Source organism: Equus przewalskii, chromosome 6 (genome assembly GCF_037783145.1).
Source record: "Equus przewalskii isolate Varuska chromosome 6, EquPr2, whole genome shotgun sequence".
Taxonomy (NCBI): domain Eukaryota; kingdom Metazoa; phylum Chordata; class Mammalia; order Perissodactyla; family Equidae; genus Equus; species Equus przewalskii.
In genome coordinates this window covers 21,313,251-21,385,339 of record NC_091836.1, presented here as the reverse complement: position 1 = coordinate 21,385,339, position 72,089 = coordinate 21,313,251, and the positions used below count along the sequence as shown (strand labels likewise).

At 45.0% G+C, this 72,089-nt stretch overlaps 1 long non-coding RNA gene across 2 annotated transcripts; it reads right to left on the bottom strand.

Annotated features, from left to right (window-relative positions):
• Nucleotides 1–40,115: 40,115 nt before the first annotated feature.
• On the bottom strand, nucleotides 40,116–50,177 carry LOC139084078 (uncharacterized). Of its 2 annotated transcripts, XR_011541343.1 has the most exons (5): nucleotides 49,809–49,997; nucleotides 49,332–49,488; nucleotides 44,444–44,524; nucleotides 44,136–44,265; nucleotides 40,116–42,165 (listed from the first exon to the last, which is right to left on the bottom strand). It is a non-coding gene; the product is annotated as an uncharacterized lncRNA (long non-coding RNA). The 2 variants fall into 2 exon arrangements; XR_011541344.1 differs by lacking the exon at nucleotides 44,444–44,524 and having other exon boundaries at nucleotides 49,809–50,177.
• Nucleotides 50,178–72,089: the final 21,912 nt, after the last annotated feature.

The window sequence follows — 72,089 nt, the reverse complement described above, 5'->3', positions numbered from 1 at the left end:
TGTGCGAACTTAACCACTCGGCCACGGGGCCAGCCCCAAGTATTAAACTACTTTTGACCTGGGTGGGACTGAGCTCACTAGCTCTTTTTTAAGAAAATCTCCATCAACTTGATCCCTAGAAACTTAATTATTTAGGATAAACTATCTCCTTAGAGGCTAATAAGAGTAGAGTTTCCCATTTTGCATGTCCAAGTAATTCTAGGTAGAGATTTTCTTGGCTATCTGTTTTGTGCATTTAAGCAAGGGGACACTATCATGTGTCACTTCCACTAGGAGAGACCAGCCTCTCAGAGGGGAGGAGGGCAGATGACCTGAGCTGACTTTCTGCCTACCTTTGGGCAGACACAGTCAGCCGCCCTTATGGGGCTCAACTTCCTGAGCAGTCCCTCATCTAAGGCAACCACGTCCCTTTTCTCACTTTGTCTCTTTCAGAAGTCGGAGAACTTGGCTTCTCCACCATGTCCCGTCTGATTCCTCCACCATCTTCCTCTTTGCCTCTTTCACCTCAGCTGAGTCCAGCTAGGGCACAGTGTGAATCTTCAACACTCTAGATAGGCCAGACAGAAACTGCCTGGAAGAGCTCAATCCTCCTTACTCAGTGCAGAAGTTGCAGAAGGCATGGCCTCAGGCCAAGATTCTAAAGTGGCCCAAATAAAGTGGGAGAATGTGACCTTCCCCAAACTACTAATCCTAGAGATGAACTTTTTCATGATAATTGTCCAGGCTTGTGGCCATCTCCTCCTGTTTTTCTTAGTTCTATTCCAGAACAGGCATGTTTTTCTAAACCAAATTATGGCCAAAGTTAGTTACTTAACACTTTAGCTGAACTATCTTTAGACTATTTCAATTTGGTATTTTTAATATTCTACTTTAAAGTCAACTTTCTGAAGTATAAAATTATTTCTGAGAATCTATCCTCTAAAAGCCATTTTAAAAACTCATTTGTCTTGCACAAAACAGTGAAAGCCAAGGTCACAGCTCTCAAAAGACTTTTTTGTAAAAACAAAGATTAACTCGCACATGCTAAAGCAATAACATAACACCAGCTCTTCCATTTTCTCTTTGAAATCAGCTTTCCTATCTTGAGCTGTTTCTACGGCTCTCGTGCAATAGCCTTGACTAAAACATTCTCAGGGCTCCATTTTCTCCTTCACTTTCCTGACACTCTCTCCAAAATCTAACCATGGCAGGGGTGGGGGGCGGGGTGCCAATCAAGCTTCTGGCACCAACCGCAACTTTTTTGAGGAGTTCAGATGAGCAAGAAGAAAACACATAGGTTAGAGTGTCAATATATTTAGCCAAGGACACAGAATCTTATCTGAAGAGGACCCACATGGAGCCTCCATCTGAGCAGATGCAGCAAATCTCAGCATGGTTTTCTTTGCCCTCCAGAGCCCTTAATGGGCAGTGACATTAAGCCCATAAGTTGGGTCTTATCAGATCTGAGACGCTCATTTGTTGCATGCTCTGCGCCGCTGTGCTATCTTAGACAGACAGTTGTGCTTGTTATTAAGTTACTGTCTCTCCATTTCACATCCACACTTTTATGCTCTAATTCGTAATGGGCCTGGGACGCTGCAAATCACATTTCTGCTTTGCCAGCAGGTGTCCTGTTAGGCTCTACCAATAGGGGGAGCTAGAGGGACTCTGGAAGGATGGAGGAGGGAAAATGGTCATGGTCACTCCCATTTCCCACCAGTGTCACCCCCGTAACAGGAAAATGGTAACTTGCATTTCCTATCAGCATCATCCCCTTAGCAATATCTCACCCAAGCATCCACAGCTGGTTATAGTAGAGTTGGTTCTGTTTTCCAGCTTCTCTCCACACTCCAGAAGTAGCCTCTTGCCCCCCTCAGGGATACCAGCACCACCCAAGCAGAGCCCCCTCCTCCAAGGGTCTGAGTCCCAGTGACGTGGGATGCTCCTCAGAGCTTCTGGGTTCTGAATGCCCCACCTCCTCCCTTTGTTCCCAGCCCTAGGATGGTAGCTGCTTCACGCACATTTTGCCTCTGTGTTGCCTCTGTATTAGCTGCTTGCTTTTTCAGTCCTCCAACATCTATTCCCTACATGCAGTTCTCCCTGGGGAAATAGCTAATGTAGTTTTACTTTACCAGCTAGACTCTGACATAAAAGTACATCCTTTTGTTGATTCTAAAACTTACACTTTCAAGCATTATGCCATTCACCGTTTCATAGACTTCAACTGGAAAATCATTGAAAGAGGAGGAGAAATTGTTTTCAACCATCCCAGACAGGGATGCAAGACCTTGATCAGCTGGTAGGGAAATAATTGATCACATATCTGAGGAAATACTACCAGGTAGAAAATGTCCAACTCCCAAAGAACTTAAGAACCCTACACAACCGTGAAAAACTATCCATCCAGCTTCAAACATTTTTATGGGGATACCTTCTTCGCCATCTTGCCGCCTACACATACACTTCTATTTGCCCCACCACACGCCACTTGCCAATCTCAGAATGAGGTAAATTTGTGAAGGCTGGAGTTACGACCACCCAGCGGGTGTGTGCCTTCTGACTGAAATGAAATGCAATGCAGCATTTCTTAAAAAGCCAATTATTTTCAACCTGTTCCATTAGACTCAAACATGCTAGATGAGCATGTAACATATTGACTTTTGTGCCCTGTGGCATCTGGGACCATAAATGTCCTGTTTATCATAACACTCATCTCCATAGCTCTTGCAAATCAGGACCCTCCCCAGGAGAGCACACATTGCTCATTCATAACTCAGGACGTCAAGGAGACAGGCAGCCTCATGTAAGGGAGCTAGTCTCCCCTGCCCCGTGCTTCTGCGCACACAGCTGAACCTGTTGCACCCACCCACTCGACCACGAGTCAGGAAGCCTCTCCACCTGTGTCTGAACAGATGCGACAATACCATGCAGGCAATGACATTCCCTGTGAGAAGGAAATCAGGCTGCCAAGGGATTGCCCCAGGCAGGGAGACAGTGAGGGGAGCCCCGATGAAGCCCAGTGGAAAAACTTCAGCTTTGGAGTCGTCAACCTGCACCAGAATCTTGGTTCTTTCGCTTACTCGATACAAGACTTTAGACCTCTCTGAGCCTGTTTCCTTCCCTAGAAAATGGAGCTGATAACGCCTATGGTATGGTTGTTATGATGATTAAATAACATCATGTATACAGAGCTGCTTATACAGTACCCAGTACACTGTAAGTGCTTGAGAAATAATAGGCCTTATTATGTTTTGTTTTTTATAAGTATTAACAATATAGTGGATTTGATTGCTGAGCGACTGTGCTTTCAACGCATCACTTTGCCACCTCTGCTGTAGGTGTATTGATAAGCAAAAGGCAGAAAAATTAATTTCCTGAGTTATTTAAGATGATCACTTACTATGCCCTCTCTGGAAGATGCACACCCCCATGCCCTTCTCTCCACCTTTCTCCAGCACCCTCCTATGGCTCCCTGCACAGCTCCTAAAACACAGGTGGGGATGAGTTTCCTGAGCCCTTCCTGTGGTACACTCTCCCTTCCTAACAAGTTTTCTCTATTTCCTGCTGTCTATTGGATGGACCCTAATGGCTCTGGCCCTGATGATCAAAGCAAAGCAAAGGTGCATACGATACTCTCAGCTCATCCTCTGAACTTTTACGCAGGTGTGGCATTTGGGATTCGCCAGGGAAGCTGCATAATTACTCAGAGAGAGTGCCTTCTGATTGTTCCTGTCTCTGCAAATGCAGTCTCTCCTAATAACATCACCCAACTGAATGCCTCCTAATTCAGTCGGAATGCATTTTAATTATCGCTGCTTCTTATGTTGGTGAGCTGTCACTGGAGTTTTTGATTTGTGATGGAAAATAGGGAAGCCATAAAGTATTTTGGTGACAGCTCCCTGATTAGGCAGCATTGCAGCAAAACAAGTTGTCACAATAAAACTGATTAATCAAGTTGTCAGAGTAAAACAAATTAATGCCACAAAAACCTTTGCTAGAAATTACCTCTGTATCTTGGGGTATTTGTCTGATGGATTCCTTCAATTAGCAGAAACTTCCATCTCGTGAGTACTTCCAAGTCTGTGCTTGGCATCTGAGCTGGTCCAGCTGCCGTGTAACAGAGGAGTAACTGAGAATCCAGAGCTGTATTTGGAGAAGAATCACTCCCTAGATTTTCAAAGATGCTTCATTCCTGCCTAACTACTTGGGAGACTATTAGCACCTGAAATATAACCTAGAGCTGTAGAGTTTTAATGCAAAATAAATACAAGGGTCATTGCCTACAGTGCTACCAGTGGGTCTAAAATTAATTTCTTAAGGTGTTTAATCACAGTTCTCTAGCTGAAAGGACAATCTGCAGTTTTTCTTGTATATTCCTCTGTCTCAAGGAAAGACTTTGCCCTTATTGGAGATGTCAATCACAGGACCTGTCCGCCACAGTTCGTTGTAACACAGTTGGTGATGTTTGGTTGTCCCAGCCCCTCACAGCTAGAGGTGATTGGACCAGGGGTAGGTGTGATCACTGATCCTGGTATAATATGATGAGCTGGGCCAATCTCATTCCATCTATCAAGATTTTAAACAGAAAATACTGATAGAATGGGCCAGTTAGCTGTGGAGCTGAAGGTGAAAGTGTACCATAAGGTAATACAGAGCCATGAAGTGTCTCAGCAAGCCAAAGTTATAAGTAAGCAATAGCTTTGAGGTAGAGAAAAGACACAGAGTAGGGCAGGAAGAACTCAGTGGGGTAGCAAGAAGACAAAGTGGCCCATGAGAGAATTGGGAATCAATACCAATCATTACAGCAGCCTCCATTCCAGGAGGATCCCCAGGTTCAATTCCAATTTGTAGTCTTAGAATAAAATCCCCTTTACTTGAGAAAACTAGAGTGGATCTTTTTCCTGAAAGCACTATAACAATGACAGGGGGAACTGCCGGGGGAATAGAGAAGGGAAGGGGATCCGTACAAGAGTGAGTGGTGTTCAAACTATTCACCAGAAGATACCACCCAGTATCCCATACCAGAGTATGTTGCCTATATATCATGCCTGAACGTATGTCAACTGGTGCCTGTCTGTGAGAGCCCCACATCAATGCTACGCTTTGCAAATTACCTTAACATTGGAAGAAAGAGCTAAAACACAAAACACTGCCTCTCAGCCATCCTCACTAGAAGATGATCATTGTAACTGGAGTGGGTAGATATTTGATGCAGCAAAACTAGAGTCCAGGAGAAGGCTCTAGGCTTTGAAGACATTGAGCACAACACTCCTTCCTCTGATGAAATACCACCCTCAGGAGACTTTGCCCACACCACATTTGAGGGCAGAGATCCACATATTGGAGGAGAAGAGTGATACAGAGCGGAGAGAGATAAAGGTATTGTGACCAGGTCTAGCCCCAAACAATATTCTAGGATCATAAGAACTTTGTTCTTTCAGCTTCCTAAGGAGTAAAGGGTCAACAACTACACAGACACATACAGCACAAGTTATTTTTAAATGAAACATTGTATACGAATATAGTTGAGTTCAAAAAGCTGAGTTATCAAATATCAAATGTTCCAATTATTCTGAGCAATGTGCGTTAAAAAAATAATAAAGCAACCAGGTTTTAAATGCTCCAGAGAATGAATACATTTCATCTATCTCGGTACTGCTGTGAAATTCAACACAAAGACTGCGGATGCCTGAAAGTAAATTTGGCAACTGGAAGGTACAAGGTCAACTCAAACTTAATTTCAAAGTTAGAGCAAATATGCTACCTCCTTCGGAGAGGTGATGGGGGCATGGAGTGGAGGATCAGAGTTGAGGGAAGTTTAAGATAACTCCAATCTGCACAACTCTTTACAGCTCATAATCCTGTCTCACCCACATTAGCTCATTTTGATCCTCCTCAGTACAACTCCAAGAATTAGATGCTATGATTATTATCATCATCTCCCATTGCATAGTGAAGGACACAGGTTCAGAGAGACCAAAAGACTTTCCATTAGAGAAGGGAAGACCCTTCCAAGCCACATGAGCAGGACACTCTTCAAAGCTAGTCCCTCCAGTCCAGTCATATATGTTCTAGCTGGGATCCCAAGCAAAGGTTGCAGGTAGCAACGGGACCACAGACTGACAGTTATAGCAGCCTCTAACGCTACCCTGAGTGACTGCTTCCGCCTACCTGGCAAGTCAACACCACTGACTCTCATCCATCAAACGCTATCCCTATTGTATTTAGCTCCTGGCCAAAATGAAGCCTGGCCCCCCATCCTTATTACCACCCCGTTTTATGCTGCTCCCACCTTTGCCTTTCCTTCCACTGCTGCCCTCCTGCCAATTCCAGTCCTCTAAACCTCACTCCGTCATAAAAATATATACCACTATATTCTGCATCCATTCTTAAAACACTCTTTCTACCTCCCGGCCTTAATGGCTCCTGAATTTCTCTTTCCCAGGAAGATGACCCCCTATAGCTAAGAAGCAGAGGCCCACTTTTCCCACTGCACAGTTTTCTGAATAGGAACTGTTCTTTCACACCTCCTTGCCTTTGCTCATGCTGTTCCCTCTATGTGAAATGCTCTTTCTCATTCTATGCCACCCTCACTCCCTATTCCTATCTTCCTGCCAAGCACTAACTCATCTGTCAAGAGTAATTCACATCTCTTCTCTGGGTAGACTTTTCTGACCACCTCCTTCTGTCCTAACTCTGCCCTGTACAGATTTCTTTCGTGGACACACTAAACCTTTAATTACAGTCATTTGTTTAGATACTCCTCTCCCCTACTACACTAGGAGCTTCCAAAGGGCGAAGATCATATGTTATGCATCTCCATATCTCCATATCCTCTAGCGTTGCCTGACACGTCATAATGCCTGATAAATATTGTTGAATGAATAAAAGCAGGAAAATGAAAGAAAGTAGCTAAGCCAGGACTCCAACCTAAGTCTTCCGATACAAAACCCATGATCTTTCTGCCACAACAATCAGGCGCACCCGCTGACAACCACCAAACCAACGAATGGGATGCCAGAGGAGATGGGGAGAAGAGTAACAAAGCAGGAAGGCACCTGTTGCTGTTCTGCCCTAATGCTCACCTGCCTCTGCTGAGTGATGCCAAAGTCATCAAGCACCAGGCAGCATTGAAGAAGGTACTGAAGCCAATGCCCACTACCCTTGACCACTATAGATCACTGTCACATTTCTTAGGCATCAGGGATGAATTATAGAATCACCTAATATTCAAAAAGGGAGAAAACTGAGAGATCATTTGGTTCTTCCTCATTTTAAATATGAAGAACTAGAAGCACAGAGAAGTAAAAGAAGCTGTCCCAGGTCACCCAGCTACTTATGGACAAAGCCCAGACTCTAGATCCCCGTCTCCTCTCTCCTGGTTCGCCTGGCCTCTCGTGATGTTGGAGGCAGGAGCTCATTACCCTGGACTTCAGTAAATTCACAGGACAGGACTAGGCATGTACACTCATATGTCACAGGAAGGAACCTCTGCCCCTCTTTTCCCAGCCCTGGCCTAGGACTCAGACAGACCCAGGCTTAAGCCCATTTGGTACCACCTACTAGTCTAGTGAAGTGGTACAAGTGAGTTAACCTCTCTGAGCTTCAAATTCTTCACTTACGTACTAGGCATTTGATATTCTTCTCTCAATGTTGATGTGAAGATAGGTAACATGGTCTGTGTTGAAGCTCTTAGCAAGAGTTTACCATGCATTAGGTGCTTAATAAAAAAGCATCCCAAATTGTTTTCGAGTCATGAGAATAGTCGCTTGCAAAGGAAGTTTAGAGTCCTCCTTACAAGTATCCTCCCAACAGGTAGACGCGCCCTGACCTACACAGTCTTTGGTTCTAGAGGGTGTTCCCTATTTTGCCTAAGTCAAAAATGCTGCTTCTTTAACATGACAGATATTTCACTTCCATAAGCTCTTTCATAAACTCACTATCATCCAAAATAATTTTCTCGGTTGAGACAATAAAAATCTATTTCACGTGGATTGGAAGAAAGGCTTTTGGTTACCTTCACAGCTTTTTAGTATTTTCATTTTCTGTCCTAAATTGGTGTTCTCCTATTTATAAATTGGTCCTGTACTTTTGCTACCACCTGGTTACTTTCTTCTTTTTATTAATTTAGTTTATCTTTTTATCGAAGATTTACGTGCACATAGTTTAAAAAGTAAATAGTTTTATAAGGCTTATTATTAAAAAACAGTACCTCTCCCCATCACAGCCCCATTCCATTTCCACTCCCTGGAGGCCTCACTTTCAACTCTCTTCCTTCCTTTCTTTCGAATTTATTTTTATGTCACTAAATAACATGCTTTCTATGTCACTTTTAAAAAATTTTAGACTCTCCTGACTCATCTAGAAGACGAAGCTTTTACCCCGCTTCTTTCTCTTGGTCCCCTCACACACATGCACACTTTCTCATCCCCTGGTCCCCATTCTCCTCAGAGAGCCGGAAGGTAAATCTTGTATGGTTGATATTTAGTTTCTACATCACTGTTATTTTATAAATCCTCTTCACAGTCAAGCCATTTGTATACCATTACTGTTTTTCCATTCCTACACAACATTTTGACTCCTCTGCTCTTAATAATGGTCACCTTGGTTTTCTGTGTACTTATCACTAATTCACCCCTAAACTCTCCCTCAACTGTGTAAATCTCCTCTCGATACATTCAAGCACATTTGATGTTCTATCAATTTCACGTTCTTGAAGAAGTCTCTCTGGAGCCTTCTGGCCTGCTGCAATCTGGATTGATGGCTCTCCAGGCCTCTGCACAGCTGTCTTCTAGGCCCTCCTTTCACCAATATGGTGGGTATTTCCTCCACCTCTGTCTTGTGTTGGAGCCTGTTTCTTAACCCATGTTTTTGTTTTTCTTTGATTACTTCTTCATCTTGATAGGTGCACCCTTTAGTAGCTTCATAGGAAAGGGTGTGTATAGGAAACAACATTTTTGAGGTCTTGAAAATCTGAGAATATCTTTATCCTACACACATGTTTTTTTTATTTTTATAACATTTTATAATGTTATATAAACATTTTATATAACATTTAACATTATAATATATATAAAATATAACATTTTATATCATTATATAACTTTCAGATGTACATCATAATATAATTTGAATTCTTTGTAGATTACATCATGTTCACCACCCAAAGACTAATTATAATCCATTGCCACACATGTGTGCCTAATCACCCCTTTTGCCCTTTTCCCTCCCCCTTCCCCTCTGGTAACCATCAATACAATCTCTGTTGCTATGTGTTTGTTTGTCATTGTTTTTATCTTCTACTTATGAGTGAGATCATATGGTATTTGACCTTCTCCCTCTGACTTATTTCACTTAGCATAATACCATCAAGGTCCATCCATGTTGTCACAAATGGTGGGATTTCATCATTTCTTATGGCTGAGTAGTATTCCATTGTGTATATATACACATCTTCTTTATCCATTCGACCGTTGATGGGCACCTAGGTTGCTTCCAAGTCTTGGCTGTTGTGAATAATGCTGCAATGAACATAGGGGTGCAAGTATCTTTATACATTTGTGTTTTCAAGTTCTCTGGATAAATACCCAGCAGTGTAATAGCTGGATCATATGGTAGATCTATTCTTAATTTTCTGAGGAAACTCCATACTGCTTTCCAGAGTGGCTGCACCAGTTTACATTCCCACAAGCAGCTCTCCAACACTTATTGTTTCCTGTCTTGTTAATTATAGCCATTCTGACCGGAGTGAGGTGATAGCTCATTGTAGTTTTGATTTGCATTTCCCTGATAGTTACTGATGTTGAACATGTTTTCATGTACCTGTTGGCCATCCGTGTATCTTCTTTGGAGAAATCTCTCTTCAGATCTTTTGCCCGTTTTTTAATTGGGTTTTTGGCTTTTTTGTTGTTGAGACATATGAGTTCTTTGTGTATTTTGGATATTAACCCCTTTTCTGATATGTGTTTTGCAAATATCTTCTCCCAATTGTTAGGTTGTCTTTTCATTTTGTTGATGGTTTCCTTTGCTGTGCAGAAGCTTTTTAGTTTTGTGTAGTCCCATTTGTTTATTTTTTCTTTTGTTTCCCTTTCCCGGTCAGACATGGTACTTGAAAATATGCTGCTAAGACCGTTGTCAAAGAGCATGCTGCCTATGTTTTCTTCCAGAAATTTCACACTTTCAGGTCTACATTCTAGTCTTTAATCCATTTTGAGTTGATTTTTGTGCATGGTGTAAGATAATGGTCTACTTTCATTCTTTTACATGTGGCTGTCCAGTTTTCCCAACACCATTTATTGAAGAGACTCTTCTTTCTCCATTGTATGCTCTTGGCTCCCTTGTCAAAACTACCCACATATTTAATTGATTGTTTGAGTACAGGATTCTTGGTTGGAAATTATTTTCCCCTTAGATTTTGAAAGTATTGCTCCATTGTCTTTTAGCTTCCAGTGTGGCTGTCCTTGATGTTCTGAAATTGTTACAATGATATGCCTTGGTATAGTGCTGTTTTCATCTGCTGTGCTGATTCTGGAAATTCATGTCATTCATTTTGAGGGATTTTTGCTGAATAAACTTTTGGTGATTATTTTTCCCATCTGACTTATTCCTTCTAAAGTTTCCATTATTCAGATGTTAGATCTCCTGGAGGTCTTTTGCTTTGCTTTGCTTTCCTATTTTCCATCTCTGTCTGTTTGCTCTACTCCGGGGAGATTTACCCAACTTTACCATCATTGACTCGTTCATTGTCTCAACAAGGCTTTTTATTGTTTTTTTTTTTTGGGGGGGGGGGGTCCAGGGAAAGATTCCCTGAGCTAACATCTGTTGCCACTCTTTTTTTTTTTTCCCCTCCCCAAAGCCCCAGTGCATGGTTGTATATCCTAGTTGTAAGTCCTTCTAGTTCTTCTATGTGAGCTGCCACCACAGCATGGCAACTGACAGATTAGTGGTGTGGTTCTGTGACCAGGAAGCAAACCCAGGTACAAAGCTGTGAGTGCCGAACTTTAACCACAAGGCCATCAGGGCTGGCTCTCAACAAGTTTTGTTGAGTCTCTACTATGTACAAAGCAAAGTTCAAGAAGCTAGAAATGCTACTGTGAAAAAAAAATCCCTGTTATTATTGATCACACAGTCTTTGGACCCTACGATTGAGTTTTAGGTTTCTGCTACCGAGTTTTAAATTTCCAAGAGCCATTTGATCTCTGAGTGTTCGTTCTTCATAGCATCCTATTCTGGGTTTTGGCTCCACTATCTTCTCTTATCTCCTTGAGCATTTTGATAGGTTTCTTTGAAGTTTTTTTTTCCTACACAATTTCCATTTCTTCAAAGTTTGCCTTTGTTTGTTTGTGTTTATGTCTTTCATATTAGATTCTTTCCTCAAATATTTGTATGTCTGCTCATATTTAAAAGTGCCAAGCTTCAACGTGGCACTAGTCATCAGGGAAATGCAAATCAAAATCACAATGAGCTATCACCACACCCCTGTTAGACTGGCTATTATCAAAAAGACAAGAAATAGCCAGTGTGGGCAAAGAAGTAGAGAAAAGGGAACCCTTGTGCACTGTCGGTGGGAATGTAAATTGGTGCAGCCACTATGGAAAACAGTATGGAGGTTTCTCAAAAAATTAAAAATGGAATGCCATATGATCCACCAATTCCACTTCTGGGTATTTATTTGAAGAAAACACTAACTCAAAAAGATATCTCCACCCCCATGTTCATTGCAGCATTACTCACAATAGACAAGACATGGAAGCAAACTAAGTGTCCACTGATGAATGGATGGATAAAGAAACGTAGTATATACACATACACATATACAATTAAATATTATTCAGCCATAAAAAAGAAGGAAATCTTGCCATTTGCGACAACATGGATGGAACTTGAGGGTATTATGCTAAGTGAATAAGTCAGACAGAGAAAGACAAATACTGTACCATCTCACTTATATGTGGAATCTAAAAAAACCAAGAGCTCATAGATACAGAAAACATCAGTGGTTGCCAGAGACAGAGGGTGAGGGGGTGGGTGAAATGAGTAAAAGTGGTCAAAAGATACAAACGTTCAGTTATAAAATAAACAAGTCATGGGGATATAATGTACAGCATGGTGACTATAGTTAGTAATGTTGTATTACATATTTGAAAGTTGTTAAGAGAGTAGATCTTAAAAGTTCTCATCACAACAAAAAAATGTGTAGCTATGTATGGTGACAGATGTTAACTAGACTTATTGTGGTGATCATTTCGCAATATATACAAATATTGAATCATTATGTTGTACACCTGAAACTAATAAAATGTTGTATGTCAATTTTATCTAAATAAAAGAAAAAGTGGCATGCTAAAACACTGATGGAAACTGTATGTGTGTTTCACAGACCAGGGCCTGTCAAAGTTGGTTTGGGCATATGGTTTACCTATAGGTTAACAGTAGATCTGGCTATACTACCCTTGAAAAACCCCTGATATTAGTCTCTTTAGGTCTTTCCTTTGGGATTGGTCAGATTTCCAGGAAAAATCTTAAGACCACAACATTCGGTATATCAACTTTTACTTAATACCCTATTTCAATACAGTGATCTCACCTTCAACTTCCCTGTGTTATTGGTACAGACACTCTCTGTTTTACCTTACCATGGTGGGAAATGGACATTCTTCTGGCCGCAGAGATAATATAATAATGATGATGATTATAATAACAATAGTATTAGCTACCTATTGCTGAGTAACAAGTTACGTCAAAATTTAGCAATTTAAAACAACAAACATTATCTTATAATTTCGGTGAGTCAGGAATCTGGACACAACTCAGTCACGTGCCTCTGCCTCAAGGTCTCTCATGAGACTGCAACAAGATGTCAGCTGGGGCTGCAGTCTTACCTGAAGACTCAACTGGGGGAGGATCCTGGCAGTGCCCTGCATTTGATCTTTGCTCAGAAGGCATTTCTGAATTTTAGCATTGCTTGCCATCTGGAGAGACTGAGAATTTTAAAATTCATCAAATCCTCACTATTTTTTACCAGTACTTCCCTCAATTTATCTCAGTCCTCTTGCATTTTACTGTAACAAGAAGAAATCAGGCAGCACTGACAACATTTTGCTTGGAAATCTCCTTAGTTAGATCACTGACTTTATTAGGCACATTCTCTACTTCCCACATCACTGTAGACAACAATGTTGTTAGGTTTCTGCCACTACATCACAAAGATTCCCTTCCTCAAATTTCCATAATGTGTTTCTCACTTCCCTTTGAGACCTCACAGGCAGTAGCATCAAAGATCAGATTTCTACTGTCTGTTCAATTTAACTTAGGTTTTCTCTAATACACACATCAAAAATCTTCCCAGCCTTCATCCACTGCCAGTTAGAAAGCCACTCCATAGTTTTAGGTATTTGTTACAACATCACCCCACCAATTGTAGCGAAACCTACATTAGGGGGCCTGCCCAGTGATATAGTGGTTAAGTACATGTGCTTCGCTTTGGCAGGCTGGGGTTCGCAGATTAGGATCCTGGGCACGGACCCACACACCATTCATCAAGCCATGGCAGCCTCCCACATATAAAAAATAGAGGAATACTGACACAGATGTTAGCTCAGGGGCAACCTTCCTCACTAAAAAAAAACCCTTACATTAGGTACCTATTGCTATATAACAAATTATCCCAAACTTAGCAGCTTAAAACATTTATTATCTCATCTTTGCTATGGATCTAGAATCCAGATGTGGCTTAGCTAGGTGCCTCTGCCTCAAAGTCTCTCACAAGACTGCAATCAAGGAACCAGCTGAGGCTATGGTCTCAGCTGAAAGCTTGACTGGGGGAGGATCCACTTCCAAGCTCTCGCACACGTGTTGTTGGCAGGCTTCAACTCCTCATGGACTGTTGGACTGAAGGCCTCAGTTCTTTGCTCAGTGTTGGTTTGGGGCTTCCCTTGGTTCTCTGCCATGTGGCCTCTCCTTAAGCCAGCTCACAACATGGCAGTGGGCTTCCCCTAGAGCAAATTTGTAAGAGAGTGAGAGAGGGAAGCCCAAGGCAGAATCATAGTCCTTTTTCATAACCTAATCTGAGAAGTGACATGCCATCCATATTCTATTGGTTAGTTGTGAGAGATTAAGTCCACTCCACACTCAAGGGGAGAGGATTACACAAGAGCATGAATACCAAAAGATAGGGATCATTGGGGGTCCTCTTGGAGGCTGTATACCACAATACTATAATGTAATTTAATATAATATAATAATTACAAACAAAAGTAAGACGACATGAGCCAAAACATTGAGAAGTCATACAATAACAGAAACCGAACAGAGAGTAAAGGTCTTCAGGGTAATTATTGCCAGTTTCACATTCTGCCTCTGCGGTATTCGTTGATACAGTGGGCTGCTTTCTTGGTTGGTAATGAAGCTTTCCAAGATCTTTTCAATCTAATTATGGTTGTTATGCAGCCATTTCTATGATGCTAAATTTGTGTAAGTCAAGTATTGTACAACTTGAGGAACTATTGTACTTTGGAGGAGAGAAATATACACTGAGAAATGTAACCATGACATCCATGAAATTCATGGCATAAAAGGAACCTCGGTTTCCTAGGGTGGAACCGACAGCTCCTGCCGTGACTTGTTCAGCTCTCCTGCTTGTCTCTCTCTACTTCATACTGACTTCTGTTCATAAGATTCATCACTGATTAGCATCTAAGCCATTCATTCATTCATTGGTCAACCACAAAACACTAATTGAGCACCTGCTGTGTGCTAGGCCCTGCACTAGGCACCCGAGAGAATTAGTCATGGTCCCTGCGCTTCACAGCACACAGTCTGATGGGGGAGGTGAACAAGTGAACACATATAAAACCTTTGAGCTGAGTGGGAGGGGTTAGGGACAGCATTCCAGATGGTGGCCATGGCAAGGGACAGCAGAGCCAAGACTTGTTTCTTATTTAAAAGTTCTGGCCAAATATAAGGAAATAGAAGAGGAAACTCAGAGCTGGTGTGTTCGTTTGTCTTAATAAATCCCATGAAGATTTTTGTCTACCTGGAACCATCAGAAGGCCGTAAGTGGAGAGGTTAAAGGTCAAGGAGAACTTTCTAGTTCAGAGCTGTCAAAAATTAAAGTGGGCTGCTTGGAAACCACTCTTCTATTCATTCTGTTTTTCTTTTCCAGTCCTGCTAATCTTCTCTCACCTTCTCCACTAAGCCTTGCTCCTTCTCATTCATTCATGGATCCTTGAACGTGACATCCCGTTTACCTACAACACCCCTTCTACCCCATCTTCCTTCATCTTGGTAGTTCCCACTCCTCCTTCAGCTCAGCTTGGATGTTACTTCTTCTGGGAATCCTTCCATGACCGCTACCACCCACAAACCAGAGTACAGCCGAGCGCCGCTTAACAACGGGGATAGGTTCTGGGAAATGCGTCGTTAGGCAATTTCGTTGTTATGCAAACATCAAAGAGTTACTTATACAAACCTAGATGGTATAGCCTAGTACATACCTAGATTATATGGTACTAATCTTATGGGACCGCCGCTGTTCATGTGGTCCACCGTTGACAGAAACATCGTTATGCAGTACATGACTGTTGGCCCCATTAGCCTCAGAGCCTGTCCCTGCTTTAACACTCTTCATATTTGTTCAACGTCTGTCTTTCTGGAGTACTAGATTGTAAACGCCTTGAGGACTACAGTGTCATTTGTCTTCTTCCTTAACATATTCCCAGAAGCTAGCAGAGTACATGGCATATAGGAGGGTGCAGTTGAATGGATGAACGAATGAATGAAGAGAGCATTCTCTGTCCCTGGACAGGGCTAAATGACCATTTGATGGAAGTGTTATAGAGAAGATTCTGGATGTGGCAATAGGGTTTGAGGCTTCAGAGTGGACTATATGAACCTTTTCTGTTCCAACTCTACAATTTTAGGATATAGCAAAGAATAAGCGATAGTAACTCCATCTTTCCTCCTAAAGAGAAAATATTCTACTCCTTCAAGCATATAATAAAGTCCAATATTTGGTATTTTAGTTAAGAATCAACTACCAAACAAGACCAAATAAAAAGGAACTGATTTTTCTTTTTTGAGATAGATTAAAAGGTCAAACATGGCTACTGACTTCTCACTTCACTCATGCCCTGCAAACATAAATAAGGCTCCTTACTGAGCGAGAGAACCATGAAGAACCCGTGTCCAGAGCTGAATTCTGACTCTCTTCTGTGACGGGCTGCCACCTGGGGCCTCACTGATAGGGAAGTTGTTTTCAACATTACTTGGCTCATGGCCAACCTTAAGAATACAATGAAAGTTATGAAACTTTCCCCACAAAATGCACATAGCCACACACAGTTAGAAATCTGCTTTCTATTTCAGAGGCTCCCTCATCTCCCGGGAGCTCAGGCACAGACCTCAACTTGAGAAGCTCTGGCCTCGCATGAAGGAGTTGCCAAGATTCACACACAGCAAAGTGAGGGATGTGTTCCCGAGGATTGAGTTCATAAAAAGCACTGTTTCCCTGTCCTTCTCTAACTTTTTGGTTGATGGCGACAAAAACAGACTTGACAGCCACCAGCTGTCCCAGCCATTGACAGATACCAAACAATACAGAAAGACCAGATAGTAAACTCCTTGAGGTCTGGGTCTGCTCCATTTATTATAGGATCCCAAGTAAAAGCAGAGCAAGAAGGCAAGACCCATGGAGATTTAAGAGAGAGAAAGAAGAGAAAGAAAGAGACAGGATTACAAAGAGAACCAGAAAAGGATAACAATATGCAAATAGGGACAAAACAAAGAGAAAGAGACAGGAGAGTCCTGGGGAGCTAGGACTCAGGACAGAAGCTGCCTCACCTCAGGGTCGGCCTCCACACAATTAGCTGCAGAGCGGCCGTGAGAAGACTCTGAGCTGGCAACTGTGAAACTATTTAACTCGTTAGGACTTAAATCAATAAGGACCAGTGTAACATTTGTGCTTCATGTTCCTCTTATTTACACAGACACAAACTCAAGGAAAACTCTATTTCTCCGGCCTTAAACATTTCCTCTGGGAGCCAAGCTCCTTCAAAATCAACAATGAAATGGTGAGGAGAAAAAAATTAAGTGCTCGGGCAACGCTATATTTAGATCCAGCTCAAAGATGGTCTCTTCGGCCTCTTTACTGTCTCCTTCTCGCCAGCTGGTTCCAATCTGAGCAAAACTCAACTAAATGACCCCGAATTTGCAGTCTCCTGTTGAGGTTTCAGGCCTGTCTTATGCGGGTGCCAGGAAGCATGGCTGGGAAGATGAGGACAGCAGCCCTGGCCACAAAGGTGAAGTCCAACCCCACCGTTTTGGAGCAGATATCCCTCAGGTGACCCCACCCTGGCCATCGCTGAGGTGTTCCTACCCCACTTTCAAGGCTCACCTCAGGGGTCCTGAGCCCTTCTCCAAACCTGCACAGGCCAGGAGGTGAGAAGTGCAGCCTGGTGGTTAAGAGCACAGGGCTTCTGTCAGACAGCCCGGCTTTGGACCCAGCTCTGCCTCTTACTACCTATGTCCCTTAGCCAGTCATTTAGCCTCTCTAAACTCCAGCTTTATTATCTGCAAAGTGGACAGGATGAAACCTGCCACATAGAGTTGTTGCATTACATGCGACTGTTCAGGGAATGCATTGAGCATAATTCAGCAAACATCAGCTGCTATGATTAAACCCCCTCTCCTACCGCAGCTCCCACAAAACGCCGAGGGGTGCCCACGTCTGAGCACTTACCACACTGGGTTGAAATGATCCAATGGTAGGTCTGTTTCACCACTGCACAGAAAAATCCCTACCCTCCATCTCTAGCGCCTGTCACACCATGGGTCCCTCATAAATGCTTGGCAAATGAACAAAGTTAGGAGCTATAAAGAAAAACCTTTGTCCTTCTCCTTTACTGTCACACTCTACTCTCAATACTTCTGGCCACCAAACATGTGGGGTTTTTCCCCACACCAGGCAATTCTCAGACACCAGCTGAGTGTCCTACAGTTTAACTCAATTCTGACACTATCTACCCGGCGTTAGTGTCAGATCCCACAGATTAAGGGCTCAGTCCCACAAGACATCTCCCTGCCACTCACCCAGCCCCACTGTAGGTGCCAATCACAACTCCAGGCTGTCACCTCTGCTTCTGATGGGCTGTAAATCAGAGGGTCCCATGACCCCTCTTCAGGTTCAATTAACTTGTTGGAGTGGCTCATAGAACTCAGGCAAACAGTTTACTTACTAGATTACCAGTTTATTATAAAAGAATATAACTCAGGAACAGCCAGATGGAGGCATCGGGCAAGGCATGTGGGAAGGGCGCGGAGCTTCCACGCCCTCTCCAGGCACAGCTCTTGCAACTCCTCCACGTGTTCACCAACCTGGAAGCTCTCCGAACCCCATCCTTTTGGGGTTTTATGGAAGTGTCATTACATAGGCATGATTGATTAAACCATTGGCCATTGATGACTGATTCCCCTCCAGCCCCTCTCTCCTCTTCCTTCCCCAGAGGTGGGGCACGGGGTGGAGCTGAAAGGTCCAACCCTTTAATTGCAAAGTTGGTTCCCTTCCCCTGGCAACCAGCTCCCACCTGGGATTTCCCAAAAGCACCTGATTGACATAAACTCAGAAGTTACTGAAAGGGGCTTCTTATGAAGAACAGAAGACTCTCTTTTCACCTTTATGGCTCTTATCACTTAGAAATTCCAATGTCTTTAGGAGCTCTGGGGCAGAAACAGGAGGGAGACAAAATATATATTTCTTATTATAAATTGCAATATTACAAGAGCATACTACATATAGGGTGGGCTTACATTTTCCCTATCAATATGGAATCAGAAGAGATACAGGGAACCTACTCAGGCTTCTGGGAATTTCTCTGTAATATGATACTCTTCACGGTTTGTTCCCTCCCTGATTTGCCTATTCAACCCCTAGCTTTTTGAAACTAAATCAGTCGCTTAGAGGAAGGGGCCCCTGCCTGCACTTAGGGTCTATGAACTTGGTGAAAGCTTCAGCAGTCAGCAGAGGTGGAATTAACGTTCGCAAGGGCAAGGAGGCTCAAGCCAGCGGTCTGGGGTCCTCATCTGCATGGGCGATAACACTCCGTGTGTTGTCTTCAAGGCAGAAACGGCCCAAAGAACCACTCAACCAGCTCCAGGAAATGGCTAAATGGTAGGTCAAATTGCCCATAACTTTGACGAGGAGGATGGCTGGATGATTCCAGCGCCTCTCTAGGGAGAAATGAAATTCAGAATTCAAGCGTCAAGAAAAGGAATCATAAAAAAAAAAAAAATCCTCTATGCAGACTTTACATCCTGCCATAAAATGGGGAAGGACTTAGGATGCAAGCGGGTCCTCACATGAGCAGAGAGCATTTGTCAGGGAACAACCTCCCCCAGCTGGACCAGGCTGGTTGCCTTCAGACATTTCCTGTCAGGGACAAACAATCCAGACATTTGAAATTATAGCATATCAATTTGTTTTCAAATTATAAGGCAGCCGGGAAGCGTTGACTCCTTGCCGGAAATATGCTATGAGGTGCTCTGGAGCAGCCGCTGTGTGATGTGGGGAGACCCCAATCTGTCCACATGCAGAGGGTTTAGCCACCCGCGTGTGCAGCCCAAGCAGAGCTGCAGGGGGGTAGGCAAACTCAGAGCCGGTCCCTCTCCCATTTCAATACCCCTGGGTCTGCAAGTGTCTAACACTGCCTCGTCCCAGCACATGCACAAGTTGCTAGAAGTGTCCTCCTCAAAGAACCTGACACTTACCTATGAGTCCTTTCAGCAGTGTCGGGGAGGTACTTCTGGATCCCTTCCCCGTTGTGAGTTTGTGCCCACGAGGAGATGGATGCAAGCAGGGTATGCAAAGAGTGGGCCCCCCAGGCTCTCCTGTGTGTAATCCACCCTTCCTCCCCATCCACTCGGGAAGGGTCCATCTTATCAGGTGATGCAGATGGGCTTCACTCCCTCACCCAGAGGACAAAAGATAGTCTCTATTCCAACAGAGAGTCAAGCTCTCCTTTAATGAAAGCTTCTAGAAAGTAGCCTAGTAGCGTCAGAGGACAGGTGAGGAGACTTTACCTGGTTAATTTGCCCTTTGTACCACATGGTGGAGGTGAGACAAGGCCTCTCCCTTCAAAGTTTACTTAGCTGTACACTCTTCTGGAAGCATCACCATCTGGTGTCCATCCTCTCCTCTCTGGGGACACTCCACTCTGCCACATGGAAAGGTGCCCCTGTCCTGATTCCTTTCTTGTGGGAGCCTCTGACATCAGGTGGACGTCAGGGAAGTCATTCGCCATCTGGGCTTCTGCTCTCTGTTGAGGGTTGAGGCATGGAAGGAGCAGCTTTGTCTCCTGAGTGGAGAGAGAGATGGAGGTGCTTCCAATGCACTAAGGTTTCCGTCCCCCAGAGCTGGTGACAACCAGCTTCCCCCACTTGTCTGAGGTGCAAACATACTTCAACATCACAAGAATATATTTTCTTTTGAAACCGATGTATTCATTTTAGCTATACTACTTGGGCTCTATTCCTTATGAAGCAATAATCCTGGCCTGTTAATGATAGAGAATCCTTTCTCTCCTTTCTGACTCATTACAAAAGGCCCCCAAAAGCCTCTGCCTGAGCTATCTAGGGCAATGGAGCCATGCTTACAGTTGCGTCTCATCATCATTATTGGGAATGGGATAGCGACCACGTCAGTTCATTCTGCAGCACATACAAAATAAGGCACTTCCAACATCCCTACGTCAACCCACAAGCACGAGCACTCAATCTGCCTTTCTGGAGTTCTACTGCTCCACTGCCAGCCAAGACGCAAGAGCATCTCCAGACAGGGAGCCCAGAGAAGCACCTTCCCAAGGAAAAGGGGAAGGTGGAGCAGTAAGAATAGCTCTCAAGACCTCCGGAGCACCGCTGATGCCAGGTCACATGGATGTCCAGGCTAGAAAGCCCCCACTCAGCACCAGGCAGGGCCCAGGGTAAACCTGGGAATTTCAGGATCTCAAGTGGCTGTCATTCCTCTCTAACGAGCTCGTATACTTTCATCCTGGGTTTATGTATTGAGACATTGAGACCTCGAGTGTCTTCCAGGCTATTCCTGGTCTGGGGAACCTGGATGGTAAAAACCTTTCTCTCTCTCCTGGAGCCTTTTCTTCATCAATAATACATAGTCTAGTGTCTAGCATCTTTAGAGAAAAATTCTCCCACTACTCCATATACTCTTAAAATCCCGTTTTCTCCCTTCATTTCTTGGTCAAGCTTCTAGAAATAACACTCTCCCCTTTCTTCACTTCATAGTCACCTCACCTACCAAAACTTGGTTTCTGTTCCCACAACTCAAACATCTGCTGCTAAAGTCTTCAATGACCTCCTTGTCTTCATATTCAATGTCCATCACGACATCGGCTGCTCCTAGTTTTCCTCTGCTGCTCCAGCTGCTTTTTATCATAGGGTGACCACAGAATTTTCGTCTAATCCAGGACACTTTAAGAGAGAAAAGAGAAAGAATAAACTATCACGTAGGCACCACAGACATAAACCAGAACAACCTACAGGCAAACCAGGACACGAGATCACACTCATCATCAGCCGCCTTTACGGGCTTCTCTTTCCCTACTCATCCTTAAAGGCCAGTGTCTCTCAGGGCTCTGTCCTAAGCCCTCCTCTTTTCATTCTACACACTACTTTTAGGTGATCTCCCCCATTACCAAGACTTCAAATATCATCTAAATGCTAATGATTTTCAAATTTATATCTCTAAGTGCAGTAGGCAGCCTTGAAGATGCCACCAATGATCCTTGAAGTCTGGTATTCACATCTTTGTGTTGTCCCCTCCATTGGTGTATCAAGCTCAGTCTGTGTGACCAATAGAATATGGTGGAAGTTATAGTGTGTGACTTCTGAGGGTAGATCAATGGAAGACATTGCCATTTCTGCCCTACTTTCTTGGATCACTTGCTCTGGGGGAAGCTCCCATGTCATGAAGACACTCAGAGAACCCCTATGGATAGATCCCCATGGTGAAAAGTTAAGGCCTTTGCCAATAGCACCCACTTGACATCTGTGGCACTGTGCCATCTTGGAAGCAGATTTTCCAGTCCCAGTAGAATGTTCAGGTGACTACAATCCTCACCAGCAGTTTGACTGTCATTGACTCCTCAATTTCTCATTTATAGAAACTGAAATAATAAATATTTATTGTTGATTAAGCCATTGAGCTTTGAGAACAATTTGCCATAAGCAACAAACAAATAAACAACTCCATTCTTTCTCTTAAGCTTTATATCTAGATACCTAGAGGTCTCAGCTCTGTATTTGAATATCCCAAAGATAACTTAAATTCAGCACTTCTGAAATAAAGACATTTCCCCTCCACCACCCTCTTCCCCAATCCGTTTCTCCACTTGCTCCCCATCTCACTAAATGGTGGCAGCATCTTCCCAGTTACTGAAGCCAGAAACCCAAACATCATCCTTGCCTCCTCCCTCTCCCTTTATGTTCTATCGATCGCCAGTTCCTGACAATTGATTCTTCCTCCTAAGTAAATGTCTCTTAAGTCCATCTACCTCTTTCCATCTACTTTAATTCAGGCCATCATCATCCTTCTTCTGAGTTACCACAACAGCCTCCTTAGCTGGTCTCCTTGCTTCTGTTTTTATTTCCTTTCTTTCGAGATCTTCTTTCTATAAGAAAAGATGACATCAACCATGTCACCCCTGCTCCCTACTTAAAACCTTTCAGTGACATCACAGTGCCTTTAGAATAAACCCTAAGCCCCCATCAGAGTTCACAAGAACCCCATGAAGTATCCTAACCTAACCCCCAGCCTCCTGCTTTGCCATCCCCACCTGGGCAGGCTCTGCTCTATTTTGCCTATTGGATTGTGCACATTCTCTTCCTCTGTCTGAAACCAATACCCTTTCCCTCCAAATCCATAGCTGTCACCAGACTGACTCTTATTCACCCTTCAGGTTTCAGCCTAAAAGTCACTTCCTCTAGGAAGCCTTCCCTGAACAATGTGGACCATGTTAGGTCCTGGTGCAGGTTGGGTTCCCCAGGAAGCAGAGCCTGAGACAGAGACTAATGTGCAGGTTTGTTAGGGAGTGCTCGTGCAATCAGCACCTGTGGAAGAGAAGAAGGCAGGATGGGGCCGAGGGAGAAGTTGAGCTGTGATGCAGCCCCAAAAGGCTTCTGCTGACCTCACAGGGGTTCTGAGACTCAAATGACCCTTTAGATTTGTACCCAGTTGAGGCAAGGAGGTGGAGACTTTATGCAGACACATCCTTCAGTCATTGGATGCAGGTGCCCCAGGAAGGGGGCATGATCTCGGGCCAGGCGACCCTCCTCTGAGGAGGAAATCTCCACAGGATGCGGACAGCTGAAGGCCCTCCCTCTGGAGCAGCACTCCCAGCGGCTGGGGGTCTAAGTCCTTCATCCCTGCTGGGGGCTCTCTGCAGTACATCGGAGAGCGCCCCATGGGAACCTCTGTTATTTCCCCTTACGCACCCTGTGCCCACCCACACTGCATTGTAATGGTGTGAGTCTAGTCTCTGAATTGAGCAATTCTAGTCTCTGAATTTCATCTCTCTAGCCCAGCACTAGCACTACCTGGTATACAGTAGGTGCCCAATAGAAGTCTGTTGAATGAATTTGAAGGACCAGAAGTGACCCTCAGGGCCTTCCAGGGAACAAAACTAGTTCAGGGATCCCTGGAAACTTTCCTTCTCTGAGCTGCATCTGCTCCCACCTGAGCCACGACTGTGTGGCATTCCCAAGGGTGGGTCTGTTCCCAGAACAGAGGGTCGAACCAGCCCTGAGCACTGGAGGAACAAGGGTAGGCACAGTTCACACGTGCTGGGCCAGCTATCTGCTGTTGGAAACGGAGAGACAGAATTAACAAGTCTGATACAACCAGATGCCCCAAAGGATTATTTTTTTCTCCTGAATTTATTCTCATTTATTAAATTTTAAATAGCCCTCGAAGACTCTAGCCTAACACAGAAATCAAACACAACAAAACAATGTGTTTGTTTCCTGTTAATATGGTAGGGCAGACAGTCCTGCTGCAGCAAAGCTGTGAGTTATTAGAGAAAATTAACCATCTTCTTCTCTGGGCAGACTCAGAGCTCCACTCACAGGTAGCCCCAGCTGGGCCTGGAATTCCACACAGAGACGAAGACCCAGCTCCTGGGAGCCCCGGCTGCCGGCACACATACTCACCTGCAGGCTGCTGCCAGGACAAGCCCAGAAACCCTCAGATAGTTTCTGGCTGCCTGGGGAAGCCCAGGAGGTCAGGAGGCTGTGTTCCAAAATAGCTCACTGCCAGGCTAGGTTCTCTGGCACCAGCTACGTGCCCCGCAGACTTCTTAGTTGGGGAGAGTTCTTCAAGAATTTCCTATGAAAATGGGCAGGGAGCTCCTAGAGGAGAGCCAGGTATGGCTTCAGGGCTATATGAGGTCATCTGTGCTCCTGCCTCCATTTTCCCTGCCCGAGCTAGGCCCTACCACTGGACCGGAGACATTCAGAAGCAGCCTTTTAGACACAGGGCCATCTTGAAATAGTATGAAAACAAGCTGTGCAAATCAATGGCAAGTAAAGTGCTCTTTAAATCAGGTGATCATATAACTTATCACCAAATTAGGACACTTAAGAGCAAAAGAGAATGCTGTTAATCGTTAAGCTGACAATCTGTATAAATAGCAAAACATGCTGTACACCTGAAACTAATGTAATGTTATATGTCAATTAGACCTCAGTGAAAAAATTCATTAAGGCTAGATAACCTGAGTAAATTGTGACTGTCTCTGGTTTTAGACTCTTCATCCCACTCCTGAGCTCTCAACCCACCCACCCCTGACCCTCTCTCCAAGCTTCACCATGCCCTGAGCCTCTCCCCAAGGGCACGGAGTGAGGATGGAGTAGGCATCTGGATGAAGTGCAGGTCAAGGAAGGGATGTGGTCCAGAGAACGGATGATGGTCAAACGTGGAGGTGGTGTGTATTTCCTGGGAACTTTAAAGGGCATTTTCACTTGAAGTCTGATGCGACAAAATGACCAAGGCACCAGTTCCTGTTCTGTATGTTCCCTTTTGTGACTCCCCACAGGGCCCAGCACAGAACAGAGTTGTGTGTGTGGGAGGAAGGTTCTGAAAGTGGAGGTGGGAGGGAAACCCGTATCAAATCCCCTGCCATCACCAGTTTGCCCTCCTCTGGCCCGTCCTCTGTATTCAGGGGTTGAGGCAGCAGCTCTTCCCTCCAAGCTTCTGTTTGCTGATCACTTTGGGCCAAAGGAGGTTTGGATCTTCACAGGAGTAAAGAGACAGGAGGCCATCAGTCCATCACCCACTGGCAGCCTGGGCAACTACAGGTCATCCTAAGAGAGAGTGGGTGCTGAACTCTGGATGCTCAAGCATTGAGTGTGTGTGTATGCTTGCATGTGTGTTGGTGTGTGTGTGTGTGCTTGTGTATGTGTGCTTTTTATATTTGTGCTGAAATGACACAGAGTGCTTTCAAATAGCCTGGTGGGAGCAGAATTTTCTCTCTCTTTCAGTACTTACAGAGACAGGGAGAAGCAAAAACACCAGCAGGACAACCACCTTCTCTCCCTAGCATAGCCTCAGAGGGGATCTTCCTGAAACCCTGCCTTCTGCCACCTGCTGAATAGATAATTGTGCAAATGGCCCCAGGCTGAGAAGCTGACCCAGATAGCTCCACAAGCAACAGCTGGGCACAATTGGCTGATTAGGAAATTGTCCCAATGGCGTTGGACAGAGTAGATATTTGAAAAGTGGGTTGATAGATGACAAAATTCAAGGGGTTTACACCATGCCCCCACCTCCAGCAGATATCTATTTAGGTGTATCTTCCACACCCTTCCAGGCAAAGCTGCTGAGGTTGATCACCCTAATCACTCACCTGGATGCCCAGGTTCCAGGTCTGGCAGCTTCACTGGCCACTAATCCAGTAGACAACATTAGGCGATGCAGGCAGAGGTGGCTGTCAGCTGTCCTTCAAGGAAATTGAACTGATAATTAATATGACTCACTGTTGACAGGAAAGACAAAAGAGCTGGGCAGGCCAGGGCAGTCGCAGAATGAAACCTAGCCAGCAAATGTCAGCCCCCAAAAGCCCTGCCAGCCAACTTCCCCAAGATCAAGCCCAAAAGGCAGCCTGTCTGTGTCAGAAAGTGGAACACTCCACGCAGAAGAGCAAAAATAACAAAAGGAAGCCCTCCAAAGGCGGAAGCCACCTCAAGCCATGAATCTAAGAGCAGATGGGCCCTGATGACACTAGTTGAGAAAATTGCCACCAAATTCCACCTCGTTGCTAAGAACCCAAAGGATTCTTTGCCACCAAGCCACAGCAGTGGCAAAGACTGCGGGAGGCCAGTGGCATGTGTGCGTTCAGGCTGAATGTGAGTGAGCAAGTGAGAAGGTTGCAAGGTACGGAGGGCAGCTGTGACCCGCGCCCTGAGAAGAGTGAGGATGCTTTATGTGGTGTAGCACCAGGGAGCGAGACCCTCTGCTTCCACCGTTCATAAACCAGCCTGGTGCTGAAGGCTGTTTCTACAGAGAAGCACTGAGTACCATTCTGAGCAAGGCCACACTTCTGGAATCAGCACATGGCCTCAGACGGGGAGGAAAAGGGACTGGGCACGTGTCCACTGGGATGTCTGTGCTGGAATAATGGTTCAAAATTCAACTTTACAGCTTCATCTCCTCACGTAGCTCTGCTTACCTTTAAAATTATCCTATTTTCCTTTCAGAATCTCTGTGGTGGCTACTCATTGGGTCCAGAGAGTTCTAGAGGGAAGGAAGGAGGGACACACCTGGATCTAAGTGTCCCACCCCAACCTCTGATAGTTTTTCCCATTAATTCCTTGACTCCTTTCCTGCCTAGACAGCCAAACCTGAGAAACCTGGACCTCCTGCCATTTCCTGAGTCAGACCTCATTCTGATGCCAAGGCCTGCCAGCTCTAATAACATGGCAGGTGACAGGTGCTTCACAGGCAAGAGCCCCAAAGCCCCCACATGCAGGAAATCAGTTATTTTCACGATGTGCCTGGTTGAATTTTATGCTGCCTTCCCAAGCATGCCCATACATAAAACCCAGCATCTACACAAGTCAGCAAAACGTAGCGGTTGAAGGAATAAGCACCATCATTTTTACAATATAGGATAATTGACCAAAACACCTCTGCTTTTCCTTCTGTAGTTTTCTCCAAAATGGTTCAATATTTACGAAATACCCACCTTGTGGGGAGCATCATGCTGAGTACAAAGGGAGTGAAACAGAGACAAGACTCACCAGCCTGCCCTCAGGTTGCTTCCAGGGGACGACTGGGTATGAATGCAAATGATAATAAAGGGAAGAGGCCAAAGAGAGCCGACAACAAAGAGCCACAGAGGGTTAGAGGAGGGAGAGACGGGCTAGTTGGTTTATCAGGAAAGCTTCAAGAAGAGGCCATTTTGGATCGGCCCCAAAGGACAAAGCAAGTCTACCAAATATAGAAGTGGAGGGAAAGAGACACTCTGATAGAGAGAAGAGAACTTGCCATTTGACATCAGCAAAACCTGAGATCAAACCCTAGTCCTACCACTCACCAGATGATCGATTTCGGTCAAGTCATTTAACCTCCATGGGCCTTCTCTTCATCTCTAAAGTGAGAATAATAACTCTAGCCTCACAAGCTGGTCACAAGGATCAAATCAGCTAATATTTGTAAAGAGCCATGTCTGGCACACAAAAGTGCTCCGTGAATTTTAATTTATTAATTCTGAACGTTGCACTCAGTAGTTTCAACACTAACCCCACACGGTCCTTCTTCTGAGCTGCTCCCAGACTGGGAAGATGGGGAGCAGAGTTCATAGCCGACATGCTAGGCTGGGCATTGTTGCCAAGTGGAAAACAATAAACAGCTTTCACTTGTTCTTCTCCCTGGAGCAGCTATTACAGAGTTTAAAAGCACACCGAAGTCAACATCCAGAACAGAAGAGGCATATGCATGTACACACACACCCGCACAAACACACACGCACACACACACACCCTCCTCTTTGTAAGAGAGGTTGCTATGGAGATGAAACAGAGAAATAGCAAAGACAGAGGAGCCACTGAAATGGCTATAATTAATTTAAAGCATTAGAAACAATTAAAATTGTATTAAAGCAAGTTCATTTGAACAAGGCATAAACCAGGTGAGCAGATCACATCAAGCATGAACAAAATAAAGCATTCCTTTGGGGTGTTGGAACAGGTACCTTCAAAGGAAAGAAATAAATTATTGCACAGTCTTCAGGAACAATAAAATATGTAACCTAATTTATCTAATGTTTCTGAAAACAAGACAGTTCTTCAATAATTCTGTTTCTTCTGGTACCTTTATGCCAGGTTAGAAAACAAAATGAGGACAGAAAATTACTGCCTATCAGGTAAATGAATCCATGTGTCTTTGTCAGTCACTGTGGCCATGGATCTCTCACCAACAGAGAAGGGGAGAGAGGGACCAGCATTGTGAAGCATCTATGACATACCAGCCACTCTCCTTGTGCACATTGCATCCTTTGCCTCACGTACGACTCCCACAAGCTCCACAAGGAAGACGTGAGTGGCCAGTCCTACCAACATGGAACTCAGAAAGATCCCTGACTTACTCAAGGTCTCACAGCAATTTGTAGCCAAAGAAGCACTTGAACTCAGATCTGCCCGGATTCCAAAGTACATGCTCTTGCCACCATGTCACACTGCTTCTCATGGAAGAAACCAAAATGGGACATGGGACAATGAGCCAACCAGGTACCATTTTTGAGCACCTACGCTATGCCAGGCCCTGTGCTACACATCTTACAAACATCATCTGGTTTGATCCTCATAAGGACCTTCTGTTTCACAGTGAATGAAACTACAGCGACTCACAAAGTCCAGTTAGCCCAAGATGATACAACCAATAACGAGCAAAACCCAGATTCACCCCCAGAGCTGCTTAACTCTGTAACCCCCAGCGCTCTGCATTTGCCCCTCATTCCTCAACTCCTAGAGCATTTATCATTGCTACCATGTGTCATGACCTGCCTTAGATTGAGTAGCATTTGGGGGTGGCTGAATATTTCACGTTTCCATGTAGACAATTGGGGATAGCAGAGAAAATTTTTCAAAGGAGGCAAATTTCAAGGTGGATCTTGGACAACAAGTAAGGTTTGAACAGGTAGGGCCCCTACTTATTCCTGAGATCAAATGAGCCTGAAATTTAGAGCTGGGGTTGGAGGGCCCCAAGACCAGGACGAGCACAAGGGATATTTTCATGAGGCAGCCTCAAGCCCCAAGGCTGGATGGAGAAGCAGACTCACTTGTCCAGGGAAGACAGGCCTATGGCCAGGATAGTGGTGCCAAATGCCAAATCCAATGATGAAGTGAGGACAGAAGTGGGAGAGGAAATCAGAAGGTCGACAGCAGGCAATTCAGATGTAGGACAGAACCAGGAAGAAGGAAGAGAAGTAAAGAGAGCCAAAGCTGCAATGGGAACGTGTATGCTGGAGCCTCTCAATTCTTTGCCATCTGACGTGTATGTTCCAGGGACAGGTGGATGGCTCCAAGGAGCTCATCAGAAGGGCCAGCAGACCATTAGCCAGTACTCTGCAGTATAGTCATATGTGTCATTACAGTATTGAAATACCTCACACTGGTTATACATGGCCAGTTTCCTGAACCTCACAAGGGCTCCCATCACCTTGGCCACCCCACTCCTCCTCTAAGACCCCTCAAGCTCCCCAGCCAGCAACTACAGGGCTGACACCTGCTCTAACACCCCAGCATTGTTGTGATGTGTCAGCCCAAGTCACTTTACTGGGTATTTTTGCACATCACCCCTTGCACTATGATAAGGACTTATAAAGTGACACATTGAATCCTGACCACAACTGTGGATACTATGATCTCAATTGTATTAATGCAGGCTTTGGGAGGTTAAGCAACATCCCAAGAGAAGAGGCCATGGGAGAGAGAGGCACGAGCCAAGGAGAAACCCAGAAAAATGAATGGCCGGTATCTGCTCTCTCACAGCTCAAGGAACTGAGCTTGGATTTATTTCTATGAGGACAAATTCCATGGGTCACAGAGAAAATGCTAGACCACAAGCTGCCTATGTGGAGGGTATCTAACTATGTGCTTACTTAGCCCACTCCCTGGATACATTAAATACAGATGGCCATGTTCAAGAGAGAGATTTATTGATCAAGGAAAGAATCAGATAATAGAAGTTTCAGTAGCACCTACAGCAGCCTCCTGCGTGTGATTCCAGAAGGGAAATGAGAGGGTAATAAATGGCTTACACCCCTCCTGACAGGGAACATAAAAGGCCTGGCTGGGCAACGGGGTCTCCAGAAATATTTATTCCGCCACATAATTCATTAGTGCACACCAGTATAGTGCAAAAACCATGTGTGTTTCAAGTTATGATTTCCCAGAAACAGTTTCCTTTGCCTTGATAAACTACAGCTAAATGCTCTGACCACACAGTGCAGAACAGTCTGAGCAAGAAGTCGAAGCAGAAAAGAAGCTAGCTAGACCTCACAAGGTGGAAAGGAAGGGCAGCCAGGAGGAAGAGGGTGTGGGTTCATTCATTGATTCATTCATTCATTCAGCAAATATTTACTGAGCACCTACCATGCACCAGGCACTGTTTTGGGCATTGAGAATATGTAAGTGAATAAGATTAGATGATAGATAGATAGATAGATAGATAGATAGATAGATATTCCCTGCCTTCATGGAGTTTCCACTGTAGTGGGGGAGGCAGACGATTTAAACAACTATAAAATGTAATGCAATGTCAGGCCATAAACAGGTAGAGCTAGAACAAAGATCCTGAGGCCAGAATGTTCTTGGTATGTTTGAAAAATGGCAAAAAAAAAAAAACAACCAATGTGGCTAGAAGAAAGTATGTGAGGGAAAGAATAGGAGACAGGGTGTATAAGGGCTGGATCTGCAGAGGCTCACAGGCCATAGAAAAGAGTTTGAATTTCATCCTGGGTACAATGGGGAGTTTGAAGCTGTTAGAGAGTTTTAAATAGGACAATGACATAACCTGATTTGTATTTTAAAATATATCTCGTTGCCAGGTGGAAAATGGATCATAATAGGCCGGAAATGCAGGGACATCAGTTAGAGGCCATTGTAGTATAAATAATATTTATTGAGCACTTATTATGTCATGTGTTATCATGTATTAACTCATGTAATCCGCAAAGCAATAAAGATACCTTTGTTATCTCCGCTCCGTGGTTGAGGAACTGAGGCACAGAGGGGTTAGACAACTGACAGAAATGGGTTTCAAACCTAGGTCCTCTGCCTCTGACCTGCTATGCTACACTGCCTTCTGCAATAGTCTAGGGAAGACATCATGGTGGCCTAGATGATGATGGTAGCTAACAGACGTGGTGAGAAATGGTTGGATTCCAGTTGTATTTTGAAATTAGTGCTGATTAGCATCTCAATTAGATGGGAGATACGAAGAAAATATGGTAGGAGACCATTGACTCAAAAGTGTTGATTTCAAAGTTCTAGTAAGAGCCAACCACAACCTCTAACTCAGTGGTTTATAAACCTAGAGACTCAACAGAAGTTTTCACAAGAACAGATTCTAGAACCTCATTCCACAGGCAGTGAGGGAGACATTCCAGAGGCGGGCCCAGGAACATGCATTTTTAAACCACTTCCCAGGTAGTCATTTGGTCCCAGGGGCCAACATTGGGAGTCCCTGCACTTCAGAATGTGAGTGTCAAGAGCACCTGAGAGGTGACGTTGCAACACTTCACCTGAAGATGAGGACTCCAAGGCCCTAAGAGGGAAGTGGTTTGACCCAGTTAATAAGGGACAGCCCTGGGGACAGAACTTAGATCTTTGGACTCCAGGGCCAGAGCTGTGTTCACTATCCCATGTTGACTTCTCCTGACAGCACCATATTGCTTATCTGCATCACTACTTACACAAGGACACGGAAAGGACCCTGAATGACCTCTGAGCTCATGGGAAGAGTGCTTTACTTGGAATCAGAAGATATGGGTTCAGGCTCAGACTGTGCCACCACCAGCTGAGAGATCCTGAGAACGTCACTTTACCTCTCTGGACTTCCATTTGCTCGTTTGTAAAATCAGGACTTTAGATCCTCATACTATTGCTATTTGATTGAATGAAATAACACATGTGAAACACTTAGTAAGACCTTAGTGTTAGTTACTTTTTGGGGTTTATTACCAGTCATCCAGATTTCCTGGCTCCTGAAACAGTATCTTTCACTTAAGCATTTTCATTAGTATTTTGATGTCTTTGTGTCTCTAAGATCAAATGCAAGTACTCCAGAAGGAAGGAGCATCTCTAAATGGTACCAACCAATGCCTACGGGACATGGGGGCCAAGCAGCAGGAAGAGAGCACAGGGGAGCTGTGACGAGTGTTGGAGGAGGGCTGCACGGCACACACACCAGCCCTGCCACAGGGGCACCAAGCATCCATAACGGAGAGGGTGCTAAATAGCCTTCTGTGTTCTCAGGTGTGGCTGAACCACAACAACCAGTTATATCTATGTAACAAGTTGGACCTCACAAAATGCTTTTAGGAGATTGTTTCACTTGAGCTACAAAACAACGCTATCAATTAGTTATTGCTGCCCCCGATTTTAGAAATGAAAAATTGAGGCTCAGTTAAATCATTTGCCCAGATAACACACTAATGAGCAACAGACCTGATTTTAGACTCATGATCTAACTTCCATCTAGACCAGTGCTATCCCATAGAATATAACATGAGTCACTTATGTGATTTTTAGTTTTCTAATAGCCACATTTTTAAGAAATAAGAAGGTATAATTCATTTTAATCAAATATTTTATTTAACCCAATACGTTCAAAATATTGTCATTTTAACATGTAATCAATATAAAAATTTTAAATAGGAAATTTTTCATTCTTTTTCTCATACGGTCTTTGAAATCCAAGGTCTATTTTACATTTATAGCACATCTCAATTTACTAGCCACATTTCAAGTGCCCAATAGTCACATGTGACTAGTGACTCTCATCGGACAGCTCTAGACAAGGAGTCAACAAAAATCCTTCTGTAAAGGATCAGATAAATATCTTGAGATTTATAGGCCACATCCAAACTCTGTTGTGTATTCTTTTTTCTTTTTCTTTTTCATGATCTTTTAAAAATGTAAAATCCATTCTTAGCTGACAGCTGTACAAAAACAGGCCACAGACCAGATCTGGCCTGTGGGTCACAGTTTGCCAACCCCTGCTCTAGACCATAAGCTCACTGAGGGCAGGAACTGCATCTAACATGTGCACTACTGTGTCCTCTAATACCTAGAATATAGAGGCACTCAGTAAATAGTTTGGAATTGAGTTTTACTGAGGTAGGTCAGGAAGGATTTATTATTCCCATTTGATAGATGACAAAAATGAAATCAGAGAGTCATAATGACCTCTCTGAAGTCACCTAGCGAAATACAAACCCAAAGCTGCGTGACTTCCAGCCCACTGCGCTTTCCTCCAGGTAGTGCTTCTAATACCTGAAGACACCTGTTTCATCACTGCACTCTCATTTCCGGTTCTTCTATCTCTCCTTGCCTCTGGATTTGATCTCAGGCTCCCAGAAGCCCCACTGTAGCCTGGCAGGGAGGAGGAGTCGAGGGGTCCTGCACATTTTAGGAGACACTGGCAGAGCTCCCAGCAGGTGACGCTGTCATGATGAAGAGCCTGTGTCGTTCCTCCCCCTCCATTCCAGGGTCTCTCAGGAAATGAGTGCTCTTGTAAGGTTAGAGAAAATGCATTTCTATTCTCTATTTCAGGCTAAAAGCATCTGCCTCCTTCACAGAGAAGGTAGTGAACCAGTTATAATTACACACCATACACTAGGGAGCGTGAAAGTGACAATTAGCAACACTTAAGCCTCGGATATGTGGTGGCTGCAGTAAACATTATATAATTGCTGCAGCATCGATCCCAACAATTAACACCAAAAAGCAGAGACAGAATGGAAGTTCTCCAAGAAACTGCCGCAAGCTGAAGGTAAAATGGAACCCAAAATCTCTCTTGGAGACAGAGGCCCCTCCTCCAAATGTTAAGACTTCTTTTTTCGTAATGTTTTCTGTCCAAAAAATTTTCACCACAGTTTTCCCAGGGTCCAGGGGACGCAGCAGCAGGTGGAGGCGGAGACGCTAGGAAGTTCTCTGATGGGGTGGTCTGCTTTCCAGTCCCCTCTGGTCTGGCCCAGGAAATTGGTGAATTGGGGGAACTGCAAGGTCAATGCGCTGGGTCACACAAGGCAAGTAGCAGGCCTCAAGAGATGGCCTGGAGAGGTTAAAGATCAGTCTTGCCCATAGGCAACGCAGTCACTAGGGGGTTTATGATGAGAAGGAAAAAGGCCATTTTGTATTTTGGAAAGAGGCAGAGAGACAGGGAGAGAATGACGATCACTGAACTGCGGCAGCAGGGATGGGGAGAAATGGACAGATCCAAGAGATGTTTAAGAGGCAGGATTGACAGGATTCGATGAGTGATAGGATGTAGGAGAGTCAGGGATGATCCCCAGGCTTGTGGCTTTGGTAACCAGGAGGCTGGTGATACTGAACCGTGGAAGGAGGGAAGACAGGTTTGGAGGACAAAGACAATGTGTCAGAGTGTTAAGTACGCTAATTATGAGGAGGATTCTGATTAAAGGGGAAAGAGGAGATATGGCTCAGAAGAGAGGTTGGGGTGAAGTTACAGAAATATGAGTCACCTCACCTAGGAAGTGATTGACCACGAGGTGGGTGAGCTGCCTGGAGAGAGGAAATAGAGCAGTAGCAGAGAAAACCCAGGATAGAGTAGTTAGAGGTGGAGAAAGGAAGAGGCTCCAACATTGGACTCTGAGAAGGAACAATCTGAGAAGGCAAAGGAGAAACAAAGAAGGAGGGGGCCTTAGAAACCAAGGAAGAGGAGCTTTGGAATAAACAGGTACAGAGCTGTGTCTGATGCTGAGATTCAACAAAGATTTATTGAATATGTACTATGTGCCTGCGCTATTCTAGGTACTGAAGACACAGCAGTGAAGTGAACCTAACAGACGAAACTCCCTTCTCTCGTGGGAAGTTCATACCAGCTGGAGAGAGATCGAATTTAAGCAAATAAGTAAGTTTATTTAGTATATTTAGTGGGTCGAATAGTGGTCCCCAAAAAAATATATCCAAGTCCAAACCCCTGGGACCGTGAGCGTGACCTTATTTAGAAATACGATATTCACAGATGTAATTAAGTTAAGGATCTCAAGACCCTCTACACACAACCAATATCATATAATCATCTTAATAAATGCAGAAAAAGCATTTGAAAATTTCAACACCCACTCACGACAAAAACTCTCAGCCAACTAGAAATAGAAGCAATTTTTCTCAGCCTGACAAAGGACAACTGCAGAAAACCTCCAGCTAATATTGTACTTAATGGTGAAAGACTGAATGCTTTTTCCCTAAGATGGGGAATGAGGTAAGGATGTCCACTCTCACTAATTCTATTTATCATCACACTAGAAGTCCCAGTCAGTGAAATGAATGAATGAATGAGTAAATGAAGGTAGGTTGGAAAGGAAGAATAAACTGTCTCTGTTTGCAGGCAACATGATTGTCTACACAAGAAATGACAAAGAAACTATAAGAAAATGACTAGAATCAACATAAGTGAGTTTAGCAAAGTCTCAGGAAAAGAAGTCAATAACGAAAAGCAATCGTACTTGTATTTACTAGCAATAAACAATTAGAAATTGAAATTTACAAAAATACCATTTACAACAGCACCCAAAAACCATGAAACACTCAAGTATATAAGACTAACAAAATATGCGCAGAATCAGTACACTGAAAACTAAAAAACACTGATGAAAGAAATCAAAAAAGATGTAAATGGAGAGAGAGATTATTCGCAGATTTGAAGACTGGTGTTATTAAGATACCAATTTTTCCTAGAGTGAGCTACAGATTCAACACAATTTCAATCAATATCTCTGCAGGAATTTTTTTGGAAATCAATGCTCTGGGTCTAAAATTTTTATGGAAGGACAAAGGAATTAGAATAGACAAAACAATTCTGAAGAAGAACAAAGTCTGAGAAATCACACTATCTGATTTCAAGACTTCCTATAAAGCCACAGTGTTTAAGACAGTGTGGTGTTGGAAAACGGGATAGATCTACTGGTGTGCTGCAGCCAGCTCATACCAGCTCATGAGACCCAAATTTTCAGGAGTTTTACAGTTTTTTTGATGTCAAATTGGTTGCTTGAAATTGTCTACTGTGAAAGCTTTTAAAAAACAAAAATCAGTAAACCTACAAATCTAGACTCACCTCACTCCTTTCCCCAAGAGCCAGTTCTTAAACATTTACCAGCACACCTCTGCATCCAGATCAAGGGAACAGAATAGAGAATTCAGAAACTGACCCACACATATTTGGGCAATTTATTTCCAACAAAGGTACAAAGCCAATTCAGTGGAGAAAAGATAGTCTTTCCCATAAATAGCACTGGAACGATTGGACATCCATATGCATTTAAAAAAAAACCTCTATCCATTTCTTGCGTATAAAAATTAACTAAAAATGGATCATAGATCTAGATGTAAAATTTAAAACTATAAAACTATTAGATGAAAAGATAGGAGGAAATCTTTGTGAACTTGGGCTAGGCAAATATTTCTCAGATATGATGTCAGATTGATAAGTTAGACTTCATTAAAATTAAGAACTTCTGTTCTTCATAAGACACTGTTACAAGAATGAAAAGACAAGACACAGACTGGGAGAAAATATTTACAAATCGTACACCTGATCAAGAACTTGATACAGAATATATAAAGGATTCTCAAAACTCAATAATAAGAAAGAAGACAATCCAATTTTTTAAATGAGCAAAAGAATTGAAGAGACACTTTGCATGGCAATAAGCACGTGAAAAGATGTTCAACATCATTAGCCACTAGGGAAAACAAATTAAAACCACAATGAGATACCACTACACATCTAGTAGAATGGCTAAAATAACTTTTTAAATCAATAACACCAAGCGCTGGTGAGGATGTAGAGCCATGGCAACTCTCATTCATTGCTGGTGGGGATGCAAAATTATACAGCAGTTCTTATAAAATGAAACATACTCCTACCACACAACCTGTCAAACCCACTCCTAGATATTTACCCAAGTGAGATGGAAACTTACACTTACTGAAAAACGTTTATGTGATTTTTTTATTTTTTTGAGGAAAATTAGCCCTGAGCTAACATCCATGCCCATCTTCCTCTACTTTATATGTGAGACACCTGCCACAGCATGGCTTGATAAGCAGTGCGTAGGTCCGCACCCGGGATCTGAACCGGCGAACCCTGGGCCACTGAAGCAGAGTGTGCAAACTTAACCACTGCGCCGGCCCCTGCATGTGAATTTTTAGGACAACTTTATTCTTATTTCCCAAAAATTGGAAAGTACCAAACATCCCTCAACTGTGGAATGGTTAAACAACTATGGAATATCCATACAATGAAATCCCACTCAGTCTTAAAGAGGAACAGACTACTAATGCACAACAACGTGAATGGATCGCGAATGCGTTGTGCTGAGTGAAAGAAGCCAGACTCAAAGGCTACCCTTATGTGACATGCTGAAAAGGTAAAAGTACAGAGACAGAAAACAAATCAGTGGGTACCAAGGGCTGGGGTAAGGGAAGGGGTAGATATAAGGGAATTATTTGGAAGGATAGAACTGTTCTCTATCTTGATTGTGGTGATGGTTAAACCAGTGGATGTTTGTCAAAACATGCAGAACTGTATACTGATACATGTGAATTTTACTGCATGTACATTATTCCTTAATGAAAAAAGTAGGAAAGGATCACTTTGGCTGTTGGGCTGAGAATAGACTGTAGGAGCAAGACCGGCAGCAGGGAGATCATTAGGAGCCCAGGAAAGAGACAGTGACTTGGACGAAAGTGGCCTTTGGTCATCAGTGACACTCATGGACACAGTTTCAATGAAGGGGCAAAGGGAGAGACAGGCCGCAAGGGTGAGGAGTGGAGAGTCTTACATCCGCTCAAGGCACAGCCAGTCCCTCTGGTCACTCTACAGTTCTGCCCTCCCTCTTGGCTGGTGTCCCTGCCTTCCCTCCCTTACAAGCCTCTGAGCTCCTGTCTGAAACTGCTCACACTTGAGGGGCTGCAGGAACGCTTAAGAACAGAGTGATGCCCCGCTGCTTTTTATGTCACCTTCCCTTCAGCCACTTGTGTGAGGGCTGTTAGAGGGCTCTTGATATCAGGAAGAAATAAAAGAGTGGTTTTGTCACTCGGCTGCCAGGAAGTCAGGAGCACTGAGCTCCGAACACACCCCTCGCTCCCATCTCACTTTTGAAATGCCGCTCTTGAAACAGACCCCGCGGCTTTTGCTTTGGTGTCGTCCATCACGGTGTCCCCACAGCTGTGGATACGGAAAAGCCCTCCCCACTTCTGTGCATCTCTCCTCTGGTTGCCACCACACCCTCTCTTCCAGATCTTCTCTTCCCTTTCTGACACGTGTTTCCCAACCTCCTTCTTGCCTAATGAAGCAGGCGCCCTCCTCACACGTGCTTGGGGAGCAGTCTAGAGTAACATTTGAGTGTCCAGACTTTGTCATTAAACAAGACCTGGGTTTGAATCCCAGCTTTGTCACTTTCCAGCAGCACGACCTTTGGCATGTTATTCCTGTGACCTTCAGGTTTTCCCTCTGTAAAATGGGTGTAACGAATCCCACCTCACTGGATGGCTGTGAGAATTAAATTAAATGAGATTATGTACGAAGGGAAAAACTCAGCACGTTACTTGCAACAGAGCAAGCAGCAAATAAATGCAGCTTTGGGTGATATAAAATGTTCCCAACAGTAATGCTCAGCAATAGGGAAGTGGTTAATAAATTGGGCTACACCATGATTTATTTATAGAATACTGTATGACGAAGCCATTAAAAATAATGTTCTGAAGAATATTTAATGGCACAGAAAAATGTTCACAGTATAATTTTAAGAGAAAAAAAAATCAGGCTATAAAACTCAGGTCTCAATTCCGTTCTTAAAAAAAAGTATGAGAGTGTGTGTGTGTTGTGCTTAGGTATTGAGAAAAAAAGAAGTATAGCAAAATGTTTGCTGCTTTTTTTTTCTTTTTTACTTTTTCTTTATATTCCTCTGTATTTTCAAGTTTTCTCTAATGAACATGTATTACTCTCATAACAATAGATGTTATTGTAAAAATTCAGTCATCGATTTATGCATTCAACAGAATTTTTCTAGCACATACTATGTGCCCAGCAATATTCTGGACTCTGAGGATACCCTGATGAAAAAGTCAACAGGCAGGTTTTTCTCAAGACACCGTCCAGCCGTGCATTTAATTCTCCTTAATTGTTTTATGCACTAGCTTTGTCTCCACAACGAAATGGTTAACTTCTCAAGGGAAAGGACCCTATGGTTCTCTTCTCTGTAGCCCTGCATCGCACTCCAGACACTCCATACGCACGGGAGGAACTCAGTAATGCATGTCACTTCAACACCTGGGGATTGATTGAAAAGTGGCTGGTTTCCTAAACTCAGTTAGTATAGGAAAAGAGAAGTAAATACCTTCTAATTTGGGGCTGATGTCTTCTCCCTTCCTCCCTTGCCTTGGGCGTGATGAGGCTGAACATTCAAGGCTGCCACCTTCAGTGGGTTTTCCTGGAAGCACAAGAGCCTTACAGCTGGCCCAGCCTGACGTGAGGGGAGCTGCTGTTTCTCCAGTCTCCATCAGAATACGCATCAAACCTGCCTTTTCCCATATTTAAGCAACTTGAGGGCATGTCAGGTGATCCTGTCCTCTTAGATAGGAGTTCCTTATTGTTTTTACACCATGGATCCCTAGGGCAGTCTTGTGAAGCCTATGGGACTTTCTTAGAATAATATTTTCTCACAACCAGAGGCACTCAGAACTAGCATATAGAACTATGTACCGGGGGGCTTTTGGGAGAAGGAAAAAAAAGAATAATATTTTCAATGCATAACATAAATACACAGAATTACAAAAACATTTAAGTATACTGAAATAAAATTCCCAAAAAATAAAACACTACATTTGAAATAGTCAAATTAAAGTTATATTTTAATTTCTAAAGGCGTATCCATACAAAGACTACTTTTGCTAAACCTAAATAAGAACATGAAATAGTAGAAGGGTCTTTGATAAGATAATGCACGTGTCCTATTGGAAATCCAATTGATTTTTATATTCTTTATGGTAACAGTGTTGAAAATCTAATCTTCAAAGATATAGTGTTGCAAATGGAATTAAAACTTTCACAGCTCCTTCACAAAGTAAAGATAAGTGTCTCCCAAGGAACACCAACCTTCTCCAAGGCTTTTGAGTGACACTCTAGTTAGAGTGGTCTTTTGGTCCTAAGATCAATGAATTCGTCTTTACCAGGTCCACACCTTTGACAAAGTTTATAGCAGAAAGAAAAAGAACGTGACTCTAGGGTTCAATTTTGTTACCATCAAGATAGAAATAACTTTTGAAAGAGTTCTAAAGTGTTTCCAGGTGTTTGTAGATTACTCTTTTCAAATAAAATGACAGAATTTTGTAATTCAGCTCCATGAAGGTAAAGCACTTCCTTCAGCATTTGAAGGTTTGTAAAGATGTCAGCCTCCTCTCAGCAGCTTGGCCAAGAAAGTGCGTAATGTTTCCTGAAGCATCCATAATGGTGATATCAGGGCTTTGAATTGGAAGAGTCATCTCATTCACATGGTTAAAAATATCTGCCAGGTAAGCCAACCAACCCGCAGACAAAATTCTTTCTTTCAAAGTGTTCCAAGAATGGATTTCCTTTTTTTTTCCCCCCAGAAAAAGTGAAACTTTACCATTGAAAGTCAGTGAGCTTCTCTGTGGTAAAGAAGCGCCTCGTTTTCTGCTATTGTTCCCTGACAGAACTTGCGAAACTATTATGATTCAGAAACCAGCTTTGAGAAAGGTGATGACTTTTATGGCTGTCAACAAAACTTCTCTTAGGACTTTTGGAAGAGCCAGAACACATCTGCATTAACTACGGCAAGTGAAAACAATATGAACTGCTCCTTTTTTCCCTGAAGGAGCAACATTGGATGTGCAACCAAGCAGGAACGCATTGCGAGAACTCCTGTGCAAGGATAGGAAGCTTTTCCGTCCAGTCAGGTTTGTTTGACAAAAACAAAAAACAAAAAAAGAAACCTTTATACCATTTCCAAAACATCAGCAGTCTTTATCATTTCCAAAGGCGCCCACAGAACAAGAATTCTTCCTCGTTCATGTTAGCAGGGTTGTCATGAACAAAATAAGGAAGGGGATACATTGAAAGATGTCTGTAGTTTCATCGAGTGACTTGCTGAGTGAATGGCAAGGCTGCCAATTCCTCCATAACCTGCTTCAAAACATGCCAACTACTCTTCATGGAAGGACCTCGTTTGACTAGAGAGCCACTTCCAGTGTGCTCCGCATTCCCAGTGCATGTGGCTTCAGGTAAACTGTCTCCAGTCCTGCGAGGCTTCTTTCCTTTGGCACCTGGTAAGAAACTTCAAGAACGCTTCAAGAAAACGTTTTTATGAATGACAAATCCACATTTTCAAAGTATCCTAACTTTTTCAAATTGAGCTTTCTTCATCCGCATATACATAAAACCCTCCGTTTTCTTTGGATATACTTTCTTGATGGATAGACACAAGGACTTCATTCAGTCTTCCTGACTTCAAAATTCCATTCTCAAGAATTTTTCCACAGGGCCGGCCTGGTGACGCAGGGGTTAAGCGCGCACGTTCCGCCCTGGCGGCCTGGGGTTCGCTGGTTCAGACCCCGGGTGCGGACATGGCACCACTTGGCACGCCATGCTGTGGTAGGTGTCCCGCATGTAAAGTGGAGGAAGATGGGCATGGATGTTGGCTCGGGGCTGGTCTTCCTTGGCGGGGAGGGGAGGATTGGCAGCAGTTAGCTCAGTGCTGATCTTCCTCAAAAAAACAAAAAAGAATTTTTCCACAAAAGAAAAGGAGAGAAATCATTGTGGCCTTTATGTCACATAGCTTCATTAATGTAAATAAAACCAGGTATACGGTTTTCATCAGATCTTTCTTTTCTTTACGAGCTCAAGATAAATTTGGTCTGTAAAAAATAAGTAATAAATAAGCTAATAGTTATCAAAACAGCATGGTATTGGCAGAAAACAGGCACACAGATCAACAGAACAGAATTGAGGACCCAGAAATAAAACCACACATCTACCGACAGTTAATCTTCAACAAAGGAGCCCAGAACATACGACAGAGAAATGAAAGTCTCTTCAATAAATGGTGTTGGGAAAACTGGACAGCCACATGCAAAAGAATGAAAGTAGACCATTATCTTACACCGTACACAAAAATTAACTCAACATGGGTTAAAGACGTGAATGTAAGACCTGGAACCATAAAACTCATAAAAGAAAACATACATAGTATGTTCTTTGACATTGGTCTTAGCAGCATCTTTTTGAAAACCACGTCTCCTCATGTAAGGGAAACAAAAGAAAAAATAAGCAAATGGGACTACATAAGACTAAAAAGCTTCTGCACAGCAAAGAAAACCATCAACAAAATGAAAAGGCAACCCACTAACTGGGAGAAAATATTTGCAAATCATATATCCCATAGGGGGTTAATTTCCAAAATATACAAAGAACTCATACAACTCAACAACAAAAAAACAAACAATTTGATCAAAAAATGGGCAGAGGATCTGAACAGACATTTTTCCAAAGGAGATACACAGATGGCCAACATGCACATGAAAAGATGTTCAACATCATTAAATTATTAGGGAAATGCAAATCAAAACTACAGTGAAATATCACCTCACACCCATCAGAATGGCTATTATTAAAAAGACAAGAAATAAGTGTTGGGGAGGATGTGAAGAGAAGGGAACCCTCATATACTGCTGGTGGGAATGCAAATTGGTGCAGCCTCTATGGAAAACAGTATGGAGACCACTCAAAAAATCAAAAGTAGGAATGCCATATGATACAGCTATCCCACTTCTGGGTGCTTATCCAAAGAACATGAAAACTCTAATTTGAGAGGATATATGTACCCCCATGTTCATTGCAGCATTATTCACAATAGCCAAGACTTGGAAGAAACCCAAGTGCCCATCAATGGATGAATGGATAAAGAACACATGGTGTGTATCTACAGAGAGAAGGGAATACTACTCAGCCATAACAAAGAGGAAATCTTGCCATCTGTGACAACATAGGTGGACCTTGAGGGTATTACGTTAAGTGAAATAAGTCAGACAGAGAAAGACAAATACCATATGATTTCACTCATATGTGGAAGACAAACAAATACATAGATTTGGAGAACAGATTTGTTGTTACCAGAGGGGAAGTGCGTGAGGGGAGGGCAAAAGGAGTAAAAAGGGACATATGTACAGTGACAGATGGAAACTAGACTTTTGGTGGTGAACACTTTTGGTAGTGAACACGATGCGATCTATACAGAAGCTGAACTATAATGATGTACACTTGAAATTTACACAATGCTATAAACAAATGTGACCTCAATAAAATCAAAATCAAAATAAATAATAAGCTAAAATAAAATATTTTGTTCCATGAATATTCTTTGAAATGTAATATTTTGTTTGTGTTTCCTAAGTAATTTGTTTGATAAATCTATGTAGAAGAAAATAATGTGTATGTTAATTAAGTAAAGTATAAAATATTCGTTAAATTTTATGACAAGTAAGTATAATAAGATAGCTTTTAGGATTAGCCAAAGTGTTTGCACTAGTAACATCTTTTAACCTTTGTATGGACTGGGGGATTACAGCAGGGGCTCAGGAGTCCTGTTTTCCCTGAAATTTAGCTATTGCTTCATGTGACTCTCCTTGACTTTCTAGAAATAATGGTTCTCATTTTTCATACTGTCACAATTTCCCACAAAGGTGTTTTTTTTAAATGTGTGACATTTTTACAGAATAATAGTAAAAGACCAACACATAAATAATATACAGTGTGTGTAAGACCGCTTCAAAACACAGACATTGCACAAATAGAGAGTAAAAAAAGAAAAACAAATCAAAGAACATACCACACTGTGCATGACCCATGTCGCCATGCAATCTGTTAGCAATCATAAGAAGTTACTTTAAATATCACACTTCGACAGTTAGCTCAGTGATCAGACATGTTTGAAGTCGTCTGTGTCACCAAAGGCTGCACTGCCGACAGAGAGTGAAAAACTCATGTTAGAGTGATTCAGATTTGCAAAACTTTAGCAAACTACAAAAATTATTCAACTCCTTCTGCATATAACAAACAGTTACAGTTAAGGAATGTTGGAATGTCTGGGTCACCCTCACGAAAATACTCATATTCACCGCCCAGTGGCTACCCTACCCGTGCACCGTGGGCAGCTACATGGCAGAAGAGTCTGACCGAAGACTGATCCCACGCTTCCAATGGCCAGTCTAACAGCTCCTGTAATTTCAAAATGGTGATAGGTGTAAATGCTATTTCCAGACATCCACAACTACTGTAGCATGATATGAAAATATTTGTGATTTCCATTGATAACAAAATCACAGGTCATGGTTGCCACGTTTGTAATTGAAAGAAATGCTACATTTCAAATAGAGGATAGTAAAAATGAAGCTATAATTTTTCCCTTCCGAGTTCGTGGACCCACTGACTTCTGTTCCACAGCTCCCTTGGGGGTGCCCCTGGATCCCAGTTAAGATCCTCTGTTTTATATGATTCACAGTGGTTCTAGAGAATGGTTCCCAAATTTCAGGTAAGAGAATTTAGAAAAAAGAGCAAGTTTTTATAATGCTAAACTTATTAAACTGAGACTTTTTTCTTCTTTGTTTTTAAAATGTTCCTTTGAGGAAATAAATGATAGACAGTAGATAGTAATTTTTTTAACGTCTTTGCTAGATAAAATTGAAAAGCTGGCAATCCTTTTGCCAGTTCCCTCACCTACTACCTCTATTATATTTACTGGTCTAAAAATCCAAAATCTGGGACTCAGTCCAGGACACAATGACAAACTCATTGAGCCCCAACAGCTAGCCCCCCTAACAGAATCCCGGATTCATCCACTTATCCAGTCCTCAGGGAAGGTGGCCCCACTCCCAGTCCAGAGCAGAATCCTGAGCTGTCTAAGCTGCCATGGTGAACCCGTTGTCCAGGAAGAGATTGATTTACAGGGTGGAAATGTGACTCAGTCTGGCCAGTTGAACCTGAAAATGATGTGACTGTGACTGGGAGTCTGATGTCTAGAGATGCCGAGGGCATCCTGCCACCCCAGGGGAAGCCAAGCCTCAGGATGAAGTCAGCAGAGTGAAGAGGAGAGAACCTGGAGCTTTGGTGACATCCCAGACCTGATCCTACTACCCGGAGCTGCACCACGGCTGGACGTCTTGCTATGTGAGATAATTCTCAATTGTTTACAGCCGTTGAGTTAGGGGGCGTTCTCTGACGTGCAGGTGAAGTCATCCTAACTGACCCAGAGAGGCACTTCAGGAAGCTTTAGGAAGAGGCCTTTCTCTTTAAAAACAAGTTGCATCAGAGTACTGCCCATCCCTGTTTGTCTACACCTATATCCCTGTTTATCTACATTGTCTCCCCTGCAACCCTAACTCAAGCCATCCCCCTATGTCTTGCTGATTTTACCTGTTAAATATCCCCCTGATCCTTCCTATTTGTTCCATTTCTGCTGCCAACTCTAGCCCAGCTACTGCCAGCTCGTATTCAGTCTGCTAGACTAGTGAGCATCAGCCCTCTGACTGGTTTTCCTGTTCCCACTGGAGCCTCCTCCAAACAGCAGCCAGAGTGAATTTGTTTTAATGCAAATCAGTTCACACCACATTCTTGCTTAAACCTTGCAATGATTTTCTATTGCACTTAGAATAAAGTGAAAACTACTTAAGTTACCTACAAAGCCCTACAGAACTTGACCCCCCATACCCCTCCAGCCTCACCCCCTCACCCCTACCCTCTCAGCTTCATCACAGGGGCCCTGCCCCTCCCCTTCCCCTCCTGTGTCTAGTTAAAGTCTTCAGACCCTTTAGATCTCAGCTCAGCAATCACTCCCTCAGGGAAACCTGTAATGACCACATCATCCGCCAGGACCAGACCTGGCCCCTTGCGCTCTCACAGCACACCATATTGTCTTTCCTAGTGTTCAATACAATTTTCAATTACTTATTTATTTATGTGATTAGTTCATTAATGTCTTTTTTCCCTGCTAGAATGCAAGCTCCCTGTCTTGTTCACCATTGGATTCCCAGCCCCTAACACAGTGTAGGTATTCAAAAAATACTTGTGGAATGAATGGATGGATGTTCACAAATAGTCACAGACACTCCTGGGGAGTGGCTTGTCCCAAGGAGTATCTGGTTTCATAGACATCACACAGGATTCTGTTCTCGAGCTCTGGAGTCCTGCTCACAGGTACAGCAGCTTTGCACTTGACCACTCCCTCTCTGTGCACTGTGGTGAAGGAAAGGGAGTTGTGTGCTCTGGTTACGTGCTCCTAAAGGTGGCCCAAGTCTCCACCCACACTCTCTCTAAATCACAGGAGGCATATTGCATAATGTCTGTGTCCCCCCAAATTCACACATTGAAGCCCTAACCCCCAATGTGATGGTATTAGGAGGTGCGGCCTTTGGGAGGTGATTAGGTTTAGATGAAGTCATGAGGGTGGGGCCCCCGTAATGGGATTAGCGTCCTTATAAGAAGAGGAAGAGAGAGCTCTCTCTCTCTCTGCCATGTAAGGACACAGCAAGAAGGCAGCCATCTGCAAACCAGAAAGAGAGTCCCCACCAGACATCGATTCTGCTGGCACCTTGATCTTGGACCTCCCAGCCTCCAAACTGTGAGAAATTAATGTTTGTTGTTTAAGCCATGCAATCTATTGGATTTGGTTATAGCAGCCCAAACTGACTAAGACAACACACAAAAATTGTGGGCTGGAGAATCAGTTATGACTTCATTGCAGTTCTGCCACTTACTGGTTGTGTTTCCCAGGGCTGGGTTCCTCATTAGTAAAACGGAATAACAAGAACATGAAGCTCACAGAGTTTCCATGAAGATTAAATGAGATAACATATGTAAAACTCTTAGCAGCGTGCCTGGCACACAGTGTAAACATTCAGTCGTTGTTCTTGTTTGAATTACTAACATAGAGCTGAAACAGAGCCTTAGAGATCAACTCGTAGACAATCTGATTTTACAGGTGAGGAAGTATGCCCCAAGGAGGTCCAGTGGCAGAATCAGCAGGAGGACCCCGGCTGGTGGTTCCCACTGGGGACCATTCCCATCACAGCCTACATCCATCCTGATTCTCTGTGCTCTGACAGCTCAGGGCCTTCCCAGGGCTGAGAAAATATGAAGAGGAAGCAGCCAAGGGATTCTCTCTTCCTGACCCAAGGTGGGTTGAGCTATTGAGTGAATGCAGAAAACACCAGAGGGGCGCTTCTCTGCCCCAAGAGAATATCCATTCCCCCAGGAGCACAAAGAGACACAGCCCAGGAGAATGTTCTAATTAATCCAGTACCGTCCATCTCTTTCAGCAGGCCTTCCTAGGAAGGACATTCCACACTGTTTATTGGGCTTGCTTTCAACACTGTGTAGCTTCCCCCTGCTCCTGGAACCAACGTATATGAATTTGCTGCTAATGGCATCCTCATCATGCCAATACCCAAAGGTTATTTTGTGAGGATGCAATTCAGAAAGAGTCTCACATGCACACACACATTTGAACAAAAACTATATCCCTCACTGTCTGCCTAATGCTTCAGCTGAGCAGCCGCTTGATAACAACTAGGAAGGAGAGAGACAGAAGAGGCTGTAAGAAGTACATGTGCCCACAGGAGCAACACAATCAATCACTTCGTAAGGACGTACTTCCCCCGGAGAAAAGATTTAAAGAAATAGGCAAGAAGATTTAATGAAAAATTCTGAGTCTATTGATTGAAATCTGTTGCATTTTCTTACTATTTGAGAACACATCATTTTTGCATTAGGCAATCGGTTTATGCCTCATGCAAATAGAAAAGAGAAAACCTTTTCAAGAGATAGGCAAGTTTGGCAGAGATGCCTTGTTCTATTACAGTGCAGATGGAGCCCACACCTCCTTCCTGTTGTCTTTGTGACGAAACTCGGGGCCCCTCCACACTGAAGGCCCCCTCTGTTCCTCCGCTGAGGATAACAATTACAACGATAATGAGCAGCTGCTCCCAGAATGCATCGCACTCTCCTTTGTCTCCTTCCTCTGCACAAGCTGCTCCCTCTGCCCGGAACCCCCTCAGCTGGCCTCTCTACCCACCCTTGTCCACCCTCGTTCTGCTAGAAGGTGGTCTTCCAACACATCTCCTGCAGAAGCCTTGTCTGGTGTCCCCAGGCAGCCTTATGAGCTTCCTCCAGAGGGCTCCATTAGTACCTTGTACCCACCCTGTTGTGACAATGATCACACTGCTGTGACTACTATTTCTAAGACACATTTTTTTCCCACATTTTTATGTTCTAAGAGGTCACTGTACCCACTTCTTTTGTGATAATGATTACTCTGCTCCTATTACTCAATTCCAAACATACTTTTTTCACAGTTAAATGTTTCTAAATTCAGGATGTTTTGCAACAATGTGTACATTTACTTCGGTAGTGTTTCTGATGTTTCTTCCTTCTGGAAAGCTAGTATATGGAGAGTGCATTTTTACCAAAGAAATAATGTTACTATTCGTGTGTCTGGCCTCCTCTCTTCACTATAAACCATGGGAGCAGGACCTGTGTTCTGATCATCTGTGCACCTCCATGCCTTCAGAGAGCACCTGCTATGCAGCTATTGCTCCATAAATGTTGGCGGGAGGGAGGACTGAGAGAGAAAGGAAGGAGGAAGGAAGGGAAACCTCTTACCCTCTACAACTTAGAAAGCACCTGCACAACCCACTCCCACTTAGTTTGATTTCCCATCAGAGGGCACTGGGGCCTCTCCCTGAGGAATTTCCTTGGAGCTCTCTTCCTACTGCTGTCTGCGCGCTCACGTCTGCTATGGATCAGCAGCACAACACGAGGGTCCCCAGCCACCTAGGGCACGCGCCACTGAGGGAGAAACCCATCAGGAGGAAAGTCACAGATTCAGTCATCCTTCAATTCAGCTTCACCAGCCTGGAGACTCTTCTGTGAAGTCTGCATCCCACAGGTAAGAGCTCACCTGAGCGACCTTCATCATGTCTCAGCTCCTTGTCTGGCCCACCCAGCATACCAGCTCTGGTTTTATCCTTACCTGTCCCATCTTATTTCCCAAGACCTTGGTCAGCTGATTTTCTTATTTTCCACAACTCATGCCATGCCAGTGACATCTTCCCTGGCCCGCAGCTCTCCCATGACGTCCTCCTTGATCCCCCTGTCCTCAGAGGCCCCCATCATCCTCTGAATGGCACCTGTCATTTGAGCTAGACCAGTTAGTACAGGGTATACTGTGGCAGAAGCTCATAATTAGCACTCGAACACGTGATTGAAACATTAATACAATGATTGGCTCTTTGGGGCTCCTCCTCCCTTCATCATTTCCTTGGTCCACCTTTCCTTCTACTCCCAGCCCAAAGAAATCCCTCTCTCTGAGACTCCTTGGTTGGTTGAGAATTATGCCCCTTGACTCTGGTTTTTCCACAGATTTCTTTGGAGACATACCCGGACCACACTCCACACAACCGCCTGAAGCTGGAGCCCCGTCAGACATCTCTCTGAACTGACCTCTCACCTGCTGGGCTGCTGCATGTTTCTTACAGGTTCTTCTCTGTTCTGGTCAGATAACCACCTTCACGGGTTCCTCCACGATACTTCAACATCCGGGTGGCATTGAAGTGGCAGAAGCGGCAGCCGTATGACACTGTTGGCTTATACAGAATTCACAGCCAGCTGACCCTGTTAGGTTCTGTTGACGCGAGCTGCTAAGTCAACAACTGATTTTGGCTTCGTGTTTTGGTGTTGTTTACATTTGCCCCTATTAAATTCCATCACTTTTGGCCTTATCATTCCAGCTGGTGGTGATCGCCTTGAGGTTTCATTCTGTCCTTTCAGTTCCTCAACAGAGTGGAAACAAACAGCGTACACAGGCTTTACGGGCAGCCTATGAAAGAGTCAACACCATGTCTATACTAGGGCTTTAATTCACTTCTTAGCCTTGAGATACCACTGGATGTGACCTGCTGTACAGCCTTTTTGGGCTCATTTTTATAAGAGTGAGACATGCCCAATAATTACCATCTTATCCCACCCCACCTCTACCCTTGGGCTCCCCCCACAGTGCTCCCTGGCTCAGTAAATGGCACCATCACCCCCACCACCACCACCAGGCGGCCGAGCCAGGAACTGAGGAGTCATCCCTCATTCCTCTTTCCCCTTCAGGCCCTGCATGAACTCAGTTCCTTAGTCCTATCAATTGATGCTCCCTCCTAAATAAAGTCGTGCAGCCACCACTCCCTCTTACGTTTCAGCCGCACCTTCCAACACTCTTCCTCCTCCTTCCTCTTTTTAACTTCCGCACTCAGGCCTCAGCTGCAACCTCACTTTCTCCAGGACGGTTGCTTGTCCCGTAGATTAGATTGGGAGCTCCTGCCGGCAGCTTCCCCAACAGGATGCTTTCTCTAATCTGTCACCCAACTCACTGCGTGTTGTTGCTTATTTAACTCTTCTCAGCCACATCTAGGTTCTATGAGGATGGGGAAGGAGTCTGTTCTGCTCATCATCATAGTCCCAGCATATAGTAGATGCTCAATAAATATTTCTTGCATTATTAAATTAAGTAATGTTACCATGACCTTAGTAGGGCAAGTTTGGCTCAACAGCCATGAGGCATCCTGGCATAAAGGGAAGAATCCCAGATTTGGCTTCTAACAAGCAGTGGGAGTCACGTCACTTAAACTCTAAGAGCCTCTGTTTCCTCATCTGAAAAGTGGGAGTAACAATTTATCATATGAGATTGTCACAATGTTCAAAGGAAATTATGCATGTGAATGTGCTCCCAAACTAAAAAGTATGGTTCTTGTCCATGTATAACGATGGACACCAGTCCCTCCAGGAGGGGCCCGGTCCTGACTTCAGAGCTTGTACCAAGGACCCCCATGGGCTCAAGCTTGAGCACTGGTTCTCATCATTTGGGGTTCAGTACTAAGTCCAACAGGTCTTTTTTTATTCCTTCTCCACCTTTTCTGCTGTCCTCAATCTGCTGTCCTGGGCCACTTCCAAAAGCTTTCATAACCGCCACTTCTACTGCACTCTCTTGATGGAGGGTTTAATGATCCCGAAGGCCCTAGAAATACATTGAATTAAAACACAAAATGGACAGCATTGTGCATTTTATTGAAACAGCAATTAGGAACGGCAGTCACCATGTACTCGGAGGGCAAGAGAGCCGGAGAGAAAAAGAATAAAGTGACCTCATAAAGACACTTAATTTCATTACCACCAGACACGGCTTCCCATTATTGCTCTTGGTGTTTAATGGTTTTATGATTCCATCTATTGATGCTTAGCTAGTTCATTAACCGTGCTGCTAAAAATACAATTATCTCCAACAAAACCTTCATCACTAATAAAAGAGAGGGGAGAAAACCTCCATCATTACCAGAAAGCACTGGGGTGGACATACCTTCTGTATAGTAACTCCTTGGCCCCAAAGTTTTCCTGGAGACTGAGACTATAACTACATAAGTTTCATGCAACCAGTTTAAAAACTTAACCAGGGACCAGCCCCAGTTGCCTAATGGTTGAGTTTGGCATGCTTGGCTTTGGCAGCCTGGGTTCAGCTCCCGGGCGTGGACCTACACCACTGGTCTGTCAGCAGCCATGCTCTGGTGGCAACTTACATACAAAAAGAGGAAGATTGGGGCCAGCCTGGTGGTGCAGTTGTTAAGTTCCCCCGTTCCGCTTCAGCAGCCCAGGGTTCTTTGGTTCAAATCCCGGCTACGGACCTATGCACCGCTTGTCAGGCCATGCTGTGGCAGGCGTCCCACATAAAATAGAGGAAGATGGGCATGGATGTTAGCTCAGGGCCAGTCTTTCTCAGCAAAAAGAGGAGGATTGGCAGCAGATGCTAGCTCAGGGCTAATCTTCCTCAAAAAAAAAACAAAAACAAAAACAAAAAGAGGAAGATTGGCAGTGGATATTAGCTCAGGGTAAATCTTCCTCAGCAAAAAAAAAAAAAAAAAAAAAAACACTCAAGCAGCTGTTCTATTATTTAACTGACTCCACTAACAAGTTGAACTGATTCAGTGCACCTAATTGACATTGGCTCTGATTGAGTCAACCTGTCACAATGTTGTGACAAGTGAGAGATATGAATATCTGCTTGACCATTCATTCATTCGACAGGTATTCACCAAGCCCCTCCCGGGTGCCAAGCACTGATTGGACACACAGAGACAGGTAACATAGGCAGGGGCCTGTTTTCAGGAAGCTGATGTCTAGTAAGCGATGTGTGTCTGTTGGGATCAGAGGAAGGAGAATTCTAGTTATCGAGCTGGGGCTCCAGGTAGATCTCCACTCCTGCCTTGGAGTGGGGAGGAGAAAGTGGGTGAGAGCAGGGCAGAGGGTGGGAATGGCTTTCCATCTCACTTAGCATAAAAGCCATTACCATGGTCTTCCAGGTTCTGTAGGGTCTTTTCTGAGCCTACAAGAGATGAGAAGGGAGGCCAGTACAAATAACCCAGGCCTGTAGTCAGGAGAGACCTGGACCCTAATAAAAACCTGTGTAAAGATTTTTAAGTGACCTGCTTGTTCTAAGGGGTCTCGTTTTTTTTCTTCTGGAATCCAAACTGCTCTTGGCAGCCATCTCCTTGGCTTCATTTCCTATTACTTCTCCCCTTGCACACTCTGGTCTGGCCTCTTTGTTGTTCCTTGAGTGCGCATGCCCCAGGGCCTTTGCATTTGCTGTGTCTCTGCCTTTAGCACTGTTCCGCGAGATGACGTCAGGGCTCACTCCCTCACTTCTTTCACTGAAATATCCCTTCTCAGTGAAACATTTCCTGCCTCCCCACCCACTCCCACCTCTCCCTGCCCACTTCCCTGTTTTACCTTTCTCTAGAGCTCTTACCACCATCCAAGATGCTGTATATTTTACTATTTTTATATGCTTGTTGGAGACTTCTCCCAACGAAAACGTGGCCTCTTCGAGGGGGGCTCTTTTCTATTTTGTTCACTTCTGACTCCCCAGCACTACAGCAGTGCCTGGCATTGCAAAGGTACTTAATAAATACTTGTTAACTTCCTGAATGTGCTGTTTTTTACCTACGTCTCGCAGCCCCCAGTCCACCCTCTGTATAATCCTCTGTGATGTGTAGGCTCCTCTGCCAGTTGACTTCCTCAGAAGCTTTCTCAATAAAAGATGCTGGGGGAGAGCATCAGGCAAGAGAAAGGCAGAAGCTACCATTCCTCCTCTGTCTCACTCTTTCTCTCTTTCCCTCCCTTTTGGTGATGTCTCTAAAGCTGCTGTGTTATTTCCGTTATCCCAATCTTGCTGCAACAGCCTCTCCTCCGTGGTTGCTGCTCCTGAGGCTGTAGCCCCTCCTCTGTACTCCCAGAAGCTGGCAACACCACCTCCTCTTTTCTGTTCCCTTAGTCCTAGTTCTGGTGGCTTCTTCTGGCAGTTAGTAAGCTCTGGGTCACCTCACAATCTCCCTTTGGCTGTCTGAGCCTTCCAACACCTATGCATCCTATAGCCTATATTAAATCCCCTCTGTCGATATACCTAATGTGGCTTCTATTTTCCTGACTAAATCCTGGTGGAGATCATGAACTTGGGAGGGTGAATCAAGCACAGTCCTATAGACTAAGCCAATGAAGAGAAAATGGCAGAGGTCTGACAGAGGCTGTCCCACTCACCCTTCCCAACTCTGAGAGGAGCAAAGAAGCTCCAAGAATAGTGATGAAGCCCAGAAGAAGAGACTGGTCTGCCGGATGCCAGCTGCAGGCTGACCGCGCTTCATGGCGGGCAGACACCAAGGAGTCAGCTCGGCCTCAATCAGCCTGGCTCCGGATGGCCTGAACCGCACGTAGAGCCCAGTGGGTCCATCCGAGAGTCCTTGACACCCCGTTCCAGGCCTGGGAGAGCCTGTGGTGCATTCTTTTGGGTCAACAGCATTATGGCGATCATTAGGGTGATCATCAAGGTTGTCATCTAATTGCACTGGTGGTGACTGCGCCTTACTGCATGTACTTCTTCCTCAGCAACTCATCCCTGTGACCAAAGCTGAGACAATTCCTAGCTCGCTTGTGCACTTTTTAATGTGCCTGAGGTTGTGATGTATGAATTTAATTGGCAATTAGCACTCCAACTTTTCCTGCAAAGCTGTTATCCATAGTGTGTCTCATAATCAATGGCATCTTAAAATTGAAGAATTGTGGTATTAACAGGAAAAACTGAGTACCTTGATGTGTGCCAGGTATACGTTACACAGGTACAACCTGTGCTAGATAGTTCCACTGCCTTATCATTCCATCCTAAAAGCAGTCCTACAAGGGAAATGTTATTGTTCCCATTCTTATGAAGAGGACACAAAGATTAGAGGCTTGGAGCTCACTTGATGGAGTTGGCACCGTGCAGCCCATGTTCTGTCCATCCCATCGTGCCACCCAGCCCCACACTTTGATGAGCAGGAAGGACTGAAGAGCAGCCTCTGAAACGATCTTTTGGTGTCAGGACCTTCTACCAGCCCAGCAGTGAGAGTCTGAAGCAAGACATAGAAGCAGAACAGAGGAGACCCCCATGGAGATTCAGACTCTCCCAGGGGTCATCCCGACGGGGCCACGACCCATCTGGCCAACCCACCTATGAGCATCGCCTCTGAAAGTCCTCTGATAGACAGAAAGAAGTGAGAGATGGCCCTGCCCTTGAGATGGCTCCAGTGCAGTTAGGAAGATAGACAGGTGAACAAGAAAAGATAAATGACATTAGGCAGTATTGTCAAATGCCACAAAAAATGAGACAATGTGTGTGCGTAAAGCTCCAGAGGAGACAGAGCTTTCCAGGGACTGCAGGCCATCCTTGTACTCCAACCTGCCTTTGGGGAGAGGCTTTCTGAGTGTGGGGAACTTCACTGGCTCTTTGGCTCCCCCAGGATCCTCACAATGATCTCACAAAGTAGATCCTGTCATCCCCGTTTTACAGGTGCCCTCGATCATACAGAAGGTGAAGAGTCAACCTCGGTCTGCCTGACCTTCAAAACCCATACCCCTTCAAGGACACCCTGCCATCAGTGTGTTTGTGCATGCACGCTCACACGTGCTCACCCCTCCATACACACCCCTTATCTACTGTCTACAGAGGCAATCATTTTTGGAAAAAGCAGCATAGAACACATTGCCAGATGCATTCAGAGAAGCCAAATCTTCCATAATCCTTCCTGGGTATTTTATTGTTTGCAAAAGAGAATAGATTTTTGTGGGGTTTTGTTTTGTTTTGTTATGTTTTAATGAGAAATCTGCTTAGAAAGGAAAGTAAACAAGTTGTAAAACTTGAGATTTATTCTTTACGTGGCAAGCAACTTCGTGTGGAAACAGGGCTCCCTGAAAGGGTGATTTGGTCTTCAGCGCTGGTCTCACCCCCAGGAGACCCGCTCTGTTTGGCATTGGGCTGGGGCACGTGGGGAACAGCAGGCTTAATAAATGCCAATCCACTTGGGACTCCACCTGGCCGCCAAATGCCCTGGGCACATCTCTTCATTCATGTAATAGACATGCATACAACTATCGGGTACCAGGTACTCAAGATAGTAAAACAGCTCTGCCCTCAGGATGCTCAGGGTGATGAAAGAGAATGAGCATGAGTTAATCATCACTATACGACACGAGAAGTGATATAACACAGTCTGTGGGAGCATCCAGCAGGAAGCAGCTAATTCTGTAGGAGTGGAGGGGATAAAAGAAGGTGTTAAGAAAACTGTTAAGAAAAAATTGGAGATACACAACCAGGGCTTTGAAGATTAAGGATGACTTTCTTTCCTAGATAAGGGGGGAGAATTCCTGACCGAGGGCACAATGAGAGCAAAACCAGGGAAAACTGCCAGGGGCAGGTATGGTGAGTACTGTGATGAAAAGTGGGGCAAAACCGGGGTGGAGGGGAGGTGAGATGTGGGTCGTACCTGGGGAATTAGTCCTAGATTGATGAGTTGTCGTTGTCTTCTGCTTTTCTTTAATTCATTCTCAAGCACAGCCTGATTTATTTCAGAACCTGGCTTAATTGATGTTTTAATTATATGCTTACACCCTGCAACAATTTCAAATGAGAGCAGGTACATGAAATGAGATAACGTTCGTGAAAGCACTTAGAGGGCTGTGAAGTGTTATACAAACTATTGTTAATGTTGTTTTGCATTGTTCTAAGATTCCTGAGGCAAAGTATCAATTCACTCCCATACATATTCACGGAGCCCCTGGTCTGTGCACAGGGCTGAAGGGAGGGAGGACACACAGTACTTCCCCAAACACCTACCCATGGCATGATGCTCACCAACTACCAATGCATGAATGTCAGTACTTCTTAGAACGATAGGGAGGCACTTAGACAGTAAACCCTTCCCAGGTAGGCCCCTCATTAAAGCACAGCATTGGTTTAACAGTGTTGTGTGGCTGAAAGGTAATGGACTTAGTTTCTCACCCAGCTCTCCGCCTGGGTGGCCTTGGGGAGCCACAGACCTCTGGACCTCAGTGTCCACATCTGGAACATTCAGAGATAACAGTGATGGCCCCAGAGTTTCCTCAGCAGTCTGGGGCCTCTCCACAGAATTCAGCAGCAGAAGCTGTCTCTTCACACCTGCCTCACGTGGTTGTGCTGGCCTCACCAGGGCAGGATGGCACAGGAGCAGCAAGGAGAGGGAAGAGAAGCCACCCAGGCACTTCAGGACTCTGAGTTCCAGTCTGGACTCTGCTCATGGCCTTGGATGTGTCCTTGAACAGCACTGGCCTGGCTTGGTTTCCTCCCTTACCAGAAAGTACACTGTTGAGGAAACCCTGAACCGCAGCTTATCCAATCGTCAGCACAAATGCTGTGTCTGTTCCTTCACTCCATAAACACGATTTGAGTAGCTGCTATTTGCTGACAACGCACAATGCACTAGGTTACAAAGATTTTTTTAAATAACAGTTTTTTTAAATAAAGTGTTTTTAAAATAACAATAAGACATAGCCTCTCGGAATTCATGCAGAACTCTAGCCAAGCTAAATATATGATTATTTCCTTTTTAAAATCATTGATTTACCTGGCGTCTTTTGGAGTAGACAACTACAAAACAGTGATGCAAGTGCTATGCTAGAGTCTAGATTTTAGAACAAGGTCCTAGAACATGACTAGGCACATAGTCAGTGTTGAATAAACACCTGTTGAACTAATAGAGGTCATAAGAACAGAGCATTGTGAAAGCACCTAGGAGAGGTACCCAACCAACCATGGCTCCAGGAAAGCATCCTAGGGGAGTGGCTCCTGAGGCCACTTTGGAGGGAAACCCAGGCTGAGGGGCTGGCAAGAGAGCTGCCCTCCAGGAAGCAGGAGGCAAGAGAGTAATGGACACCTTCCCACCCTGCTTCCAATATTCAAAGGTAGGCTGAGGTGATACGATGTCAATACTGCATTTGCCAAGAGATGTCCAGTTGGTTGTAAGATGTTTTCAGGCCTGGGGACAGTGGGGGCTGTAGGGGAATGGTTACGGCAGCAGAGACAGGCCCCACTCAAACTGAAATGTTTGCACACACAGCCACTTGGCCTACACGTACTTGCCTAGTGGGCCCATTGCTGGCACCTCGTTTTCACTGAGTCATTGGCTGTCTTGTTTGGCAGAAGCACAGCAGAAAACAGGCCTAAATTACTTGTTATATCTCCTTCCTGTAAATTCCTGATAGAATCATCTTGTCAGGCATTTGTCTTCACGCCAGCAGCATGAGCTTGTCCAAGGCCAGCTCCATCAACATGCTCTTTTATCCATGCAGAATTCTAGTGAAGCGGAAAACTAGGATGATTTCATTTTTTTAACTGATGGGCGTATGAGCTTGCAGAATTGCTTTAGGAGAGCAGTTAGTAAAGCATGCAGACACAGGCAGAGGAAGAGCACCAGCTTTGATGGTAACTGGAGCTGGGGTTGACTCTGGGCTCAACCACTCACTAGCTCTGGGATCCTAGGCAAGTCACAGAACATCTCTGACCCTCAATTTCCTGCCCAATGAAGCACTTGGAGATGCGATGTGACCTCCAACAGAGGGGTCAACATACAGAATGCTCAATAGGAGAGGGCTAAATCATAAGCCACCAGGGTAGCAGATGCATTGCCCATGTCACCAGAAGTGCACACTGTTGGATGCTTCTGGTGGAGGCACCTTCAAAGAGCCCACTGTATTAGCTGGGGCCTAGCAGGAGAACAGGTGATAGTTAAGTTAGATAATTTGAGAACAGTTTGTATAGAAGGTGTGGGCATGGTAGAGGGAGACATTGGAGAACAGTGCAGTACTCTGGGGCTGATAATAAATAGCCTGGGCCTGAAGGGGCAAGGGGTGAGAGTGGTTACTGGAGCCCAGATACAGAGGGCAGTGTGTGGAGAGAACTTCCGAACAGGAGCTGTGACCTTCAGTGGAGGGAAGGTCATAACACTGGTCTCCTTCCAATGCTTCCCATTGGCCAAACTCAAGCAGAAGCTAAGAGGAAAAGGAGCCATTTAATACAGTCTATATAGGTCAGCCTTCTGGGGCAAAGCAGGTTGAAGTAGGTGAGAGACTGGATCTGGAGAGACAAAGAGACGATATCTAGTACATCCCACAAAAGCAACGCACAAGAGAAAGAGTTAACTTTGAATATGTACCAAAACAACAAGGACACAAAAAACAGAAAGATCATGAGAGTCCTAGTCAAGTAAGATCTCTCCTGCCTCTGACCTCTCCTCTGAGCTCCTGGCCACCCCACAGGGGTCGGAGACTACAGATGGTCAACAGAGTTGAGGACAGAGAAAGGAGGCACAAAGCAGAAAAAGAGAGAGCTGGTTGTGCCCTCCTTTCCACTGCAGGCTTTTAGCCTGACTCAGATCTGAGCTCAAGAATATGTTAGTTAGCCTAGGCTAGGCTGCAGTAACAAACAGACCCAAACATTTAGTGACTCAACACAATAGAGTTTATTTCTTGCTCGTATAACAGTACAGGAAAGTTCCTGGTAGGGATAATGGGGAAGGCAGGAGGCTTTGCTCCACACGGTTATTCAGGGACTCTGGCTGACAATCCTTGACATGTAGCTTCCAACAACACCCTGGGGGCACTTCTATCTCAGTCAAGAGGAAAGAGGAAACAGCACAATGACCAAGACCTTGTTATGTACAAGCAAGTTGGCCAGGGCAGCCAAGGAAGGAAGCTGAGGGCAGCAGAACAGAGAATGCAGGATAAATCAAGGGCCCGCAAGGCATAGCCATCGTAGGCAGGGTCTAGCTGGAAACGAAAATGCCTCCATGGCGAATTATAGGGGAGCTCTGGTCAAGAGCCAAGTAAAACTGAGAAAGAGTTTGCCAGTGACTATGGGGCTCATAGATGTCCTCCTGAGACCAAGTCGAGGGGACAGCACTTTGGACTGTGTATGACTTAATTTTGCCTCAGTCCTAAGTAAATCTCCTCACAACTTACACACTCTCTTCCGACCCCACCTCCACTTTTATTATCATCTGCATTTGATGTCCAACCTATAAATGGTGAAGCCAGGATTTGAACCCAAGCAGTCAACCCAAGGTTGTAACCACTCCGTGGTGAAAATACGGCCACCTCCACTGATAAGACAATACATATAAAGTGCTGACCCTAGTGGATTCTTTGCTAGGGCTGCCGTAACAAGACACCAGAGACAGCGTGGCTTAAACAACAGAAATTTACTTTCTCATAGTTCTGGAGGCTAGAAGTCCGAGACCAAGGAGTTGACAGAGTTGGAACCTTCTGAGGGCTGTGAGGAAAGGATCTGTTCCAGGCCTCTCTGCTTGGCTTAGAGATGGCCATCTTCTCCCCGTGTCTTCACAGTGACTTCCCTTTGTGTGTATCAGTGTCCAGATCTCCTCTTCTTATAAGGACACCACTCATATTGCATTAGGGCCCACCCTAAGGACGTCATTTTACCTTAATTACCTCTGTAAAGACCCTGTCTCAAAATACAGTCACATTCTGAGGTTCTGGAGGTTAGAACTTCAACATATGAATTCAGGGGGCTAAGGGGGCGCAATTCAGCCCGTAACACCAGCTAAACAGTCATAGCTATTACTGTGATCCTGGAATTCAAAGACCCTCACAATCTCAACCCCAACTCGCCTTTCCACCTGTCTTTATGTTCCTTACCCTCACACAATCAAACTCTTTCAGTGTCTATTAACCAAAGCACCTTGAACTTTCCCTCCTCCAAGCTTTTCCTGGACTATAATCTGCCTGTGACGACACGCACACCAATCCTCCTCTGTGTGGAAGGCTCAGCTCAAGCCCCATTCGCCCTTGGCCATTCTCACCACCCCTGCCATTTGAAAGGAAGAAAGAAAATTAACAATCATGAAACATTTACAGTATGTTTTCACCAGCATGATATCATTCTATTCTCCCGCATTCCTATGCCCCCTGACAGGTTAGGAAATTGAAGCTCGGAGGGGTTAAGTACTGTGTGCAAGGTCACTCAGCAAGTGAAGGCAGGAACGTGATTCTAACCCCACCTGTCTGATTCCAAGTCCAATGGACTCTCCACCCGATAGCAATTCTGGCCTGAAGCGTTCATCTGGCAGTTAGGCTGGCAGTGCCCTGACACTAGCTCTTCATTAGCACCTGGAGCTTTGACTTCGAGTTTTCATTAAGTCTCTATTATCATTTTTCTATTTGCATGTCTTTTCTCCCCAGCTGTATGCTCAGCATCTTAAGAACAGGGATGGGCTTTTCACTTGTACCAATCCCTTCACAGCCCTGGCGAGGCTCAGCAGAAACAGTCGATGTTGTTTTAGGGCCGTGTTGTGGGTTATTCTCTGAATAACCTGACAGACACACCCACTCCTCCAGGAAACTACACACATTCCCAGGAGAGCTGGGCTCCAGCCAGCAGGACAGATGGGTCTCTTTCTCCTCCTCCAAATACAGTGGCTTCATGAACTAATTAATTCCAGAGATGGTGTCGGCCATCCGTTCCCAGCCCCAGGCCCCTCGCAGCCCTCACGCTTGGGCAGGGCACCCCCGGAGCTCAGCTTCTAGCAGCAGAGCTGGCTATCCCACTGCACGCTTGCCTCTGCCCTTTCTGCTCTCCCCCTTCTTTTCCTGTCCCCACTCTCCTCTCTCCCATCTTCCTGGGACCTCAAGTTTGCCGGAAGTTAAGCTCTATTATTTCACGGTTACTGTAGGCCGGCCACTATTCTAAGCACTTTATAACTGTAACCACTACATTGAACAAGCAGGACTCAGGAAGTGGTGTCATAAAGGTATTTTTGTTTTGAGGTCCACAATTCATTTTCACCTTCTCAGTGGGGGTGGCCCTTCTTGGATGAAAACTCAAATAGTCTACATGGTTCTTCTAGTCACTCATAAAAAGTTCTATAATTCCTTTAAAATACAAATACTCCCAATTCAGCAATCACAATGGTCAAGTCCCATGCAATAACCAAAATGTGAAACTTGACTTAAAGTATTCTCCTCGGCCCAGCCAGGCTCTGCTGCATGTGGGCTCTTTGACTGATGGGGAGCAAGCAAGAGGCTGTGGGGGCCTCGGGGCTGGGGGGGGGGGGGGTGGGGACCTATGGTGGCTGCAGAGGGGACCGCTCAAATTTCCTTCAGGAGAGCCTGTTGTGGGGAGCAGAGTTGAGTGACAGCCCATCTGCCACTCTGGGGACCCAGCACCACATTTGCACTAAGGCCACTCCCCAGGGCTGCTCCCAGCAGCTAGGGGACTAACTGGGGATGAGCTGGCGACCAGCTAACCTCACCCAGACTTGCTCTCATTGCCCTCAGTCTGAGATTCCTTTCCTATATCATGGCCCTAAGGTTCTCCCCTCTGCCAATCTTGCTTCTTTCCCCTTCATTCTTCATAGATATTTCCGCTAATAAATCTCCGCTTCTCAGGGACCTGAACTGGTGCAAGTCCTTCTTTCTTCCTGCCTGGTAGTTTCTACTCCTCCCCAGTCAAAGGGGCCCATGCCAACCTGGGAAACAGGTGTCATCAGCTTCTTGTCTCTGCCATGTCCTCCCATCTTACTTGGCTGCTACTTTTCCTCCCCCAGCTCAAGCCCCCGCCCCAGTGGAAGCAGGGGAGGGAATAAATCAGGGGGCAGGAAGGTAATTACTTGATGGGCCCTAACTTAAGATGGCCTCTCACTCTCTGGATCTGGCAGGGCTCGAAAGCTGACAGTTTTTCTCATGTGGTACTTCATGGGTTCTTCAGTGTGGACAGTGCCTCTTCTACTAGCCATCCCTATCGTCCTCTTCAACCCCAGTGTTTAGTCAGGGCTCTCCAGAGGAACAGAACCAAGAGGTTGTGGATGGGTAGGTAGATGGATGGATGGATAGATAGACGATAGACAGATAGATAAATAGATTTAGTATAAAGAATTTGTTTATGTGATTATGGAGTCTGAGAAGTTCCGAGATCTGCAGTTGGCAAGCTGGAGACCCAGGAGAGCCAATGTCATAGTTCCAGCCCAAGCCTCAAGGCCAAAGCATCAGGAAAGCCACTGGTTCCAGTCAAAAACCAGTGGGCTCAAGAGGAAAAGTTGATGTTTCAGTTTAAGTCTGAAGGCAGGAAAACACCAATGGCCCAGCTCAAAGTAGGCAGGCCAAAGGAGTTCCCCCTTGGCCTTTACGTTCTACTCAGTTCTTCAACTGATGCATGAGGCCCACCCACATTTTGCAGGGCAATCTTCTTTACTCAGTCTACTGATTCAAATGTTAATCTCATGCAGAAACACCCTCATGGACACACCTAGGGTAATGTTTGACCAAATGTCCAGGCATCCCATGACCTTGTTGAGTTGACACACAAAGTTAGCTATCACATCCAACTACTGCCCCCAAGGGGGACACCCACAGAAACTTAGTGCTGCTGCTGGGGACCCCCTCTTTGCAGGGTCCCTTTCTGGCCTGTTCTAACCAAGTTCTATATCTGGCCCAGGAAGAATGTACCTTTGCTGCTAAAGGAGGAAATGCAGCTGCTTCCGGATGCTGCTCTCTACTCTGCTGCCACAGGTGTGAGCCCTGCACTGGTCCTCTGTGTCCCCAGTAGCAGGGGGTCTTTTCCGGCTCTCTGAGTGGTCCTCACCTCTCCACCACTCCCTGTGGGATCTGGGAGGGGGTGGAAGGACCTCCAGCTCACCAACAACTCTCTCACAAAGACCTCTTCTCAATCTCTCGCACCCGTTTTGGATCCTCCCTGTGGGGAGGGGGTTCAAGAAGCGGTCAGCCAGTTGCCGTTGATCTCCTCTGTAGTTCTGCCCATGATGCAACTCCTCCTTTGGCTTTCAGCCTCTATTGCATCTTGGCACCATAGTGGAAACCTTTTAAACATCTTGTTACATAGGTTTTTATTCTTTTAAGCCTCACAACAACCTTGTAATGTTGATGTCATTACTATCCTCATTTTACAGGTGGGGAAACTGAAGTACAGAAAGGTTAAGGAATTTGCTCAATGTCACAGAGCTCTTAAGTGGTGGGGCCGAGATTTGAACCCCAAACGTCTGGTCTTTAACCCCTACATTACACTTACAATAGTGCTATAGGGAGGAAGTAGGACAGCAGCTGCATATCATTGTTTTTTCTCCCTCAGGAAAGTGTTTGAGTGAAGACTTAATGATTTGGTCTTTTTTCTCTGTTTTGCTGCCTTATCTCTCCTCTCCCCTTGGAGCCTCAGTTTCCTCATTTATAATAGGGGATAATACCAGATCCACCTCACGCTGCCATTGTGACAATTAGCTATTACCTCTCTAGCTTTCTATGGCTTCGGCTTTGCTGACCTGCACCTTGGGTAACGCCCCGGGATAAGAAGTCCACCTCTAACTTCAACAGGTCAGATTCCCACTTGGCTCCCGGAATCACCAAGTCACATTTCCAGAATGGGATGCAGCACAGTGAAGAAAGGGCTGTGTTTGTGGCTATCTGAAATACCTGCTCTTTAAAAAAAAAAGTCTCTTATGAACTGTAAATGCCACTGGTGATGACCCAGAGTTAGCATATGTCCCCGGCATGAGTTAACCAAGCTTGTAATGGGTTTCTCATGCGCCACCAGAGGCTAGCTAAGTCAGTGCTGCTCCCTGGGATTCACCACATTCCACCCTTTGAGCAGGCTCAGCCACCGACTGACCTCCAAGGGGTTAGGTTTCCCCATCCAGGGGAGCTGGCCAGTAGTGTTTGCAACCACCAGAGTGCCTGGACGTTCCTCTCCCATCCAAGAGGATGCTGAATTCCAGACAGGACCTCCTGAGGAAGAAGCACAGCCTCACGGGGCCTGTGCTCCGGGACCCTCTGGCCTACTGCGGAGACGGCAACCTCCACGGTGTGAAAGCCACAAACGTGCTGGGGGCCTCTGCCTCACTTCACTGCGCCCGCACCTGCCAACCTCCCAGGCCCAGGCAGAGGCCAGAGTCTACCCTCCAGGCCTCTGCAACGTGTCGAGCATCTTGTCTTCATCAGAACTCCCACTGCCCCAGCCTCATTTGGTGCTGCCTGGTGGCTCACCTGGACTATGGCAAGGAGCTCCCAGCTACAAGTCCCGCCTCTACCTCATCCTACCTGACTCCTCTTGACATCAAGGTCCTGGTGATCTTCTGCTCTAACCAGGCCACCCCTCTCCTCAGCAATCTTCCCCAGCTGCCCACTGCCCCTGGCCTCAGGCCAGTGTGCAGACAGATTTTGTTTGACTTACGGTGTTTTCAAAATTTTTGAACGAATACTTTAAAATCAGTTGCACATAAAAATTCAGATGTCTGGCTTGTCTCAAACACCAGGAGATCTGGCAAACCCAAGCGATGGTTAATTTTATGTGTCAACTTGACTGGGCTAAAGGATGCCCAGAGAGCTTGTTAAACATCATTTCTGGGTGTGTCTGTGAGGGCGTTTCTGGAAGAGATTAGCACTGGAATTGGCAGACTGAGTGAAGAAGTTCTCCTCACCCATGTGTGCGGGTATCAACAGAACAAAGAGGTAGAGGGAGGGCGAATTCCTTCTCTCTTCTTGAGAGACACCCATCTCCTGCCCTCAGGCATCGGCATCCCCGATTCTCAGTTTCAGACTCCGACTGGGATATATACCCTCACCCTACCCCCACCCTGTTCTCCAGCCTTCAGATTCAAGCTGAATCACACCGCCAGCCTTCCTGGTTCTCCAGGTTGCGGATAGCAGATGGTGGGACTTCTCGGCCTCCATAACTGCATGAACCAATTCCTATACAAATCTCCTCTTATGTATGTATGCCTCCGGATCTCTGGAGAGCCCTGACTAGTAACCTGGTCCACATATTCATGCGGCAGCGATCGGCTGAAGCTGGGCGTAGCAGCTGCCCACTCTGCCAGCTTCACTGATTCGCTCACACGATGGTCCATAGACAATAGAGTTTGAGACCCGAGCCAAGAGACTCAAGGCCAAACTCTTTGGCCTCCTTTCCTTAATCCTGCCCTAAGCTTTGATTGTAGCCTCATCTCTCATGATCAATGCAGTGAGTGTGGGCTGTATCTTCCAGGAGACTTCTGAAAGTAAAAAGGGGCACCAGAAAGAATTAACAGGCATTCATTGATCCACAATAGGCATAAACTGGGACTTCTTCTGGCAAACCTGGGTGTATGGTTGCCCAAACTATTGACTCCAACTTGGGCATCACACACCCCAGTCTCCAGCCAATCCATATCGCTCACGTTTCTTTAATGTGACCACCAAGTGCTGGTCAGTGCTTTTGCCCCTGCTTCTGGGAATATCCTCCCCTCTCATCTCAGCCTGTCAAGATCCAGGCGCCCCTTCAAAGCCCAGGCCAAATGTGACTGATTCCTTGAAGCGTTCCTCATCCTTCCTGGCCAGAACTCTCCCCACTTTTGAATTTTGAGAGGACTTTGTAAATTCCTGTGTCTTGCATTAGAATCATATCATTCCTTCAGTCAACACACATTTTATGGGGTACTGGGGATACAGCAGTGAACAAAATAATCAAAGTTCCTCCCCTCACTGAGTTTATACTTTACTGCACGTCAGTCTTGCTCATTAGCTCGTAAACTTCTCAAGGACAGGAACTGCAGATGGAAGGGTTAGCGCTCTGAACACAACAGATGATCAAGAATATTTGCTAAATTAAGTTGTAAAAACCTCTCTGTGCCTTACTCATTTGCTAAAGGGGAATAATACTCACCCTTCTTCCCTTAGAGCATGGCCTTGAGGATTAATGAGGAGCAAAGTCATAGTATTTGTAAGATTAAAAACATTTTAGGGGCCAGCCCTGTGGCCAAGTGGTTAAGTTCATGCACTCCACTTCAGGGGCCCTGGGTTTCGTTGGTTCGAATCCTGGGCACGGACCTAGCATTGCTCATCAAGCCATGCTGAGGCAGCATCCCACACAGCACAAGCAAAAGGACCTATAACTAGAATATACAACTATGTACTGGGGGACTTTGGGGAGAAGAAGAAGAAGACAAAAAGAAGATTGGCAACAGATGTTAGCTCAGGTGACAATCTTTAAAAAAAAACATTTTAGCCATGTAGAGCCCTAAAAATAGCAGCTAGTAAGCAATGCAAACTCTGCCTTTTAAAATTCCTAACACCTGGAGAGAGGTATTATCCTTCCTTTCAACAGAGGAGAAACTGAGGCCCAGAGAAGTTAAGTGATTGGCTGGTGAGCATGACAGGTTAATGGAGGGAGAGCCAGGCTCAAACCAGGTGCATCTGGCTCCAGGCTCTGAATGCTTTCCACCACAGCACGCTGAAAACTAACTGGGTTCCAGTACGACGCAGCTTCTCCTTGTCAGAACAGGATTAGGAGTGCGTTGAGAGAAATCTAACTTCAGCGTCCCTCTGGGGAGCTCCTCAGCAGAGACTGTCTCTGCCCTGTGACAGTGGAAGAGGTAAGCCAGTGACTGAGAGGCAGGGGCCTAGATGTGGAAACACCTGGTCAGCCCTGGGCCTGAACCTGTCTCCTCCCATCCCCGACCCTTCCTCCAGTATCCCCAGGGACATGGGCCCCTTGGCCTCTCTGGGCAGCAGGGACCTTCAGGGGCTGCAGGAGGCCTGGTCTATAGCTTTGACAGGTGAGTGACCTCCCTGGGAAGAAAGGCAACACCTGCTGAGGCACCCTGTCCCACATGCGCTTGCACACACACACAGAGGCCTTGAGACTCCTTCCAGCACAGGGGAGGAGGTGAGCAGCACAGTGCTCTGGATTCACATGGTGAAGCTGTGAGTTTCTCTCACTGGGGGTGCTTCTCAGGCCTGAGGTCAGTGCCCGGCTCTCTGCAGGGCCTCTGCTCATTACCAGGAAAGAGCACAAATTGGGTTCAAAGGCCCCCCTGCCACGATTCCAGAACCCGCGGTCTGTGTGGCTGTGCTTCCCATGTCAATGAACAGCCGACTCCCTGGAATCGTCTGCTGGCTTCAGTAAGCGCTCGGGGAAAATGTCATGTTTGCCACTGTGCTGTTGGAGCAGCACATGGGCTCGGAGGCAAACAACTCCACACCAAGATAAATATTTTTAATGGCGTCGTTCCAACTATCTGCTGCTTGTGCTTCCAGATGATCACGGGAGAAAAGCAAAGCGAGGGATCCTCTGTTATGAAACGCAGTCGTCGGGAGGCTGCGTCTGAGGACAGACAGCTCCAGCATGCCGTGAAATCAGCCTGATCCTTGCATTTGAAGCTATGTTTATTCTCTCTTGCTTGAGATTTTTGTTGTTATCTGATTTGATTACAAAATGAAAAGCTGGATGTTTAAGCAGTTTTCACAGAAACACTTAGCAAAGATATCGTGGGACTGGAAAAGGAAAGAGGAAGACTGACTTCATGCAAGTCACTGAACCTCATTGGGCCTCAGTTGCCCCATCTGTAAAATGGGGTAAGACAATAACTGTCCAAAGTGAGGTCGACTTTCTTGTACTTCCTTCAAGCTCAGAAATCCATGATAAATTGGAGGCCTATGATTTTATACCAAAGTAATGTGCAAATAAATGCCAGCGTGCCCTATGCTTCCTGCTGACTCGGGGGACATGGTCAGGCCTGCCCTGACATTTGCAGGGCCCAGAGCAAGTGGCCAGGGCAAGATTACAAATGGAAGCCCTGATAGCATATGTTATAATATTTAAAAGTTATCAATCAAGCTAATAAACTGCGAAATAAAATATGTTTTGCTCTCCTACCTTGACAAATTGCCTTCAAAATGACCTGGAAGGCCAGGTTGGACTTGCGAATTCCTGAAGTCCTCAGAGTTCCACACCCCAACATGGCAGAAGGAAGAGCCTGCCCCAGCCTCCCCCCTTTTCTTCCCACTCCTGGCTCCATCTCATGCTGCAAGGGGCCTTGCACTTATGCTCATGAGCAACCCAGCTCGCATGTCCACACTCTGTGAACACACACGCACACACATGCACGCACACACACCAATGGACCCAGGGCTGTGTACACCAGCAGCACAGTCCATTCTTTGGAGGATGGACCTGAGAAAGAGGCCTGATATGGAATGGGCTTGGGGCTGTTTGAGTGGGAAATCCCAGCTTCGTGTGTACCCACAGAAGGTCTAGAAGAGGGAGCACTTCCCTTACTGCTACAGACTCCTCACCCTGTGGAGAAGTGCACATCCACAAGAGGCCAGAGTGGAGCCAGGGTAAGGACCACTCTTGACTGAGTCTAAGGGCAGTACTGGCAGTGGTGCAAATGACATATCACTGACAAGGGACTAATTTCCTTAATATATAAAGAACTCCTTCAAACCAATAAGAAAAAAAACTAACCCTTCAATAGAAAAATGAATAGGGAGTTCAGTGAAAAGAATATGAATAGCTCCTAAAGGTGAAAAGATACTCAATCTCAAGGTCATACGTTTGGTAGCACATTTTGTTGGCTCTCTGTGTGAAGCAGTACCCTCATCCATTGCTGGTGGGAGTGAACGTGGTACAAGCTCTATGAAGCACGATTTGGCAACAGCTATAAAAATTACAAATGTATATACTCTTTGTCCTAACAATTCAAAATCTAGTTGTTTAACCTCAAGAAATACTTAACAAGAAATGATACTTATTGCAGCATTTTTTGTGATAGCAAAATATTGGTAGCAACCTAAAAGTCAACCAATGCAGAGCCAGTTGACTCAGCAATGGCCTTCCATAAAAAAGAATGTTATGGGGCAGGTCTGCACAAACTGGTACATGGAATGAACTCCAACCTACATTGCTAAGTGAAACAAAGAAAGACGTCTGGGACAGTGGCAGTGTGTTGCTATGTATGTGAAAAGAAAGAACACATATACACATTTGTTCAACATGTAAAGACTTTCTGGAAGGACCCACAAGAGACTGTCAACAGTGGCTGCCTCCAGGGAGGGAATCTGCAGGGCTGGGGACAGCTGTGGGAGGGAGAATTTCTCTTTATGTATTTCTTTTTGTGCCTTTTGAATTTGCACCATGTGTCTGATTTTCTTATGACAAAATATTCAAATGATAAAAATGAAAGGCTTAGCTTAGCACTCCATCTGTACCTTTCTTAATGGTATGTATATTTCTCTCTCTTATGTCATCATATTTATATACAAGCTTTGCAAATCTTCTATACTTTACAGTTGGAGAGAGCAAAATTCATGTCAAATAATAACGAACATTTTTGAGCATTTATTATCTGCCAAGCCCCGCTCTTGGTGATTTATACACATCATCTCACTTATTTCTCTACAATGACCTCTGATCGTAGATACTGTTAGGATCCTTATTTTACAGTTGAGGAAACTAAGGGTCTGGCAGAAGGTAAAAACTTTTTGAAGGCCGCCTAGCTCCGTGCTGGGGAAGCTTCTGGCCCTGAGACTCTTCCACTCCAGTCCTGACTGACTTCAGACTGCCTTACCACTACGCATAGTACCTTGTTCTCTCTGTTCCTTGGAATTTAGGAAGAGTTCAATAAATGCTTGTTGACTGGATGGATTAATGCGTGAGTGAGTGAATGACGTACCTGCCACATTCACAGTTATCCTGCGCATTGTACTTCTAGGTCACATGCATCCTGTTCTCAGATCTGGGGAGGGGTGGAGAAGAACGGGCCTCCTTATAAACAGCCACAAGCTTCCTTTCCCCACTGCCACCTCGAAGGAACCGTGGAGAAGGAATTGGCCAGCTAAGGAAGATGAAGAGGCGAGTAGTTTCACACAAGAGAGGATGTGTTTTCAGCAACGGTGTTAGGGCTCATACAGGAGCCTGAGGGCCTCTTCTGTCACTTCCTCATGAAGCATGGCTCACTTCTCGAAGCTTGGAAATGTCAGAGCACGGGGTACGCGGTCCCTAGCCATACGGAGCCCAGGAGAGCCCTTTCCAATGGCAGGTCAGCTTGCATACAGGTCATCCTACAGCCCAAGGGCAAAGCAGCAGTGAATGCCATAGGGAACAGCGCCGTTTGAGGGAAGAAACAAAGTTTGCTGGCACAGCGCCATCCCCCAAAAAATAACTGATGCATTTGTCTATCTGTTTTTTTTCTATACTCAAAACAAAGCCCACTTTGGGCTTCCGTAAGGCAATGTGAGCCAAGCCCACGATCCTCACCCACAATTCTGTCTCCTCATCTTGCATGATTTACATGGGGTTTAAATAATAAATACCACGGATGCTGTGGAATTTACAGTGCTCCAAGTAGGTCATTAAATAAATCATTGTATAATTTATATAAATGAACCTAAATCATGCCGTGGGAGGATTCCATTAAAAAATCAATCCTGTGAGTGGATAAACATGAAGGACTGGCAGGAACATGGTTGTTTTTGAAAAGGCCCCATGTCTGTGACAGAATATGAAGTCACTCTGTGCTGGAGGGTGCTTTGCTCCTGGCTTTCCACTCAGCCGTGGGGGCTCCCAGGAAGCTGGGGTCAGGCCCTCATTCCCTGAGAAGACCTGACTCCACCTCCAAGTTCCCTGGCTCTCCTAGTGGGGAGTCAACCCACCGCAGGGACTCAGGTCACCTCCAAGCCTTCTGGCCTCGTACCATCTCCATAACAGAGCTGGGACGGAAGAGAAGGCTGGGTGTGCTCTGAGTGGAGGAACCCAGGAAGCACTCCCGCCAATCACAAGCCAGGCTCTGGCTGAACACATGCCAAAAGGCAAACCCAAGTGTCTGCTGGCAGGAGTGTTCACCTTGCCGCGGGAAGATGTCAGCCTGATGTGCTGCTGCCTACAAGCTGAGGCTTCCCCACCCTGGCCTCCCACGCAGAATCCATTCCAGCCTCCACCAGGAGCCCATTCTTGAGGGGACATAAAGGGTAGATTGACACAAGAGCCAAGTCCAACTGGGGTAGCTTAAACCCCCAAGTTCCTCCCCAGGCCCCCACCCCAGGACAGCAGTGTGAAGGGGCAGCAGAGCTCCAGGAGCACTTCCTAGCAAACAGGCACAGCACTAAGAGCAGCCTGTGGCCACTCTGCCAGTTAGGGGTGGGAGGCCCAGAGCCCGGCTCTATTAAAGGCAGAGATGTTTTAGGAGAAGGGAATTTGAAGAGAGAGGAGGTCCTGCATTTTTCAAACCACTGCTTGAGAAAGATCAGCGAGATGAGGTTAAACAAGATGGACGAAACGCTATGACAAGCTCTCCAGGAGACACTGCAGGCTCTGGGAGGCTCCCCAGAACCCTGTGGAGGATGGGGCAACAGGGAAAGCTAAGAGAGTCATGAGGTGACAGACCACAGGGGAACTAGCACCATTTAGCCATTTTAAGGGTGTGAGTTTAAAGACTCTGATCCCCCAACACATGAGCACCCTAATTTCTTGCCCTGCAGTACAGCAGGTCCAGGAGTCAAGGGTGGCTCTTTGTTCCTGATAAGGGTGGTGGCCAGGGACAGAGCTCCGGGAGAGCCCATGAGGACCCCACAT